General features: G+C 41.2%; 1 protein-coding gene across 1 annotated transcript; it reads left to right on the forward strand.

Annotated features, from left to right (window-relative positions):
* The first annotated feature begins 17394 nt into the window (after nucleotides 1-17394).
* Nucleotides 17395-48318, forward strand: LOC126199118 (endocuticle structural protein SgAbd-6-like). The gene is made up of 3 exons (XM_049935874.1): nucleotides 17395-17500; nucleotides 27525-27640; nucleotides 47863-48318. The coding sequence occupies exons 1-3, from the start codon at nucleotides 17492-17494 to the stop codon at nucleotides 48038-48040; spliced, it is 303 nt and encodes a 100-aa protein (XP_049791831.1). The 5' UTR covers nucleotides 17395-17491; the 3' UTR covers nucleotides 48041-48318.
* The last annotated feature ends 23771 nt before the right edge of the window (nucleotides 48319-72089 follow it).

The following is a 72089-nucleotide window of genomic DNA, read 5'->3' on the forward strand; positions in this document are numbered from 1 at the left end:
TTTGCCGTAGGTTCGTGAGTAGTGGATTGCGGTGTGACACTTGTTCGAAGTATTTTCACTGGGGGGAATGCAGTGGGGAAGCCAGTGGGCATTCTGGTGAGATCCTCTCCTGGAACTGCAGGTTATGTAGCAAGAGTAAACTGATAGAGGAGCAGGAGCGTAAGATCTGTGCCCTTCAGGTGCAGTTGAAAAACGCACAGGAGGAGCTAGATAGGATGAGGAGGGAGAAGGGGGTTGGGGAATGGGAGCTGGCTGTTGGCAAGAGATCTGCTAGGAGAAGAAGATTTTCAGATAGTTTTACTATTGGTGTTTACAATAGATATGACCAACTGTCGGAGTCTAGTGGAGAGGAATCTCTAGTAGCTGTAGATGTAGGAAGTATGCAGCAGACCTCAGTAGTTACTGTGCCTAGAACAGTTGCAAAGTCGAAGAGGAAGAAGAAGGTTCTGCTGTTAGGTAGTTCACATGGCAGAGGTGTAGGCCAGCAGTTGCAGGAAGTGCTGGGAAGTGAGTACCAGGTCACCAGCATTGTGAAGCCTAATGCAGGGTTGGCTCAGGTGACTGTTAACATAGGGGGGTTATGTAGGGATTTTACTAAAGAGGATCAGGTAGTGATTGTGGGTGGGGCTGGTAATAGTATTGGTAGGGATGGGGAGTATAACATAGATGGTGACCTGGAAAAGATAGCCACTCAGACTGGCAACACGAATGTGCATTTCGTGGAACTGTTTCAGCGTCACGATCGGCCTCATCTTAATACAGCCGTCAGGCGTAATAACATGAGACTTGGGGGTGCGCTGATGACAGAAAGCATGGGTCACATTTTAGTGGTGTCGGTGGAGTCTATCAGCAGGACGGGTTTCACTAGACACGGCCTGCACCTCAACAGGTATGGGAAGGGGAGGTTGGCAAAGCTTATAGGTGACAGCATAGGTGACAGCATAGGTGGGGTTGGTGGGATCACTCATGGGAAAATTCCTGCAGTAGTGTGTGTTAGAGCTGCACCTTTTTTAGATTGAAGTCAGCTGATAGGTGTTCCTGCTTAAGGGAAGTCTCTCTAACAAGGGAATCACTTTTGACAAAGCTTAGGTATCCGAGTAATGAGGGAATTAGTATATTTCATCAAAATATACAAGGTATTAGGGATAAAGTTAGTGAACTGCTTATAGATGTTGACTCTGAAATTATTGGTATATCTGAACACTTCTTAAATAAGGAGATAATTCAGAGGCTTCCTTTACCAGGATACAGGTTGGCTGGCTGCTTTTCGAGGAGCTCTTTGCGGTGTGGGGGAGTAGCCATGTATGTGAAAAACGGCATTGCATTTGAGTCAATTGATGTTTCAAAGTACTGCACTGAAAAGGTGTTTGAATGTTGTGCAGGTGTAGTTAAATTTAACGGAGTTAAACTTGTAACTGTTGTTATTTATAGATCCCCAGACTACGATTTCACAGCATTTTTGCTAAAGCTAGAGGAGGTTCTTGGTTCACTTTATAGGAAATACAAAAAGTTAGTTATATGTGGTGACTTCAATATTAATTGTATAAGTGATTGTGCAAGGAAGAGGATGCTGGTAGACCTCTTTAATTCATATAATCTTATGCAAACCGTATTCTTTCCAACGAGAGTGCAAGGGAACAGTAGAACAACCATAGACAACATTTTTGTTCATTCCTCATTACTAGAAGGGCATTCTGTTAGAAAAAAGGTGAATGGCCTTTCAGATCATGATGCGCAAATTTTAACTTTAAAAGATTTTTATGCTGCAACTCGTGTTAAATATAGTCATCAGCTGTTCAGGAAAGCTGATCCGGTTGCTGTAGAGACCTTTGTAAACCTTATAAAGGAACAAGGGTGGCAAGATGTTTATAGCGCTGAGACAGTAAACGATAAATATAATGCTTTTCTAAAGACCTTTCTCATGCTCTTTGAAAGTTGCTTTCCGTTACAACGTTTAAAACAGGGTACTAGCACAAACAGGCAGCCTGGGTGGCTGACTAGAGGGATAAGAATATCTTGTAGAACAAAGTGGCAATTATATCAAAACGTTAGAAACAGTCAAAATCTAAATGCAGCAGCCCATTACAAACAGTATTGTAAGGTGCTTAAAAATGTTATTAGGAAGGCAAAAAGTATGTGGTATGCAGATAGAATAGCTAAGTCTCAGGATAAAATTAAAACCATATGGTCAGTCGTAAAGGAAGTTGCTGGTCTGCAGAGACAGGTCGAGGATATAGAATCAGTGCGTAGTGGGAATGTCCGTGTTACTGATAAGTCGCATATATGTACAGTATTTAATAATCACTTTCTGAATATAGCAGGTGAACTAAATAGAAACCTAATTCCAACAGGGAATCATATAGTGCTCTTAGAAAAAAGTGTTCCGAGACTGTTACCTGAAATGCTCCTCCATGATACTGACAAGAGGGAGATTGAGTTAATAATTAAATCACTAAAGACCAAGAACTCTCATGGATATGACGGGGTATCTAGCAGAATACTGAAGTATTGTTCTATGTATGTTAGCCCAGTACTTAGCCATATCTGTAACTTTTCCTTTAGGAGTGGTCGGTTTCCTGATCGATTAAAATACTCGGTAGTGAAGCCACTTTATAAAAAGGGAGACATTGATAATGTTGACAATTTTAGACCTATTTCTATGCCATCGGTGTTTGCTAAAGTTATCGAGAAGGTTGTATATACAAGGTTACTGGAGCATTTAAATTCACATAATTTGCTGTCAAATGTTCAGTTTGGTTTTAGAAATGGTTTAACAACTGAAAATGCTATATTCTCTTTTCTCTGTGAGGTTTTCGACGGATTAAATAAAAGGTTGCGAACGCTAGGTGTTTTCTTTGATTTAACGAAGGCTTTTGACTGTGTTGACCACAAAATATTACTGCAGAAGTTGGACCATTATGGAGTAAGGGGAGTAGCTTACAATTGGTTCGCCTCTTACTTTAAGAACAGAAAGCAGAGGGTAATTCTCCGCAATATTGAGAGTGGTAATGACGTTCAGTCCCAATGGGGCACTGTTAAATGGGGCGCTCCGCAAGGGTCGGTGCTGGGGCCACTGCTGTTTCTTATTTATATAAATGATATGCCTTCTAGTATTACAGGTGATTCAAAAATATTTGTTTGCTGATGACACCACCTTGGTAGTGAAGGATCTTGTGTGTAATATTGAAACAGTAACAAATAATTTAGTTCATGAAATAAGTTTGTGGCTTGTGGAAAATAATTTGATGCTAAATCACAGTAAGACTCAGTTTTTACAGTTTCTAACTCACAATTCAACAAGAACTGACATTTTAATCAGACAGAATGGGCATGTTATAAGCGAGACGGAACAGTTCAAGTTCCTAGGCGTACGGATAGATAGTAAGCTGTTGTGGAAAGCCCATGTTCAGGATCTTGTTCAGAAACTAAATGCTGCTTTATTTACCATTAGAACAGTATCTGAAATAAGTGACACTTCAACACGAAAAGTAGTCTACTTCGCATATTTTCATACGCTTATGTCGTATGGTATTATTTTTTGGGGTAATTCTTCTGATTCAAAAAGGGTATTTTTGGCTCAAAAACGGGCTGTTCCAGCTATATGTGGTGTAAGTTCGAGAACCTCTTGTCGACCCCTATTCAAAAATCTGGGAATTCTGACATTGCCCTCACAGTATTTATTTTCTTTAATGTCGTTTGTTGTTAGCAATATTAGCCTATTCCCAAGAGTTAGCAGCTTTCACTCAGTTAATACTAGGCAGAAATCAAATCTGCGTGTAGAATGCAGTTCCTTGACTCCTGTGCAGAAAGGAGTGCAGTATTCTGCTGCATCCATTTTCAATAAGCTACCACAAGAACTCAAAAATCTTAGCAGTAGCCCAAACTCTTTTAAGTCCAAACTGAAGAGTTTCCTCATGGCTCACTCCTTCTATTCTGTCGAGGAGCTCCTGGAAGAGCTAAAAAATTAAGCAAATTCCAGTGTTACATTGTTGATTGTCTTCATTTAAACTTATGACTTGTCACCTAAATATGTTTTTTTTCTATATTTCATTTTATCTGTTTCTAATATCGTGTTATAATTTCATGTATTGACTCGTTCCATGACCATGGAGATTTCTCCTTAATTTGGTCCCACAGAACAATAAATAAATAAATAAATAAATAAATAAATAAATAAATAAATAAATATTTCTACGTCTCGTAAACATTTATGTGACACGTTTTCTAAAGAAAGTTTGATTTGTCCTTTGACACTTTCTTACACGGTGTGTCATTAAATATACTGCCTAGGTTTCAAGGATTGGTTTAATATCGATAAGTAATCAATAACACAATCTTAGGCTTAAATTTTCAGTGTTCCAATATTGGTAAGTTCTTCTAATGTGACATGTTGTTGTTTCTGTCATCTAATGTACATCTGTGTGTAATTTTCCTGCCGTGGGTGTAACCAGTTTCTTTACGAAGCTATACTATCATCGTGCAAGTGAGGGTGCAGTAGGATATTTCTACGTCTCGTAAACATTTATGTGACACGTTTTCTAAAGAATGTTTGATTTGTCCTTTGACACTGTCTAACACTGTGTGTCATTAAATATACTGCCTATGTTTCAAGGATTGGTTTAATGTCGATAAGTAATCAATAACACAATCTTAGGCCTAAGTTTTCAGTGTTCCAATGTTGGCAAGTTCTTCTAATATGACATGTAGATGTTTCTGACGTCTAATGTACATCAGTGTGTAATTTTTCTGCCGTGGGTGTAACCAGTTTCTTTACGAAGTTATACTAACAGACTATCATCGTGCAAGTGAGGGTGCAGTAGCATATTTCTACGTCTCGTAAACATTTATGTGACACGTTTTCTAAAGAAAGTTTGATTTGTCCTTTGACACTGTCTAACACGGTGTGTCATTAAATATACTGCCTAGGTTTCAAGGATTGGTTTAATATCGATAAGTAATCAATAACACAATCTTAGGCCTAAATTTTCAGTGTTCCAATGTTGGCAAGTTCTTCTAATGTGACATGTTGTTGTTTTGACGTCTAATGTACATCAGCGTGTAATTTTTCTGCCGTGGGTGTAACCAGTTTCTTTACGAAGCTATACTAGCAGACTACCATCGTGCAAGTGAGGGTGCAGTAGCATATTTCTACGTCTCGTAAACATTTATGTGACACGTTTTCTGAAGAAAGTTTGATTTGTCCTTTGACACTGTCTAACACGGTGTGTCATTAAATATACTGCCTATGTTTCAAGGATTGGTTTAATATGGATAAGTAATCAATAACACAATCTTAGGGTTAAATTTTCAGTGTTCCAATGTTGGCAAGTTCTTCTAATGTGACATGTTGTTGTTTCTGACGTCTAATGTACATCAGTGTGTAATTTTTCTGCCGTGGGTGTAACCAGTTTCTTTACGAAGCTATACTAGCAGACTATCATCGTGCAAGTGAGGGTGCAGTAGCATATTTCTACGTCTCGTAAGCATTTATGTGACACGTTTTCTGAAGAAAGTTTGATTTGTCCTTTGACACTTTCTAACACGGTGTGTCATTAAATATACTGCCTATGTTTCAAGGATTGGTTTAATATCGATAAGTAATCAATAACACAATCTTAGGCCTAAATTTTCAGTGTTCCAACAAATTCTTCTAATGTGACATGTTGCTGTTTCTGACGTCTAATGTACATCAGTGTGTAATTTTTCTGCCGTGGGTGTAACCATTTTGTTTACGAAGCTATACTAAGAGACTATCATCGTGCAAGTGAGGCTGCAGTAGCATATTTCTACGTCTCGTAAACATTTATGTGACACGTTTTCTAAAGAAAGTTTGATTTGTCCTTTGACACTGTCTAACACGGTGTGTCATTAAATATACTGCCTATGTTTCAAGGATTGGTTTAATATGGATAAGTAATCAATAACACAATCTTAGGGTTAAATTTTCAGTGTTCCAATGTTGGCAAGTTCTTCTAATGTGACATGTTGTTGTTTCTGACGTCTAATGTACATCAGTGTGTAATTTTTCTGCCGTGGGTGTAACCAGTTTCTTTACGAAGCTATACTAGCAGACTATCATCGTGCAAGTGAGGGTGCAGTAGCATATTTCTACGTCTCGTAAGCATTTATGTGACATGTTTTCTAAAGAAAGCTTGATTTGTCCTTTGACACTTTCTAACACGGTGTGTCATTAAATATACTGCTAAGTTTCAAGGATTGGTTTAATGTCGATATGTAATCAATAACACAATCTTAGGCCTAAATTTTCAGTGTTCCAATGTTGGCAAGTTCTTCTAATGTTACATGTTGTTGTTTTTGACGTCTAATGTACATCTCTGTGTAATTTTTCTGCCGTGAGTGGAACCAGCTTCTTTACGAGGCTACATTAACAAACCATCATGGTGCAAATGATGGTGCAGTAGCATAGTTCTACTTCTCGTAAATATTTATGTGACACGTTTTCTAAAGATGGATTGATGTGTGCTTTAGAAAGGAACTGTCCACTTATTTTATGTTGAATGTCTCCGCGGTCGTAAGGCGAATGGATCCACGCACTTCAGAAGGGTGTTCGATGCCTTAACCACTGGACCACGTCGCGCGATCTTTCTGCTACAACTCGTAAATGTGTTATAGAAGCATAATAAGGTGTCTATTTTCATTAAAATACCTCTAATAAATTTAATTTGCGTTGGACGTCCTTCAGCTCTTGTTGTGGTTAGCAGTCCGCATACAGAACGTGCGTAGCAAAATTTTGTTAGAAAGTAGCGTTTTGCTTGCAATTTCATTCAGGTATGGAAACGCCACATATATTTCACACACACACACACACACACACACACACACACACACACACACACACACACACACACACACACACACAAGTTATGATCAAAAAGTTACCGTAATTTTTGTTTCCTTAAGCAATATTTATTTTACAATCATCAGCTATGTCGCCTTCAAAGTTATCTCCCTCAGATATAGCAAACTTGTGCCAGTGTTTTTTCCGATCTTGGAAGCACTTCAGGAACTCACTTTCCGTTATGGTGTTCAGCCCCTTCTGCGATTCTGTTTTTATTTCACCAGTGATGGAAGAAAGATATCATTTCATATTTCCCTTCAGCCTTGGGAATAGGAAGAGGTCTAGGGGCATGTCAGGGGAATACGGTGGCGGAGGCAACATAACGGATATATTTTTTGCCGTTAAATGACGAACAAGCACTGAAGAATGAGCGAGAGCATTATAATGTTGCGAAATCCGCGAGTGGTTTTGCAAAAATTCTAGTAACTTTCTACGGTTAGCTTCACGCAAACAGCGCATTATTTCCAGGTAAGATTACTTGTTGACTGTATGACCATAATTCAGGAACTCATGACGCACTATTACATAGTAATCGAAATAAGCAGAAGAATCTCCACGTGTGATCGAACTCACCCAATTTTCCACGGTGTCGGCTCTTCAGGCGGATTCCTTTGGGACGATTGGGCCTTGGTTTCGTCGTTATTTACGTACACCCTCGTTCCGTCACCTGCTATAAATTACTTTCTAAGTTCTAGATCGGTGTTGACTTCAATGAGCAACTCATGAGCGACGCCTACACGACGTCGTTTCGAGTACGAATTCAACAATTTCGAAACAAACTTTGCATCGTACACATTTCATGTACAAACATCCAAAATAGTTACATGGCATGAGCCTCAGAACATGCCAACATCATCATCGGCCTGACAGTGATTAGGCGATTTCCAGAACCATTCTCTTCAGTTCTTCCAAATTGTCGTCAGTAATTGTGCTAGGGCGTCCAGGGCTGTCGCCGCCTTTAACGTCTCCTCGACCCTCTTTGAAACCTCTTTGAAAAGTTTAACCACTCGTAAACTCTTGCAATACTCATAGTAGATTCGCCGAGAGCCACAGTCTGGATCTCTAGGGAATTTTGACCAATGAATCAATTTGAATTGCAAGGAAACGATTAACTGCGACAGTAGTTAATTATCCTTTCGAGGAAAAGTACTGTCGCTGGCAACTGTCTGATTCTCGACTATTTGCACAGTGCTAGATGTAGAGCAACTTATGCTGTGGCATTCAGCTGTGTAGCACGACCAATAACTGCGAAATACGCTGTTAAAACTGCTGGATCACGGCAGTACTCATTCATCACGAAGTGGTTGGTTTATTGAACCATGGAAATGAGGCACATTACGCTATATTCTTTTAATGTACTGTAAGTCAACTACTTACAGGTGATTTTCAAACACTTCTACAAGACAACACTTTTCATCGTACACCCCCCTGCCTCCTATTACTATTGGTAGTAGTAGTAGTAGTAGTAGTAGTAATAGTAGTAGTAGTAGCTGTACCTGACTCCCACAGTATTCTTATACAATTTATGCATAATTTGAGCGAAACTGATTCAGGTTTTCCCGGTTTGTAATGTTATGTCAGGATTTTTCTCTTCAAACCCTCAGTTACAGTGGTGTTACAGTATCCATTTGTAACAGTATATTTTTTCAGATAGCGTGTGATACGTACACCAAGTTCTGTATAATTCCGTTGGGTGTTACAGACATATGCTAATAGGTCACTGTCCATGCACCAAACTCTCCCCTATCTGCAACACTAGGTGTCAAACGTTATCCTGACTGTCACCAGGAAGCCTAGTGACACCTCTGGTATCTCAGTCTGACAATTTTGACAGCCCCCCAGAAGGCATGGACGTAGACAGCAGCCGGTAGGTGGCGCCCCTGTAATATGCGAGCACCGCTGTCGCCGCAACTGTCGCCGCGCCGGCCTATCGGCTCTCACCGTGCTCCTATAAAGCCGGATAGCGCCTGGGATCAGACCGCAATCATTTTCCAACAGCGTTTCGTGATCGTTTATCTATTCATGGTCGCTCTAGCTACTGATAATTGGTTCTTCTTGGTATCCGATTTGGTCTTTCTCTGTGGTCTTAGTATTTCGCTGTGTAGTCGGTGTGGTCAATCGTCCCTATTGTGTGCGTCTGCGTTGTACTGGTGGTTCCCCGTCGACGCTGCCGGTCTGTCGGCCGAAGTGCTCCGTTTTAGCATTTGCGACGAGGTAAAAGGTTAACAGTGCATTGTTGACTTAAAATTGGTACAGCTCTTGGGACAGCAACAGCAACAACTGTTCCTGCGGGAGCAACTGCAACAGCGGTTCTAGCAGCAAACGGACCTTTTGCATCAGGAAATTCAGTTTGTGACAGAACGATTACAGGTACAAGGTTCACAACCTGTCCAGACAGTGGTCACCTTCCAGACGAAGTCCCGCCATCCACATTTCTGCTGTTTGACGATACCAAGGAGGACTGGGACACGTATTTGCAGCGCCTGAAATAGCGCTTCGTCGCTTTTCGGGTTTATGATGACACTCTCAAACGGTCGCTCTTCCTTTCTTGGGCGTCTTACTTAAGAAGTAGGCTCTCCTCTCCAACCGGGATGCACTCTCTCTCGAGGAAATATGTCCGTTGCTGTCGAACTGTCATTCACAACAGTTCCACATGGCCGCGTCGCACGTCGAGTTCCACGGTACCACAGGAGATAGAGCCAGTCATAACGCTCATGGGTGACGGATTTCCAAGGCCTGAGTCATTGTGATTTCACCTCTTGCAACCTGTCTTGTAAAACCTTGTAAACTGATTCCCTTGGCCTAACGGTTCTAGGCGCTTCAGTTTGGAACCACGCGACCGCTACGGTTTCAGGTTCGAATCCTGCCTCGGGCATAGATGTTCAAATGGTTCAAATGGGTCTGAGCAAGATGAGACAACATCTGAGGTCATCAGTACCCTAAAATTTACAACTACTTAAACCTAAGTAACCTAAGGACATCACACACATTCATGCCCGAGGCAGGATTGGAACGACAGTAGCGGTCGCGCTGTTCCTGACTGAAGCGCCTAGAACCGCTCGGCCACAACGCCCGGCTCGGGGATGGATGTGTGTGATGTCGTTAGGTTAGTTAGGTTTAAGTAGTTCTAAGTTCTAGGGGACTGATGACCTCAGATGTTAAGTCCGATAGTGCTCAGAGCCATCTGAACCGATTAACTTATTCGTGACGTGGTGCTCCAATTGGCTGCCAATCCAGAAGTTCCTACAACACCTCTCAAGCTACACAATCCTTCCTCGGACGACATACTGAAAATTGACCACTCTTCCGAGAACGCGTAGGCAAAAAATGAACGTCTTATGGGCCGCCCCCAGGTTGTAGCAATACGACCACCGCACGCGGATGGAATTCTGGCAAACCTTCTTTCCGACGGCGTCGTGATCCACCACTTTCGGACATGTCAGTGACCTCTGAGCAGCCAGTGCCACCGGGTCGGCGCCAGCAGAGGGGTCTGCGTTCTTGTCCTGACTGTTCTCTAAGACACCAACACTCAGACTGCCCTGATCGCTGGGCGCACTGCACCCGTTGTGGAAAGGATGGACACCTCCGAAAGGTCTGCCGCCAGGCATTACGTCAATCACACTTGCGTCATAGTATGGTGCATGAACTACAGGCCATTGTTACCCATGGCAATCTTTGCATCCCGAGGTTGTTTACTGATCTCACGATTGCTCGTCAGAACGTTCATTTCCAAATCGACATGGGAGCCACGGTTTCCCGACGTCAACTCGTCCGGGTTACCTGGCGTTGGCCCCATCCTCTCGCAAGCCGGTACCATATGATGAGAGCTCTATTCCACTCAGAGGTCAGTTCACCACTAAGGCAAAGTACAAGACAGTTATGAGACCACTAACGCTGTATGTTGTCAACAGTCATTCACCTGGCAACTTTTTGGCATGGATGCTTTCCTGCTGTTTGGTTTCTCCATCTCCGACAAAGATCAGGTCGTTTCTCACACATTCTCCTTCCAGGAACGTGATGGTCTTTGTGCGCCTTTTACGTCTCTGTTTCAGCCTCGCCTGGGGTGTGCCACAAATTTTGAGGCACATATTGGTCATCAATATGTTTTTTGGCTTAAATAAATACAAGCATTTTGGGATCTCTTTTGCTCATGTGATCTTTCAAAAATAACTGGAATTGAGACACCACCACAGCCTCTGTCTGCTCCGCAGTTAGCCCATACGCTGCAGTTCTCCAGCGCAGTGCTCGAAGTCCGGCGTTCCTCCTACCAGATGGTGGCCTCCACTGATGGGACACCATCTGTTCAGCTTCCAAAACATCGTCCAGGGCACTTCAGGCCTTTCTGGGGGGGGGGGGGGGGCGTGGGGAGGTGAATAGATGTGTTATCATGGTCTGACAGCTCTGAAAGCCCGCCAGAAGGCATGGACGTAAATGACATCCACTACGCAGCGCCCTACGACCTACGAGCCCTGCTGTCACCTCCGCAGCGCTGTGTGCTGGCCATCCGGTTGCGCCGGCCTATGGCGCTCACGTTGTCCTACAAAGCCGGCAGCGCTCGTGATCGTTTGTCTGTTCATTGTTGCTCTGGTCACTGATAGTTTTTCGTCTTGGTATCCGATTTGGTATTGGTGTGTGGTCTTGGTATTTCGCCGTGTAGTCTGTGTTGTCAACCGTCCTTGTTGTGTGTGTCTGCGTTGTACTGGCAGGTTCCCTGTTAGCGCCGTCGATCCGTCTGCCGGTGCGCTATGGTTTCGCTCGATTCCGGTTACTAAACACCGAAATCTCTGTATTTGATGCTAATATCAGACTTTACAGAATATTTTTGCATGTTACATCTTCTCGTCAATCTACCCACAGCACCTAGATGTGTCATGAGACAAGTATATTCAAAATTTGATTGAAATTGCTCCAGATGTTCCTGAATGAAGCTTCTAAGCCACCCCCTTTTCATCTTCACTCCTATAGGTGATAGATGGTTCCTAGATCGCCACAGCATACTGTTAGTATATTTTGTGTGCTATACACAACAACAGCAACATTTGAATTTGACTCTGTAATAAGATTACTGAATCTGAAACATGTCATGTTAAGAACTTTTAATTCAAGACTCTGACATTTAAACTGTCGCTCGTGTGTTCTCATCTACAATAGCCTACGGATATTAGCTAAGTAAATTAATTTCGATCTGTGTGGTACTCTAAACTAAATCTATCTGTAAATGGAATAGAATAGAAAGAATGGCCATCCACAGTACATAGAATGGCTTCTCATCAAATAATTACAGTCCCATAGCCACGTATTGAGACCATCGCCTGTTAGAAAACGCATCTACTGAACTATGTCAAACGTCGGCCGGTGGATACTGTTTCCATCTTATAAAGTTCGTTTATGCTGTATGATTGATTCCTTCCTGCAATGAATAACTCAGCTGTGGTCTGTCTTGTTTAGTTATAAAGGAGTCTTTCTTCTTCTTCTGCTTGAACCTTAGTTACGCAGTTCGCTCAGGGCCGGCACTGTTACAGACGGATTTGCCATGGTTAATTCGAAGGGATGGCCGGATGCCCTCCTGCCGGACGTAATCAGTGTACCCCAACTGTCTGAATCTAGTGTAAAGCATGAAACAGTGCGAACGTCCATCAAATGTCTGCGAGTCGTATAGCTGAGGTGGGACGTTCACCTAATGGGATTTGGAAAACCACATCCAGGCTGGCCGGCACACCGGCGCTCCTCGTTATCAGCCAGACGGATTCGATCCGGGGCCGGCGCGCCTACCCAAGTCCACGAAGCAGCGCGTTAGCGAACTCGGCTAACCTGGTGGTTGTTTAGTTGTATAGGAGTATGGAGTGTTTAACTATATATATCTGAAATAAGTCACTGCGCTGACAATGGAATTAGTATTTATACTAGGAGCTCTGCTTGCAACAGGTAACTCAGCTACACTCCGTCTTGTTCATTTATAGGAATATGAAACGCTGACCTGCAAATACCTGAAATAAATCACTGAGCGGATAACTCCTTTAGTCTTTATCTAGGTGCTCTACTAAATGAGAATTTTGTAGCCTTTCCAAAAATGAAGCACACTGTCCATGCAGTAGAGCAAGGCGTGACAATGCCGCAATGCTACGATTTGCATTCAGACTGTAGCGATAAACTCGGTCAAATATTTGTAAATAAATGAAAACGTTATTTTAAATTGAAGTGGTATTCGCTTCTCCGTGTTAATACAGATTTGTCACATTGCATAAACGTATGATCATGATTTTCATTATTATGAACAATGTTTCAGACAGTACTTAAGTTACAAAATTTACTCTTGGATTTTCCTACAAACTGCTTTTAACTAATAGTGGAAGGTGAAGAACAGTAATTTAGATTCTGAACACATGATCGGTTATTAACACTACGGGGTGTTACAAAAAGGTACGGCCAAACTTTCAGGAAACATTCCTCACACACAATGATAGAAAATACGTTATGTGGACATGTGTCCGGAAACGCTTACTTTCCATGTTAGAGCTCATTTTATTACTTCCCTTCAAATCACATTAATCATGGAATGGAAACACACAGCAACAGAACGTACCTGCGTGACTTCAAACACTTTGCTACAGTAAATGTTAAAAATGTCCTCCGTTAGCGAGGATACATGCATTCACCCTCAGTCGCATGGAATCCCTGATGCGCTGATGCAGCCCTGGAGAATGGCGTATTGCATCACAGCCGTGCACAATACGAGCACGAAGAGTCTCTAAATTTGGTACCGGGGTTGCGTAGACAAGAGCTTTCAAATGCCCCCATAAATGAAAGTCAAGAGGGTTGAGGTCAGGAGAGCGTGGAGGCCATGGAATTGGTCCGCCTCTACCAATCCATCGGTCACCGAATCTGTTGTTGAGAAGCGTACGAACACTTAGACTGAAATGTGCAGGATCTCCATCGTGCATGAACCACATGTTGTGTCGTACTTGCAAAGGCACATGTTGTAGCAGCACAGGTAGAGTATCCCGTATGAAATCATGATAACGTGCTCCACTGAGCGTAGGTGGAATAACATGGTGCCCAATCAAGACATCACCAACAATGCCTGCACAAACGTTCACAGAAAATCTGTGTTGATGACGTGATTGCACAATTTCGTGCGGATTCTCGTCAGCCCACACATGTTGATTGTGAAAATTAACAATTTAATCACGTTGGAATGAAGCCTCATCCGTAAAGAGCACATTTGCACTGAAATGAGGATTGACACGTTGTTGGGTGTACCATTCGCAGAAGTGTACCCCTGGAGGCCAATCAGCTGCTGATAGTGCCTGCACACGCTGAACATGGTACGGAAACAACTGAATCTCCCGTAGCACTCTCCATACAGTGACGTGGTCAACGTTACCTTGTACAGCAGCAACTTCTCTGACGCTGAGATTATGGTTATCGTCAATTGCACGAAGAATTCCCTCGTCTATTGCAGGTGTCCACGTCGTTCTAGGTCTTCGCCAGTCGCGAGTCATAGGCTGGAATGTTCCGTGCTCCCTAAGACGCCGATCAATTGCTTCGAACGTCTTCCTGTCGGGACACCTTTGTTCTGGAAATCTGTCTCGATACAAACGTACCGCGCCACGGCTATTGCCCCGTGCTAATCCATACATCAAATGTGCATCTGCCAACTCCGCATTTGTAAACATTGCACCGACTGCAAAACCACGTTCGTGATGAACACTAACCTGTTGATGCTACTTGCTGATGTGCTTGATGTTAGTACTGTAGAGCTATGAGTCACATGTCAACACAAGCACCGAAGTCAACATTACCTTCCTTCAATTGGGCCAACTGGCGGTGAATCGAGGAAGTACAGTACACACTGACGAAAGTAAAATGAGCTCTAACATGGAAATTAAGCGTTTCCGGACACATGTCCACATAAAATCTTTTCTTTACTTGTGTGTGAGGAATGTTTTCTGAAATTTTGGCAGTACCTTTTTGTAACACCCTGTATATGCCAAAAGTGCATATTGCTTGACAAACTGGAGACCTTACAACATAAAATAACGCGAATAGTGCTTGCATAATACATGTAAGAACAGCGCTTATGTTATCTTTTTCCAAATGTGCCGCATGTCTATAAAATCATCTTAACACCATCCTTTATTCTCAGTAACACCAGGGATCATCTGAAAAAAATTCTGTCAGTATTCAGTGCTTTTACCATCAAAGCTCCTCACTCCCTGCACACCCGACACTATGTGTCGTCTACTCCTGCAACAACATCTGGCAGCCTTGGAGTGACATATCACCCTTGTGCTCAGTCATCCAAAGACGTTCATAATGGCAAACGCCCCAGACAAAGCTGCCATCTCTCGTATTGTATAGCCCTTCCAAAATTTGTGTATGCGATTCACCCTTGACGACAATGACAAAGAATGAGTTTTCATAAATTCCTTTTGTTACTGCCATCATAGTAGGCAATCACGTGTGTAGGTCACTATAGCATTTTATGTTGTCAAATGGAAAGAGTTTGGTAGCCATAAAAAGCATTTTTTTCTATTTTTTGTATTTTTTTTACCAGCTCTTTTTGACACGTAAACATGAATAATCGAATGGGTGAAAAAAGTAATGAGACTTACAACACTGTGGACGACCAGACAACGCTGTATTGTACTGCTTGTGTAGACCCATGTTTTTGTTCCTTGCAATCCCTTCAAGAGCCTCAGTTCGACTTTCTGCTCTGTACAGCCATTACGTGATTTCTGAGAGCGCCAACAGTGAAGTCGTGCTTTTGTTGTGTGTTACGAAAATGAAAGAGTGGAATTTAGAGCAACGTTATGCAATGAACTTTTATGTTACATTTAAGGAATCCACTCGTGTGACTTTTGAAAAAGTTGAAACAAGCCTGTGGGGATCATTCCCTACACACAAGTTCTTCACTGGCACAAGTCATTTTTGAAAGACTAAGAAAAGTTGAAAATGAACCTCGCTCCGGGAGAACACCTTTTGTGATTAACGTCGAACGTGTGCATGCTCTTGTGAGATCAGACCGGCGTTTTACGATAAAGATGATGGGTGGCCTATTAAACACTTTCCCCGTACTTGAAACTTTGATCGAAGATTTGCACATACGGAAGTTTGGTGCGAAAAGGGCGTTGAAAAACTTTACAGGTGACCAGAAGTACAACCGAAATAAAGTGTACATTTATCTTCTTGAGAGTAGCGCCAATGATCATGAATTGTTCGATCGCGTAATCACAGGTGACGAACTGTGGTTTTATGAGTGCAATCGTGAGACGAAGCGATTAAGTGAGTAGTGGCACACAGAGAGGTGTCCTCGACTGAAAAAAGCTCTAACGAGGAAATCAAAGATGAAACCAATGCAGATTATCTTTTTTGACCGTAGGATTATCGTGCATAAGGAATTTATTCCTCCACCAAGTGTTTTACAAAGCTGTCCTTGAAAGTCTCAGGAAAAGGGCAATGGAGTAAGACCAGACATAGCAGATAAATGGATGCTGCAACATGACAACGTCCCATGTTACACAGCAACTTCTATCGTGGAATTTTTGACCTCGAAAGGCATTCATGTTGTTCCGCTGCACCCCCATTCACCTGATCTGTGTCCTTCGTTTTGCCTAAATTGAAAAAGTCTTAAAAAGGCGTCATTTTAGGACTGGAGAACATTCACAGGAATGTGACCTACATCACATAGGCCCTACCAGGAGAAGCCTTCAGCCGGCCGCTCTTGCCGAGGGATTCTAACCGCTTCAGTCCGGAAACGGGTTGCTGCTACGGTTGCCGGTTCGAATCCTACCTCGGGCATGGGTGCGTATGATGTCCTTAGGTCAGTTAGGTTTAAGTCTAGGAGACTGATGACCTCAGATGTTAAGTCCCATAGTGCTTAGAGCCACTGGAATCATTTGAAGCCTTTCAGTGATACTACAAAGACTGTATAACAGCCGAAGGGAACTACATTCAAGGTGACAGTACTGCTGTTTGAAAGGAGTAAAATACTTTGGTACATAAAAGATCAGTCTCAGCACTTTTCTCGCAAACCTATTACTTAAAACCTTTGAAGCGTCTCCTGCACAATATAAATGCATAATATTCTGTTGTGCAGACAAGATCGGAAACTTCCATGAAGAACGATCTGAATGCGTACCCAGACTTGTAGACAATCGTCCTTTCTGGTTTGTTAAGTTTACATGGGATTGTGCTTCATCATGACTTAAGAAATCCTCAAGAAGAGAGAGTCATCAAGAATTTCTGATTAAGTTAGTGAACGGGTTTACGATCGAGGCTGTCACAGACACCGAAGTATGTCTAAAACAGGATTTAACACGTGTCTGAACAGTGACAGTGCAGAGGTAAACATTTTAATAAGACATCCTAGATTACTGGTGACCCAGCTCACAGGAGCGTGTGAGGACGCTGCAAACGACGGCACGAGTGTTACGAAACTTGGAAGGACGGGACAACATTCGGCTGGTGGGGGAAGGTCGGCTGTGATATACGTCGCGTTCCATTCCAGGTCGTAGGAGCCGAACGGTTCGTATATAAAACAGCGCAAACGTAGCAGCAGCACACATCGGCCGCAGATTGCTGGGTTTCACGTCTCTCTCTTAGCGGCAGTGCAGGTCGTGGCTTACCGTTATGAAGCTGGTAAGTTTTGTCTCTTGTTACCTTGTCGTTAGTAGGGGAAGGTGTTGCACCTGGGATGGCCGTTGTGGACGAGCGGTTCTACGCGCTTCAGTCCGGAACCGCGCTGCTACTACGGTCGCAGGTTCGAATCCTGCCTCGGGCATCGATGTGTCTGATGTCTTTAGGTTAGTTAGGTTTAATTAGTTCTAATTCTAAGGGACTGATGACCTCAGATGTTAAATCCTGTACTGCTCAGAGCCATTTGAATTTGTTTTACCTGTATGATAGTGTACCTAGGAACGGCCGGTGTTTCCATCTGATATTAGAATCACACGAAGCATAGCGCGGGAGAGACCGCCACAAACAGCTAAGGACATTTTCTATTGTTTTATTTGTTATGAGACATGGAGTTGAGTTTTGTGCAGCGTTTGTATTACCAGTTCCACCTATCTAAATGCTGTATAATTATATTAAGGCTATTTGGTGGTTACTGTTAATTCTTCAATTACGTGGTCCTACGGCGACTGTGCATTTTGGAACCAGTTCCATTACGCATGGACGGTTACGCCATACTTCGTGAGTCGTGCACCATACTTTACAGAAAGTCTCTTTACCATGGAACACGTGATGTTTGCTAATGAACCGAGTTTCTTTGCGGTCGTAATAGTTCTTCCTGTCTCGAAACTAAAAATTCGTGTTAGCAGCCAACAGTCTCTATTTCAAAATATCGTCAACTTGTAACTGGTTTTTGATAATACACCTTAATGTGATTTCACTTACTGATGGCAGGTGTGACGTAAACAATGTAACACATACACTAGTAAATGCAACGTTGATTGTATTTTGTCGATTCCAGCACTTTTAAATATAAATTAGTTATCTGTTCCTAGGTAGATGACATTGTCGTACCGTGGAACGGTTTGTGACTTTTGGAAGGTTGTTACTTTTTTGGGGTGATTTTTGCAGTTTCAGGAAAAGACTGCTGCACTTTAAGTGAACGCTATCATTTAAAAAAGGGGTAAGACAATGCATTAAAATTCTATTACAGCGCTGGCTAGAAACGGAAGTCTGAAAAGTGTTCCGACGTACAACACTGTTTTCTAAATAATTATTTTTGATACTCTCTAGGACATTCAGCAAAGTTTCTTAAATCTGTATTTGGCCGAATGCCGTTTACTACATGCCGGAGCAAAGGCAATTAACTACTCAGAATAGACAAATTCTATTTTCCTTTGCACATACATATCTTTTACATTTACGTTTGTTAAGAAACTTTTCTGATCTTCCTGATAGTAAACAAAACATAAAAGTAGCTTTACTATTTTTAGATTTGCAGTTGAACATCTGCACTCAAGTAACTTATGAATGATGCATACTCTTCGTTCAGAAAAAGCTAACGTTCAAAACAAACTGGTTACAGCATAATGCATAAAAATCAAAACTACTGTAGTTGTCACCTTTTGCTTCCTTGGAATATTGTGAAAAGTAAATAAAACCAAGGAGCAGCCTAGACTGCAAGACTCATAATTTTTCATAAACCTGAAAAAACTTGTTGAGTGAATATTTTTATTATGATGCAATTTTCAATCGGACAGAATATTTTCAGGCTACGAAACATCATCTTGGCATTTGTATGAATAATTAATTATGATATCGATAATGAGTATATTGTTTCAACTTTAAACGAGCAACATCAAGTGATATTAACTATATGTTCTCACTTCAAGTGATGGCTGCTGTGACACTGACTATTAGTCTGGAAAGTCACAGATACGAAACGACACGAACGAGATGTACACCTTTGTCCTTTTACATAAAAATGCCAGTTTTGCAGGAAAACTTCTGTCTAGTTTGTAATGTGAGAGATGAGGTATTGGCGAGAGGAACGGTGTGATGATGGGTCATAGGTTGTACTCGGGTAGCTCAATTTGTTGAGCACTTGTCCGCAAAAGACAATGGTCCTGATTTCGAGTTCACGTTCGGTACACAGTTTTAATCTGCCAGGAAATTTCGTGTCAGCGCACACTCCGCTGCATAGTGAAAACTATTTCTGGGAGAAGCTGACTGCATACGGTTTCGTATTCTGCTATCAGTGCTGGAAGCGCTAGTGGAATCAATCAACTGTTGTACTTGCTGTGGCATGTTTTCCTCACATTTTGGTACATAGAGATGAAAGTCCGTCTTTTCAGAATATCTAGGGATGTGGACGTACTTCTTTTGGAGAGGTTCTTGGCACTTGTCGGTAGGGGAATTCCCAGTTTGGCACTTACCATGCAGAGCTTATCTGTTGACTTGCTGGGAACAGGTGAGCAGAATGCGAATTGGAAGTTATAGTTCTGTGGGGTAATCTTCGTAGTACGCAGAGGTTAAAGCTTCGATTCTGCAGAGATATGCAGGATAATACCCGCGTTCGTTTCACATTCTTATGATTGATCTTGTATGTCGTCCATAAAATTCTACCTTTAAATATGATGTACGTTTAGGAGTGTACTATTCTTCGTCTGGGAGGCTTCCCAGAATCAGCACCATTCATGAAAGTCCCCTTTTAGCAATGGTTATGAAGCCTGTATAAGGTATAAGCACAAAGAAAGGTAATTCTTCCGTGATGCCAGTGTTTGCTAATTGGTCTGTTACTTCATTGTCTCCGTTAGCGGGCTTCTCTTTGACCTAAGGGGGCTGCACTCTTTTCTACTCTTTGTATAAGCTGATTAGTTCCTATGTATCGAAGACTTACTAGTTCGTTTTCGAGTTCCGAAATTAACGTTCTGTATTTTCGGGGGCGCACCGCGAAGTTTTTAGTATCAGAGCAAACATTGATATTATGGAGTGCATGTCTGAGTGCCTTTCTCATTGCTACAAACGAGGCGTAAGCCTGCTCGTTTCAGGCGGAAGCTTCACCATGGCCCTGGTTCTTAGAGCAAGGTCTAAATTTAACGATAGCATAAGAGCAAGGCATAACCATTTCCGACATACAAACACTGAACAGTACATTAATATTACGAGAGTAGCCCAGAAAGTAATGCACAGCATTTACTTTTCTTCAGCCGTTATTTATTGAATATAATGAAAATTACACACACGAAAGAATGGTGTCTTATCCACACACCCTATTTTTCCACGTAATCTCCAACCCGTTTTATAGCCTTTCTCCAGCGTGAAACAAGTGCTGTATGCCCTGTCGCTACCAATCTTTGTCCTGTGGTGGACGCAATGCTTCACTGTACGAATCACCTCCTCATCGTCCTCTAAATGTCGTTCACAAATGGCATCCTTTAATGGCGCAAACATGTGGAAGTCCGAGGGACCTAGGTCAGGGCTGCCGGTGTGATAGCCGTGGACAGTCTCCCCGACAGCAGCAAATGGTAGAGCTCCGCCGAACTGTCTTCTGATGACCTCACCTTCGTGCCCAGCTGCTAACTGTACTTCTGTCGACAGCAGATGCTATATAGGCTATCCACAAGCGTTTGTAAATATTCCCCATAGTTCTTTCTCTGCAGTGAGAAATTCAATGACGGCACGTTGCTTGTAACGTACGTCACCAACAGAAACTGTCCTGCAGCTACACTGTTTTTTGCAAATGACGGAAACTGGGCGCCTGCGCTCAGGAGACTTCAGATACTAAATATTTAATTTCTAAGTCCGAATCAAGGTCACCCGCAGTGACAACTCACAGCGCCGCGCACGGAGACACGCACAGCACAGCACAGCGTGGGCGCCTGCGCTCAGGAGACTTCAAATACTACATATTTAACGTTTCGCATTCGTAGCATTGTTTCAGGCTGAGAAAAAAGAAATACGATACATTACAACACTTGTACACTACCATCAATGAACAGGACAGTCAGACTACCAATTCAGCTCCCATAAAGGGAATAACGTACAGAAAGAATAAGGCAAATATTGGTCCCAATGAAAGTGTACAAACTAATGGCCAAGTTATTAAATATCCTCTTGATCCGTTAGGACTACGGGAATCATGAGGCCGATGCTAAAATATTTGAAAAAGTTTCGGTAAGAAACTTAACGTCTATTCCGGAAGTGCCGGACATATGCTGTGGCTTAGTCCCAAGTTGTGTGACCAAACAGACGACGATGGAACCTCTATCACGGGAACAGTTCGTCCGTGTCGTAGTCAAATTCCGTTCGGCTGGCCATGAAAGATAAAACAGAAAATAAAATGCCTAAAGAAATGTGGTCACGCCATGCGCAACAACCAGTCCAGACTAGACCTAATGTAATCGTGAGGCGGGTACCTGACATAGAAGCCACAGATCAGTACATTGAAATACCAAAGTTACAGGTAGTATACAAAGATCAGCTGCAACAAATAAGACTTTCTCTTAGGATTCAGCGCTTTGGGCCACTCTGATCGAAACAAATTCTGAACGAAACGTAAGAAGCAATATGTGCTTATAGATGACCACAGAAGAACCATATTATTATTAATAACAAGGCTTTCACGCTAAGGTGAAAGGAATAAAACATTAAATATAGCCCCAGATGAGATTACTTGACGTTGTACAGAACAGTCATTTAAAAATACAAATATAAATTCACAACAAAACTTTAAAACCACTTAAGTGACAAGATTTCATTCCTAATGCAGAGCCACACAAATAAAAAGATTTATATACTTGTGGTAACTGAGTCATAACGCGCTTAATTTGTTGTATTGAATGTTACATACGATAATTGACCCCCCCCCCCCCCCCACCCTGGAGGCTAGCGTGCCTCAGCGATACAGATATCCGTACTGTAGGTGCAACCAAAACGGAGGGATATCTGTTGAGAGGCCAGACAAACTTGTGGTTCCTGAAAAGGGGCAGCAGCTTTTCAGTAGTTACAGTGGCCACAGTCTGGATGATTGACTTATTTGGCCTTATAACACTAACAAAAGCGGCCTTGCTGTGCTGGTACTGCCAACGGCTGAACGCAAGGGGAAACTACAGCCGTAATTTTTCCCGAGGGCATGCAGCTTTACTGTATTGTTAAATGATGATGGCGTCCTCTTGGGTAAAATATTTTGGAGGTAAAATAGTACACCATTCGGATCTCCGGGCGGAGACTACTCAGGAAGACGTCGTTATCAGGAGAAATAAAACTGGCGTTTATACGTATCGGAGCGCTGAATGTCAGATCCCGTAATCGGGCAGTTAGGTTGGAAAATTTAAAACGGGAAATAGATAGGTTAAAGTTAGATATAGTAGGAATTAGTGTAGTTCGGTGGCAGGAGGAAAAAGACTTCTGGTCAGGTGAAAACATGGCTATAAATACAAAATCAAATAGGTATAATGCAGGAGTAGGTTTAATAATGAATAAAAATATAGGAATACGGTTAAGATACTACGAACAGCATATTGAACGCATTATTGTAGCCAAGACAGAAACGAAACCCACGCCTACCACAGTAGTACAAGTTTATATGCCAAATAGCTCCGCAGATGAAGAGATTGATGAAATGTATGATGGGATAAAAGAAATAATACAGACAGTGAAAGGAGACTAAAATTTAATAGTCATGGATGACTAGAATTCGAAAGTAGGAAAACGAAAAGAATTAAAAGTAGTTGTTGAACATGGAATGGGGGTAAGGAATGAAAGACGAAGCCTCCTCGCACAATTTTGCACAGAGCATAACTTAATCATAGCTAACACTTGGTTCATGAATCATTAAAGAAGGTTGTCTACATGGAAGAGGCCTGGAGATAATGGAAGGTTTCAGATAGATTATACAATAGTAAGACAGAGATTTAGCCAACGGCATTTCCACAGTTGTAACACCGGTTCGCGTCAGATCACGGAAGTTAAGCGCCGTCGGGTTGGGCTAGCACTTAGATGTATGAATACCCGGTCTGCCGAGCGCTATTGGCAATCTGGGTGCACACAGCCATTCTGAGGCAAACTGAGAAGCTACTTGACTGAGAATTGCGGCTGCGGTCTCGGAAACTGACATACGGCCGGGAGAGCAGTGTACTGACCACATATCCCTCCATATCCTCATCCAGTGACGCCTATGAGTTGAGGATAACACGGCGGCCGGTCAGCACCGTTGGGCTTTCATGGCCGGTTCGGGAGGAGTTGAGTTAAGACAGAGATTTAGGAACCAGGTTTTAAATTTTAAGACATTTCCAGTGGCAGACGTGGACTCTGACCACAATCTATTGGCTATGAGCTGTAGATTAAAACTGGAGAAACTGCAAAAAGGTGGGAATTTAAGGAGATGGGACCTGGATAAACTGAAAGAACCAGAGGTTGTTGAGAGTTACAGGGACAGCATTAGAGAACGATAGAGCAGAACGGTGGACAGAAATGCAGTAGAAGAAGAACGGGTAGCTTTGAGGGATGAAGTAGTGAAGGCAGCAGAGGATCAAGTAGGTAAAAAGACGAGGGCTAGTAGAAATCCTTGAGAAACAGAAGAAAGGAGAAAATATAAAAATGCATTAAGTGAAGCAGACAAAAAGGAATACAAAAGTCTCGAAAATGAGATCGACACGAAGTGCAAAATGGTTAAGCAGGGATGGCTAGACGACAAATGTAAGGATGTAGAGGCATATATCAGTAGGGGTAAGACAGGTACTTCCTAGAGGAAAATAAAAGTGACCTTTGGAGAAAAGAGAACCACTTGTACGATCATCAAAATGCCAGATGGAAACCCAGTTCTATGCAAGGAAGGAAAAGCAGAAAGGTGGAAGGAGTATATAGAGGGTCTGTACAAGGGCGATGTACTTGAGAACAATATTATGGAAATGGAAGAGGATGTAGATGAAGATAAATGGGAGATACGATATTGCGTGAAGAGTCTGACATATTACTGAAAGGCCTAAGTCGAAACAAGACCCCGGGAGTAGACAACATTCCAGTAGATCTACCGATACCCTTGGGAGAGCCAGACCTGACATACTTCTACCAGCTGGTGAGCAAGATGTATGAAGCTGGATAAATAAACTCAGACTTGTAGCAGATTATAACAATTCTAATCCGAAAGTAAGCAGGTGTTGACAGATGTGAAAATATAATAAGTCACGGCTGCAAAATATTAACACGAACTCTTTTCATACGAATGGAAAAACTGGTAGAAGCCGACCTCGGGGAAAATCAGTTTAGATTCCGTGGAAATGATGGAACTCGTGAGACCATGCTGACCTACGACGTATTTTGGAAGATAGATTAAGGAAAGGCAAACCTACGCTTATAGCGTTTATAGACTTAGAGAAAACTTTTGACAGTGTTGCCTGGAATACTCTCAAATTCAGAAGCTGGCAGGGGTGAAATACATGGAGCGAAAGGCTTTTGACAATTTTTACAGAAACCAGATGGAAGTTACAGGAGTCGAAGGACATGAAAGTGAAGCAGTGGCTGGGAAGGGAGTTAGAAGGTTTGTAGCCTATCCGATGTTATTCTGTCTGTATACTGATTATGCATAAAAGGAAACAAAAGGAAAATTCAGTGTAGGAATGAAAATCCACGGAGAAGAAATAAAAACTTTGAAGTTTTTTGATGACATTGTAATTCTGTATGAGACAGCAACCAAGGACCTGGAAGAGCAATTGAACGGAATGGACAGTGTCTTCAAAGGAGGATATACTATGAACATCAACAAAAGCAGAACAAAGATAATGGAATGTAGTCGAATTAAATCAAGTACTGCTGAGGGAATTAGATTAGGAAATGAGACACTTAAAGTAGTAGATGTGTTTTGCTATTTAGGGAGAAAAACTACTGATGATAGTCGAAGTAGAGAGGATATAAAATGTAAACTGGCAATTGCAAGGAAATCGTTTCTGAAGAAGAGAAATTTGTTAACATCGAGTATAGATTTCAGTGTCAGGAAATCGTTTCTGAAAGTATTTGTATGGAGTGTAGCTATGGATGGAAGTGAAACATGGACGATAAATAGTTTAGACAAGAAGAGAATAGAAGCTTTTGAAATGTGGTGCTACAGGTAAATGCTGAAGATTAGATGGGTAGATCACATACCTAATGAGGAGGTACTGAATAGAATTGGGGAGAAGAGAAATTTGTGGTATAAGTTGACTAGATGAAGGGATCTATTGGTAGGACATGTTCTGAGGTATCAAGGGATCACCAATGTAGTATTGGAGGGCAGCGTGGAGGGTAAAAATCGTAGAGTGATACCAAGAGATGAATACACTAAGCATATTCAGAAGGATGTAGGTTGCAGTAGGTACTGGGAGGTGATGAAGTTTGCACTGGATAGAGTAGCATGGAGAGCTGCGTCATGCCAGTCTCTTGACTGAAGACCACGACAACAACAACGATAATTGTCCACAAGGGAGAGACCATAGCCAAATCTTTTAAGCTTCAACACATATACCACCTGCTTCCCTGTTTAAAAAATTGCTTGTAACAGACTATGCCAAGACTTCAGAAAACAAACAGTTTGACAAACAAATTAGTAAAATACAACTTATAAGTGGATGCATATTACAAGCGGAAATTTATTGGCGTGACAAATCACTTGACGTCTTTAATCGACTAACTGGCCAGTCGCCGAAAGGTTGTGCACCAAGAACATCAAAATCGCTTCATATCTGCGCCTGCTATCAGAGAACAAGTGGTGGAACATTTTGTTTTATCCCGCATCACTGGGCAAAGAACAGCAGCGTTCGGACTGGGCAATTACGGCCTCGGACTTTGGCTACTGTTAACATGAAAACACAAACAGCTGTGTTTGGAGTGGTGCCGTGACATGGAAGCATAGACTGCTGCTGTTTAATGACATCGCATTATGTTCTGCGATGAATCTCGGTTCTAAACTAACTTTGATGACCATCATCTGCGAGTATGTGGTCGATCTGGTGATATATCCTAATCTTCCAAAGTTCTGAAGAGGGACAGCGTGTTACCCCTGGTGACATGATAGTGATTGACTGATCTTTGATGGACCATTGGTACGTCACGGAAATCTCACGTCCTCACTTGTTATCTCACATCCGACGGAATCATAGTATCATTTTTAACACGACAGCGCTTGTCCACACGTGCACGTGTATCTATAAACTGCGTATGTTATGTTGAGTTAATCCCATGGCCAGCAAGTTCCCTTGATTTGTATAGAACAGAACAGGTCTGGAACCAGCTCGGATATCAACCCTGTCTCGTTGCCAGCATCCAGGATATCAAGAACCAGTCACAAATGCTGTTGGTCAGCACATTTCGAAGAGGAGGTAACGGATTTGTGATAGAATTCCCAACCGAACGAGTGCATGTATCCACTTCAGATTAGGTTGAGCGTCATACTGAAAAGTGGCCTGTGAAGTTTCACTTCGCCCCCTCTACTTTTGAGTGTTTCATTTTCCTAGTAAGGCAGTCACCTGGGAGGTCAATCTCTCCCATAGCTGGTAGAAGATGTCTGTCAATACGTGTTTCGCTTTTGTGGGTAAATTAATTAGCATGTGGTAATGAATCTCGTCGTATCCTGGGCCAGAGTCAGTATACTACCTTAAATCCGATTGTAGGTAATTGACAGTGAGTAGCTACGACAACACATTCTTCTGTGGAGAATCATCCGGTACCCATTGTGGAAGGAGTTCCGGAATTGCTGAGGGTTTGGCGTCGATTTGAGGAAATGATTTGTGGGCTGCAGTTCCGTGAAGTCATCTTTTTAAATTTGAAAATTGTAGGCCATACAGATGATAGAGGCATGCTCCTCTTGCAAAACTGTTTCCTGCGTTCTTCTTATGGTCTATTAGAGACTGTGGTGGCTGTAGCGATCATTTTGCAGTTTATATAGACCTCCCACTTTGAGATGAAGTTAGTGACTCGCTAAACGAAGTTCGTGTGGGCAGCACTGAACCAGTCACAACACTGTAGAATACCCCACATAAGAGAAATTTAACTGTTTGATTACGTCTGCTTCGAATGGAAAACCATTGCCTCAGTTTACCAACTGGCAGTTCTTCTCCGAGGTAACATGCTATGTGGAAAATGAATGCGTATTCCATTGATCATGTGCCTCTTTAACTACTGACGGAAAACGTCATATGAAGTCAGACAACCTCAGTAAAAGTTATACTTGTTGTAGGTTTTGGTGCTGTGTGCCCTCGTGTGTGTTGCTGCTGCCCAAGGTCGAAAACCGTCGGAAGCGGTTATCCTGGAGATGAGCCACGAGAACGACGGAATGGGTCAATACAGCTACGGGTAAGTTACCAGCTGGCATTGGTAGAGGTGCCACCATCTGTAGAAACACTAATGCTATTTTTAGCTGTCACAGAAAACCTTCGCCTGGTTTAACATACTCATTAATGCTGATAAACCTTTCGGGATGTGAGGTCGTATTCCAAGAAACTCTTCTGTTCCTGACGTTTCGTCCAGGACTGTGCTGGACATCCTCAGAAGTGCTCCTCCACTGAGTGCTGCCGATAGCGCAGCAACAGAGAAGTTACAGATTTTGTGACATTTTACTAGTTCCTAACAAGGCGCGCATTACATAGTTTCATCTGTGTGCTTTAGTAGTTCAGTTTTAGAATTTCTATGTGTCATTGTAATATTTTAGTAGATGCAGTCTCGCGCTTTCTTTTGCGCCGGAAAGTAACCGATTCTGTGACATTTTACAAGTTCCTAACAAGGAGCGAATTAGGTAGTCTCACCTGTGAGCTCTGATAGTTTAGTTTCCCAATTTCTGCGCTTTAATATAAATTCCTAGACACAGTTCTTGCGTTTCCGTCAGTATCTATAGTAGAGATTCGTAGCTTGTGTCGCTCGTCATTTGTTTCTCTGTGTAGTGCAGTTTTCCATCGTCTTCAGTCAGGTTAGGAACTGTGAATGTTGTGTGCGGATACGAGCTGAGTTGGTGATACTTTGTTCTTAGCTCTGGGCTGCGTTGGCTTTGATTACACAACTTGAGGCGACAGTGTTTGGACATCATTGTTGTGGTCCGGCCGTGGAAATCCGGCGGACGTCCAGCACGACACACGAGTCCACCGATCGGTCCGTACCGGTGTCGAGCCCTGTTACTGCTCACGTTGAGTTTGACCCCTCACCTTTGGGAGGTCGCTTTAGGACGTGGCAGGCTGCGAAAACTTGGTGGGGTGGGGGATAAACATAAGGCATCCCCGGTTAGTCTGACAAACAAGTTCCCATGCTCTCCACGGCTGACGATCTCTGTCAGCCAGATGCAGTCGCTTCTCTCTCAGCCTGCAGTATCCGAGCAGTCACAGAGGGTGGCTGGAAGTTCCAATATTAGGTGGGTTAGGGGGCCCCTAAGGGCTGAACTAAATCAGTTGCTGCCGAGAGTATTACATTAGGCAATGAGGCACCAGAAGTAGTGAAACAGATTTTCTTCCTTGGGCTGGAAAATAAGTGACGATGGACAAAGTAGGGTGGATGTAATATGCAAAGAGGCAATAGCGAGAAATTCATTTGTGAGAAAGAGAATCATTTTAACATCTAAAATAAATTTAAAGCTTATTTTCCTGGAGGCATTGACGTGGAGTAAAGCGAAACAGGGGTAATAAACAGCTCAGCATACTATCAGTACGATTCGAGAAAAACTGCATGGTGCTGAAGGTGCATCTGTAGCTTCTTCTCAAGGGGGATATCATAAAATTGTGGCCAGAAATTCTCTTTTTGCACTTTTGTCTTTTCTCTCTTAGAGCACAAAAGCCGTATGTCATCGAAATGTGAGAGCAACAACACTTTTTTTTTCAAAGTACAATACATTCTTGTTCTTAGTTACCAGTTCCACAGGTCAAATTTACAACAAACGTTATGATGTGGAATGTCTCAACAGAACACAGAACTCTTAATCAAAACTAAGTAAACAGATAAAGATTGACAAATTATCTCCAGTCAAGAATTCCGGTACGGCACAGAGAGAGTTCTTACTGAGAAAACACTTTAATATAGTCTTCAAAAAATTTCCGCTGTCTGTCAGACAATTTATTTCTATGGTTAGATTGTCAAAGAACATTATAGCCCCATATTTCACCACTTTCTGTGCCAAAGCTAGATTCATTAAATAGCAATACTGATTGTTTTATTCTAATATTGTACTTGTGAATATCTGTGTTACTCTCAAACCCATACGAAATGTTGATAAGAAATGTCACAAGCAAATAAATATGCTGTGGCACTGTCGGTAATATTCCCAGCCACTTAAACAGATATTGTGTGATTATACTTCTTGCCTAAGGTAGTAGTTACCATAGAATACTAGTCCATAAGACAACAATGAATGAGAGTACGTTAAATTAGAGATTTCTATATCCCCAAAGTTGGCAGTTCGTCTTATGTCAAAAGTAGCCGAACCTAAACGCTGTAGCAGGTGTGCTACATAGTTTTCCCAGTTCAAGATTTCATCAGTACCCTCACCTAACGACTTAACAACTTTGCACCTTGTTTATTATTTGTTGTTTGTTTCGTGTTTAAGGATAATACGAAGTGAGATTTTGCTGACAGTATAAAACTGGTTGAACAGGGTTTTATCAAGATATAACTCCAGCCCATTTGTGCAGACCCATTCAGTAACTTCAACAAAAGCATCACTTATTATACTCTCTGTTGCTACTTGTTTCTTCGGCTTCGTAACTATGCTTGTATCATCTGCACAAGGACTAATTCTGCACCCTGATTCAAATGAAAGGCATATAATTTACATTAACTAGTGATATTTTATTATTTAGAGATTATATTGTGTGCTGAGTAAATGTATAAATAGCTGACTTAGTAGAATGGCTCTTTTGGAATCCAAACTCTGAGTGACTATGGGTCCCATTACTACGCAGGTGGGTGACAATCCTGGAGTACATAACCCTCTAAAAATATTAGAAAATGATGTAAGAAGAGACAGTCGGCGGCTATTATTGATAAGTGTTGACTCATCCTCTTTATAGAGACACATAACAATGGCAAATATTTCTGGAAAAATTCTCAGACTTAATGATACATTACATAGGTGGCCAAGAACATGTAGTCACATCTTTTTAGATATTATTCCCACCATAGGAGCCTATGTTTCAGATAAAATGACAAAGTTTTGATTCACCAATTGCCTTCTTCGCCGTAGTGTTTTTCTTTCTTTGGTGAACAACTTGCGTTGCGCCAATTTTCTCTCCTATTTGTAAAAAGAGATTGTTAAAAGTATGTTACCCACGGGCCTTCCTTTACCATGTTTCCATTCGCGTTGGCAAAAATGCTGCTTCCTAACTAACGCTGCTGATTCTTGAGGTACTTTTCTACCACCGATTATCTACACTCTTTATTATTGGGCTCTTAAAATTTTATTTTAACTTTATTCCCGTTTGTCCCACATACTTTTGCTCATAATCCTAAAACATTGTTTCATAAACTTCTCTTTCCCAATCCGGTTCTCACCTTGCCAGTCTTACGTGTCATACTCGGTTCGAACTTGTTGTCCGTTTTCAATGGAATTTTCACCCCTATGCCGTTGAATACCCTCGCCAGTTTATTTGATGTAATTCTCTAGTATGACAAAACACTTTATTTTTGCGGATTTCTCTCTTTTAGTTGCTTTCTGTGACCAGCCATTGCATCTATCGTATCTATTGAATACACCTCAAAGCAATTTTCTAACCCTATTTATAAAGTGTTTTCACTCCTTTGTTCTCATGTGAAGGGTAGCAGTATGGTATTAGCCTTACACACTGCACTTTTTAAGAATACAATTTTGTATTTATTGGGTCGGCATAAAGTCTTACATGGTTTTCCTATATCATCCTATCTCAAGCTTGTTAATTTTGTCCTCTGTCCTCAAATCCAGATAATTTTCGTGTATTTCACTTCGAAGAAAAAGGGTGGTTGCAGTTACATTTAGTGGAAATAGCGTCAGCGTGTTATGCGAAAAGTCAGAAGTATCCAAAGTGAATTTTTATATCCACCTTAGCTATGTTCTCCTCGAGTGTACTTAGTGGTTTTAATATTTCCTTTTGTTCATTCTATACGGATGACAACAATTCAAAGCAAGTGCAATACTAATTATTCGATTTTCTTAGGACCTGACACACAGATTATAATCAAATGGCTCTCAGCACTATGGGACTTAACTTCTGAGGTCATCAGTCCCCTAGAACTTTGAACTACTTAAACCTAACTAACTTAAGGAAATAAAACGCATCCATGCCCGAGGCAGGATTCGAACCTGCGACCGTAGCGGTCGCGTGGTTCCAGACTAAGGCGCCTAGAACCTCTTGGCCACACCGTGACAATTAGTGTTCAATGTTTTACTGTTCACGGTAGCACAGTTGCGGGCTGAGATATGTACGTTACAGGATCCTACGGTCTTTGGAAGGTAAGCGGCTTCATTTCATAACTGAGTTGTGTGGGAGTGTTATGCGTCAGCATGATGATATGTCCAAGGAATAGTTTCATATATTTGAAAATAAATGTTTTCTGCTGAATTTTTACTTTTGACAGTGACTAGTAGTAAAGTGATATTAAGATATATAGTACTACAGGGCAATACAGACATATTTACATGGGTGTCATTATGTGTAGTACTGTGACGTAATGATTTGTCTTTTCTTGTTTTAAAGCACTTCACAATTGGATAACGCAGTCCAGAAACATTTTGTGGTATCTATATATCACATATTTCCAACAACTCTAGCACAACATAACCAGCAACGACATACAGACTGTCATATCTTTCTCGTTCCATTTTGGAATGATGTAAGATATTGATTGCCAAGTACGAGTTCAACCCATTGTACTATGCACAGTCGCTTCCAAAGATGTTATGAAGATGCACAATGGCTTCCCAAGATTTTATGAAGAAGCACAGTCCGAAAAATTAATAAATGGATGGTCGAAAATATCGGAACTGTAATAAAAGAGAAGTTGACGAAGATAATATTACAAGATTTTAACAAATTTCTGCGAACGAATGCTGTACATAGCTGTCAGTAGCGTTTATTTTCTAGGTACATCTGAACTGGAGTTGCTGCTGGCTTCATATCAAATGCTTTCTGTAACGTGCCTAAATAATGTCCAGCCCATCTCAGATCTACTGATAACGTTAGGTGCTAATTTTTTTTTTTTTTGGTCATCAATCTACTGACTGGTTTGATGCGGCCCGCCACGAATTCCTTTCCTGTGCTAACCTCTTCATCTCAGAGTAGCACTTGCAAACTACGTCCTCAATTATTTGCTTGACGTATTCCAATCTCTGTCTTCCTCTACAGTCTTTGCCCTCTACAGCTCCCTCTAGTACCATGGAAGTCATTCCCTCATGTCTTAGCAGATGTCCTATCATCCTGTCCCTTCTCCTTATCAGTGTTTTCCACATATTCCTTTCCTCTCCGATTCTGTATAGAACCTCCTCATTCCTTACCTTATCAGTCCACCTAATTTTCAACATTTGTCTATAGCACCGCATCTCAAATGCTTCGATTCTCTTCTGTTGCGGTTATCCCACAGTCCATGTTTCACCACCATACAATGCTGTACTCCAGACGTACATCCTCAGAAATTTCTTCCTCAAATTAAGGCCGGTATTTGATATTAGTAGACTTCTCTTGGCCAGAAATGCCTTTTCTGCCATAGCGAGTCTGCTTTTGATGTCCTCCTTGCTCCGTCCGTCATTGGTTATTTTACTGCCTAGGTAGCAAAATTCCTTAACTTCATTGACTTCGTGACCATCAATCCTGATGTTAAGTTTCTCGCTGTTCTCATTTCTACTACTTCTCATTACATTCGTCTCTCTCCGATTTACTCTCAAACCATACTGTGTACTCATTAGACTGTTCATTCCGTTCAGCAGATCATTTAATTCTTCTTCACTTTCACTCAGGATAGCAATGTCATCAGCGAATCGTATCATTGATATCCTTTCACCTTGTATTTTAATTCCACTCCTGAACCTTTCTTTTATTTCCATCATTGCTTCCTCGATATACAGATTGAAGAGTAGGGACGAAAGGCTACATCCTTGTCTTACACCCTTCTTAATACGAGCACTTCGTTCTTGATCGTCCACTCTTATTATTCCCTCTTGGTTGTTGTACATATTGTATATGCCCCGTCTCTCCCTATAGCTTACCCTACTTTTTCCAGAATCCCGAACAGCTTGCACCATTTTATATTGCCGAACGCTTTTTCCAGGTCGACAAATCCTATGAAAGTGTCTTGATTTTTCTTTAGCCTTGCTTCCTTTATTAGCCGTAACGTCAGAATTGCCTCTCTCGTCCCTTTACTTTTCCTAAAGCCAAACTGATCGTCACCTAGCGCATTCTCAATTTTCTTTTCCATTTTTCTGTGCATTATTCTTGTAAGCAGCTTCGATGCATGAGCTGTTAAGCTGATTGTGCAATAATTCTCGCACTTGTCAGCTCTTGCCGTCTTCGGAATTGTGTGGATGATGCTTTTCCGAAAGTCAGATGGTATGTCGCCAGACTCATATATTCTAAACACCAACGTGAATAGTCGTTTTGTTGCTACTTTCCCCAATGATTTTAGAAATTCTGATGGAATGTTATCTATCCCTTCTGCCTTATTTGACCGTAAGTCCTCCAAAGCTCTTTTAAATTCCGATTCTAATACTGGATCCCCTATCTCTTCTAAATCGACTCCTGTTTCTTCTTCTATCACATCAGACAAACCTTCACCCTCATAGAGGCTTTCAATGTATTCTTTCCACCTATGTGTTCTCTCCTCTGCATTTAACAGGGGAATTCCCGTTGCACTCTTAATGTTACCACCGTTGCTTTTAATGTCACCAAAGGTTGTTATGACTTTCCTGTATGCTGAGTCTGTCCTTCCGACAATCGTATCTTTTTCGATGTCTTCACATTCTTCCTGCAGCCATTTCGTCTTAGCTTCCCTGCACTACCTATTTATTTCATTCCTCAGCGACTTGTATTTCTGTATTCCTGATTTTCCCGGAACATGTTTGTACTTCCTCCTTTCATCAATCAACGGAAGTATTTCTTCTGTTACCCATGGTTTCTTCACAGCTACCTTCTTTGTACCTATGTTTTCCTTACCAACTTCTGTGATGGCCCTTTTAAGAGATACCTAGTGCGCTATTCCTTATTGCTGTATCTATAGCGTTAGAGAACTTCAAACGTATCTCGTCATTCCTTAGTACTTCCGTATCCCACTTCCTTGCGTATTGATTCTTCCTGACTAATGTCTTGAACTTCAGCCTACTCTTCATCACTACTACACTCCTGGAAATGGAAAAAAGAACACATTGACACCGGTGTGTCAGACCCACCATACTTGCTCCGGACACTGCGAGAGGGCTGTACAAGCAATGATCACACGCACGGCACAGCGGACACACCAGGAACCGCGGTGTTGGCCGTCGAATGGCGCTAGCTGCGCAGCATTTGTGCACCGCCGCCGTCAGTGTCAGCCAGTTTGCCGTGGCATACGGAGCTCCATCGCAGTCTTTAACACTGGTAGCATGCCGCGACAGCGTGGACGTGAACCGTATGTGCAGTTGACGGACTTTGAGCGAGGGCGTATAGTGGGCATGCGGGAGGCCGGGTGGACGTACCGCCGAATTGCTCAACACGTGGGGCGTGAGGTCTCCACAGTACATCGATGTTGTCGCCAGTGGTCGGCGGAAGGTGCACGTGCCCGTCGACCTGGGACCGGACCGCAGCGACGCACGGATGCACGCCAAGACCGTAGGATCCTACGCAGTGCCGTAGGGGACCGCACCACCACTTCCCAGCAAATTAGGGACACTGTTGCTCCTAGGGGTATCGGCGAGAACCATTCGCAACCGTCTCCATGAAGCTGGGCTACGGTCCGGCACACCGTTAGGCCGTCTTCCGCTCACGCCCCAACATCGTGCAGCCCGCCTCCAGTGGTGTCGCGACAGGCGTGAATGGAGGGACGAATGGAGACGTGTCGTCTTCAGCGATGAGAGTCGCTTCTGCCTTGGTGCCAATGATGGTCGTATGCGTGTTTGGCGCCGTGCAGGTGAGCGCCACAATCAGGACTGCATACGACCGAGGCACACAGGGCCAACACCCGGCATCATGGTGTGGGGAGCGATCTCCTACACTGGCCGTACACCACTGGTGATCGTCGAGGGGACACTGAATAGTGCACGGTACATCCAAACCGTCATCGAACCCATCGTTCTACCATTCCTAGACCGGCAAGGGAACTTGCTGTTCCAACAGGACAATGCACGTCCGCATGTATCCCGTGCCACCCAACGTGCTCTAGAAGGTGTAAGTCAACTACCCTGGCCAGCAAGATCTCCGGATCTGTCCCCCATTGAGCATGTTTGGGACTGGATGAAGCGTCGTCTCACGCGGTCTGCACGTCCAGCACGAACGCTGGTCCAAGTGAGGCGCCAGGTGGAAATGGCATGGCAAGCCGTTCCACAGGACTACATCCAGCATCTCTACGATCGTCTCCATGGGAGAATAGCAGCCTGCATTGCTGCGAAAGGTGGATATACACTGTACTAGTGCCGACATTGTGCATGCTCTGTTGCCTGTGTCTATGTGCCTGTGGTTCTGTCAGTGTGATCATGTGATGTATCTGACCCCAGGAATGTGTCAATAAAGTTTCCCCTTCCTGGGACAATGAATTCACGGTGTTCTTATTTCAATTTGCAGGAGTGTATATTATGATCTGAGTCTATATCTGCTCCTGGGTACGCCTTACAATCCAGTATCTGATTTCGGAATCTCTTTCTGACCATGATGTAATCTAATAGAAATGTTCCCGTATCTCCCGGCCTTTTCCATGTATACCTCCTCCTCTTGTGATTCTTGAACAGGGTATTCGCTATTACTAGCTGAAACTTATTACAGAACTCAATTAGTCTTTCTCCTCTTTCATTCCTTGTCCCAAGCCCATATTCTCCTGTAATCTTTTCTTCTACTCCTTCCCCTACAACTGCATTCCAGTCGCCCATGACTATTAGATTTTCGTCCCCCTTTACATACTGTATTACCCTTTCAATATCCTCATACACTTTCTCTATCTGTTCATCTTCAGCTTGCGACGTCGGCATGTATACTTGAACTATCGTTGTCGGTGTTGGTCTGCTGTCGATTCTGATTAGAACAACCCGGTCACTGAACTATTCACAGTAACACACCCTCTGCCCTACCTTCCTATTCATAACGAATCCTACACCTGTTATACCATTTTCTGCTGCTGTTGATATTACGCGATACTCATCTGACCAGAAATCCTTGCGTTCCTTCCACTTCACTTCACTGACCCCTACTATATCTAGATTGAGCCTTTGCGTTTCCGTTTTCAGATTTTCTAGTTTCCCTACCACGTTCAAGCATCTGACATTCCACGCCCCGACTCGTAGAACGTTATCCTTTCGTTGATATCAATCTTTTTCTCATGGTAACCTCCCCCTTGGCAGTCCCCTCCCGGAGATCCGAATGGGGGACTATTCCGGATTCTTTTGCCAATGGAGAGATCATCATGACACTTCTTCAATTACAGGCCACATGTCCTGTGGATACACGTTACGTGACTTTAATGCAGTGGTTTCCATTGCCTTCTGCATCCTCATGTCGTTGATCATTGCTGATTCTTCCGCCTTTAGGGGCAATTTCCCACCCCTAGGACAAGAGAGTGCCCTGAACCTCTATCCGTTCCTCCGCCGTCTTTGACAAGGCCGTTGGCAGAATGAGGCTGACTTCTTATTCCGGAAGTCTTCGGCCACCAATGCTGATTATTTATCAAAATTTAGGCACTGGCGGGGATCGAATCCGGGACCAAAAACATTTTGATTATGAATCAAAGACGCTACCCCTAGACCACGCGTTTAGTTATGTTCAGATATATCGTGATCGAAAACTGCTTTAGCAATTACGATACCCTGTTAACCGTTGCACTGTATCACAATTCCTACCTTCCGGCCAAATTTCGTTCAATTTTTTCATTTCTTTGTAAGAACCTTCGACACCTCTCGGAAAGGATACATCGTTTTATTATAATTTTCCGAATACTGTCAATGCTTTCTAGGTAGAAGTACCTCTTCGTAATCAAATAAAATTGTACTTGGAGACAGTGTTTTGTTAAGTAATCGACTCTATTGGCACTTCTCCGTCAATGACCTTTATTAAATATTTTATTGGTTTGTTTAATTTTATTTAAACGCATCTCTATTACTACTAGATGTTTAACTCCGACTTTCATCTTCTCTGTGTTCTCCGTACCGAAAACATAACAACATAGCTCACTCTTTACAATCTGATACAATTTTCTCCCATTTTCTTAGTCATCTCTGGTTAGGTTTGTTAACAAGGTCGTGATACTTGAATTTCCATTTTTCTGATTTTCTTTAAATGTTTGCAAAAATAATTTCTGTTATGACGACATATGAAATGTTTCCGCGTGGTATGATGCCATTGACACTGATGTCCAAGATCACTAAACGTACTTCTGACATCTCATCGTGACTGTTTTTGAAACACAGTGTCCTGGTATTACATTATCTTTCAAATTTATTGTTACTTGCAGCTTTTGCGGAACAGACGTCGATTAGTTGCAAGTTTTAGCCCCTTCTGAATTTTTCATTTCTCTGGTAGCATCCGCCGTCGCCTACATGAAAGCATAAAGATGCACAGTAGCCTTACACGGGAATGAGAGTACTTAATACTGACATAAAATTGAGAAAGGTGTTCTTCCACGTGAAATTTACAATGAGAAAGCTAAAAGTGTTAAATGGAGAAATTTACAAGATGTGGAGTTCAAGCAAGCCGTTAATAATGAGAGTAAATGAAGTATTGAACTGTTTAGGTGCTAGGTGTCGTAGGCGATGTACGAAGTCCCTGAGAATCGTTACGAAAAACAGGATGAGTTACCGAAATACGGACTTACAGTAAAAGTAAACAAAAAAGGTGAAGCTAGAAAGAGCAACAGAGGGGAAAATTAAAGATACTCAACTGTAGACGAATACTGGGCCTCGAGAAAGAGATTGTGAAAGTCTTTTGGTGCAGTAGAATGAACAAATTCACATAAATTGATAAGTTCAAAGTGTGTGAAGTGTACGTCAAACTAGCTGAAAGAATGATAACGTGAATGTAAACGTTACATTCTCCACCGTTTACCACTGAAAGGTAATTTACTGTTCAGTATCCTGCCGAGACAAAGTACTTTGGAGAGAGAAGTTTGTAAGTAATTGGCAGTGGCCCACTTCAGAGATTCATTGCCCTGGTCAGCTAAAGTGATTTAGGGGTTCCATCGAAAACGTAAATGAGGATGGTCAAGTGGAGATTTGTGTCCTGCGTCCTCAGTCTGCGGAAAGCTAGGCAGTCAATGCGTCACTGACACAGCACTCCGTCCCACAGCGACGAAAGTTAAGAGAAAGGGTAACTTATCCGCGAACGTGAGATTTAAATGTTCCGGCATAAGAGTGTCGACAGCAGTGCTAAGGAACAATAATTGCGTTCTTATAACATGTTTTTTTATATAGAAATTAGCCAGTACACTGCCTCTAAGAACTTGAACACGAGAGATCTGCGGATAACGAGGTATATATCTTTCATGCACTGGGAAGAAGTACATGTAAAGTAAGTGCGCTGTTTTTAGGTGATTAGAGGACTATGGGTAATTTATGAGTGACTGTTTGCTGTGAGTTATTTTCATGCACACAAATATCGTAATATGACGGACACTGCAGATGATTCACTCTACCGGTCAAAAGCCTTTGATCATCCGCGATAAATATTATATACTTTATATCATTATACACACATATACGAAATAAATAGACCATTAAATATTTTTCTCTCTATATCATTTAGTACAACAGAATATGGTTTGGAGTCTAGCCTTGTCAGGGTCTCCACCCATTACCTTGAGAACTGCTGCACGAAGCATCAGTCCAACACGTCTATAAACTATTACACTTATCTTCAACATTAGATGACCTCAGTGTTCTGGACTCCTCACAAATTCCCTCTGTAATAGTTCAAGGGGATTTATGTCAGCTGACTGACTTCACCTAATCACGTTCTTCAGCTCCCCACATTTGTATTGCCATACGCTCTGTACGATTCAGAAGCGTATTGGGATCACTGTCCTGCTATAGAACAAACCCACGACCAATTAATTCCCCTTCCTGGTGGAGATGCATTGTTGAGCAGCTTCCTGTAAAGTATTCCTTCTTTAATATTCCACTAATTCACACTAGATTACTGGCCTTATCACCCGCAAAACACCACCAAACTACGATCGACCTTCCACCATGCTTCACCGTTGGTGTCACCCACTGACTCTTCTTACGTTCTCCACGAAATCAGCGAACAAACATTCGACGATGGCTTCCAAATACTTTTCAAAGGTAAGTTCGTCCTTTCTTGTTGTTGTGGCCACAGCTATCTTTTCACCTTATTTTAATTGTGTAATAAAGGTTTTTCGACCGCTATTCGTCCTTTTAAACCCTGTTTACGAAGGCGGCAATACTGTTGAGACAGAGATTGGAGCTGATCGCATACTATTCACTTCCTTGCGAATTTCAGTTATAGTGGTAGTTCTCTGACGTTTAATCTCTACACATATGAACGGGTCATTCCTGTACATGCTACTCGGTGTCTTACATGTCGCGAAATATTTGCATTGGCAGTAACTTGCTTGAAGTACTGCAATTTATACACCACTCTACGCCAACTTTTGTTGCTACTCTCCTAGTAGAACAGCTGTGAAGATGCGGAGCTGTGATTACAGCACCTTTCCATTCCAGTCTCCTTCCATCCACGTGTGAGGTAATACGGTACGAACCAGATCAGTTACATCAACACCCTGCTAGAGACACACAATGCACTGTAAACTAATGCGAATTGGTTGGTACAAAGAAAGCTGAACGAATGAGATCTATAAGAATAGAGTTGTCTTAGGTAAGGGTACGCCAGATTTGTTGCGGATACTCATGTAAATGCCACTCTATATGAACAACCACTCAAATACATAATAGAGGCGCTTGGCCTTTACATGATTATACTTGTGTCATCTTAAAGGGGGACACGATAAAATATTCAAAAAGAAACCCCTGTTTCAACTACAAATCCATACTTATGGTAGGTGATCGAAAACATTTGCTTGTTGTGCATGTTTCGATATTGTTTCGAGATATGAGAGCATCGTTGTAGGGACCTAAAAGTACGTGAAGCGATCGATGCGGTAACGGGGTAAGATATGGCGAATTCTGGAAGATGACGGTCCAAGTACCAGTCCAATCATCCGCATTTAAATTTTTCGTGATTTCCCTAAATCACTTAAAGACATTTTGCGACATGGGTCCTTTTGAAATTCGTATATCCTTCACCATCGTTCCGCACTTCGAATTTGTGCACAGTTCTTAATGACCTAGAGATAAACCCTTGTCGTACTTCCTATTTTTGTCGAGCACATAGAACAGTACAGCTTCGCAGCAACACTGGAATGATTTAACGTTGGTGACGTAATATAAAAACTAGTGACATACAAGGCACATCATCAGGCAGTCTTTTACTTTGCTCGGGAGATGGCTCTTGGGCCGAGAACCTTGGTGTAGTGGTTTTGATTGCATGTGCTGTGCCAAACTCATAGCGTCCTCCAATCTTAATACAGAAGGGTGGCATAGAGATGACATATTGATGATATTACGCATGGATTCCGTCAGATTAGGTATCAGTCCATGTCAACGAGACGTGGATGGAAGTTGTATGTCGTACGTTGCATCATCTAGAGGACAGAGGGAGTTTTCCAGGAAGATGGATGGATTCACTAACAGCGCAGGCTAGGAAGCGCAGCACGAGGATTCCAGGATTATGATATTGCCTGGAAAGGCTGACGACTTGAAAAGGACAGCACTAGTCCCGGCTGCCTCTGGGGGCACATCAGCCGTCAGATTGTGCCCTAGCGTCGTCGAGAGAGCTCAGGTTGCAGTACCCTGCAACCATAGTGGTACCAACATAAGGGCCGGCCGCTGGTGGCCGAGCGGTTCTGGCGCTACAGTCTGGAACCGCGCGACCGCTACGGTCGCAGGTTCGAATCCTGCCTCGGGCATGGATGTGTGTGATGTCCTTAGGTTAGTTAGGTTTAAGTAGTTCTAAGTTCTAGGGGACTTATGACCTCAGCAGTTGAGTCCCATAGTGCTCAGAGCCATTTGAACCATTTGAACCAACATAAGGAAGCATGTGATGGAGTGCTATGCTGTTGCAATGACCGGTGTACCAAGTGATCCACTAGCCAGTAACAACATTATGCCGCAGCTGTCCGTAGTGTGCGCGTCGGGAAGCGTGTAGAATATTTAGCATCGATTTTAATGCTAGTGTAGTATGGTCAAGATACGCAGCCAATGTATGTGTGACACAAAGCAAAAAAGAAATGTATCACGTTAAGTAACTGTAGCCATAGTTTTCCGAATATATAAATTTATCTAAGGAGAGTCGGCAGCAAAAATAACGCCTCAATGTGACGTATTCCCCAGCGTTGGCAGTTACTGGTGTAGGCAATGTCTGGAGGGTGTGTTGTGGTACAGAGACAGAGCACACGGACAATCGGACAATTGTGGAAACAATGCTTTGTTCCTCTGCACCGAATGCTGCCTTTTGCTGGCACGCAGCTACAAGCAACCACATGATTCAGTGAATTAGCCGTCTGGCTTCACATCAGGGCACTCAGTCAAGTGGAACAGAGTTGTATCCACCAGTGAGTATCTATTTAGCATGGGGGCGTAAGGTTCAACGTCTGCCTACTTGAAACGCTTCTGCAACACATTCTAAATCTAGTTCATATTTTATAAAGGGTGCAAGTTTAGTTGCCTATTGTGGGTCGTATTGGCAACTCTCTCACTGCACGTTTTGCTTAGGTTCTTACAAGAAGGAAAGAAACACCGGCCTGGCTGTAGAAAGATTGTTATTAAAACCACGACCGATTTCAGGCCAATTTCGGTGCGTGCTCACGACTAAATTGGTGTGAATTCCATCGTAGTTTTAATAAAAAATATGTTTAGGCCAGATTGATGTTCTTTCCTTCTTATTAAAATGTGGACATATGGTTGCGGATGCACGCAACTGAAAACAAATTTCCTTAGGTACTTATTGAACTGCGATTGTGGCATCTCTGTTATAAGAGTAACACATTTTCTTCACTTTATTGCATTCGTTAAAAGCGTTTATAGCTTCGAAGGAGACAGATTAACAGCAGTGAACATATCATTCTAAAACGCGAATAGCTCGGCTATTTAACATTACTTCCCCATTTCACTTTCTCATTTCTCGTTCGTATGTTAAACCACAACAGATAATTTAGTGGTTACTCTGTAGCCTTAGGTGAGTGGTGGGTGGAATTGGAGAGGGGGGTATGGAGGAGCGAAGTTGAAGGAGTGAGAACGATTATTGACCATAGTGCTGAAGGAATGGGCTGAATAAATAGGCGAAATGATGACAGTGCGTATTAATTATTAAGAAAAGGCAGTAACTGTCAAAAGTAAAAATCTCTGTCAGTAAGTTTTTCACGACACAGTAATACCTCACTTTAATGTAGCTAATGTCTAATAAAAGCGATTTTAACAAGGAGAACAACCATCTCCTAGGTCCTAAGAAGCTGGATTACATTTCAGAGTGTGACATGACTACTGGAGTTGGACAGTCGTTGCTCAGACTTGGTCCTAACAATTTTTCCATCCCATGTCAGGTCTAGTATTATAATTCATTGTGGAGCTAAAGATAACTGATCTAACACTAACGAATCAAATATCGTTGTCACGTCTCTTTATGCAATTTACTAACGATTATTTTTCAAGAATACGAGGTTCCGCCAGAGAACTTCACGGACGTCTGCACCAGTAACAGTGCAGAATAAATACAGTCTTCGTTAATCTTCGTACGTCATTCCTATGGTAGTTTCTCTCTCACGTAACCAAACTCACCGTTGCTTTATATTTCATGAATAACCAAGCCGCCTAGCGCTGTGATATGGTACGGACACGTAACTGTTTATGCAACGACTTAATGAGGAAGATCCAGAATCGTAACGTGCACTGGGCACATTTTCGCTAGGAAATGGTCGCTATGATGTCTGAAATTTACAGGGCTTCCTCACCGCGATGGTACGCGTTAGCCGTGGGTTTCGCTGGATGGCTAATACTGCAAGGGCACAACGGAATAGCGTCATATAAGAACACGTACGACGAGTACACATACCACGTGAAGGATATGGCCATCTCGCTCCCTTGTCTTAAAACAATAGAACACAAGAGACTACCACACACAACATGCGCCATAACAACCTCATGGCCGTTTGTGAGGTGTGACTTCTATTAGCACCCTTCGTCAAGTGTAAAAGTGTTGTCAGAGTGCCCTGTAGTGCACGACTTATCGCCGTGATTCATGCGCTTAACGATGTCGTACGTTGCGAACGTCAGTGTGCGTTCCACGTTCAGGGCGCTAGTCGTAGAAGAAATATCACGTTGTCATGAAATATTACTGTGATATAACATTAGGTGTTGTGTTTAAAATGGTAGCATGCTATAAAATAAACTTCACCGTCGCTTCAGTTATTGTTTGCCCAAATACTTCCAAATCTGTAACCGTATCTCTTTTGTCCGACGAAGTAACAACAGGAACTAATTGTGAACGGTTTTCAGCTACAGCAGTGACTGGTTGGCTCTTTAACTGAAGGTCTGACTCATCCATGATAAATATACTTCCCAGTTTATTGAGCAAACGATTTTCAGCTGTTAGGGTTGCAATTAAATTTAAATAATCCTTGACTTCTGCACGATTCATTCTTGACTCTGGCGAACGATAGGCCTTCAGATTTTCGCCCACTTAGATCTGAATGTCGAAATAAGAACAATAGTGACCAATAGTCACATGTTTTTGTCTTGTCGTTAGTAAATTTATGTTTTAGGCGAAGCTGCACAGCAAAATCATAATCTACACTTCGTACACAGTCCCTCGCTAAGGGAAACCCATGGGCTTGTAGTGTTTTTTACGTGGTGGACAAGTCGTAAACCATTAACTGAACCCAAACAAGAAATAAGACAAATGGGAATTTTGGAATCACAGCTGGTCCTTAATTTTCTCTCAACAGTTTTTTGAAAATATTTAACCACTTGGAAGCTTTTCTATCAGAATAACCGTCGTTGTTTACTTTATTAATACCATTTTAAGGTCTTCGTTTTTCCATGATCTCCTAAAAGAATGTACTTACTTGGCATCTGTACAAAAAATAACGATTACATAAAAATTAATTATATAACACCTTTATGGGAAGCCATCTGTCCCGATGATGGTATGGACGTCTCTCTCGATCGTCCAGGAGCGATGGCCATAGCGTGATATCAAACATAGTGGGCACAAACTCAAACAAAGCCTACGAACTGGTATGCAGTTAGACCATAACAACTCTAAAATTAAAGTTTGTGTTGCTTCTCACAGTCTATGTTATGATTAAACCAAAGATTATGACTACACCGGAGATCGCTTGCTTGTAAACTGCACGTTTAGGCGCCTAAAATATGCTCTTTCAGCATGTCATTTAGGTTATATAAAACACAGAATAGGCCCTAAAAAGATATTGTACAGAAAAACCAAACAAAATGTAAAATACAATGTTGATATATTAGTGTATTAATATTCATTAAAAATAAGGAGAATGAAAGTATGCACAGTTGCGCAACATAGAAAACATTACACTGCTTCAGTGTTCAAACTAATCCCAGACCTTTTTATTTCTTCCGAGACAAATATCCAGTATAAAACACATACCCATATGCTGAAATAAGTTATTATGTAATTTAATCAATATGGATGAAGCAATAGTTTCGAACATTCGGGCCATAGTTGGCTTCACAGTAAGTAACTGAAACATTTTCTCGTTTTTCCGGAGAAAACCTATGGCACTTGTCACTCAGTATTAATTTGTATGCCGAAAAGTAACGATGTACGTGGACGGATGTGACAGAAACGCACCGGTACTTCACTTTCGTCACATGTTATATGGGAATTCTTCATTACTTTTCTTTTAAACTTTCTCCAGTGACAATAAATGTTGTCGTATGTAGGTATCTCTGGCCATTCTAATTCGAGATGATTCTTGCCATTGATGTGTAGTTGGCTCACCGTAAGTCAAGTACCGCAGGACTGATTGCTGCTTGCTGAAGTTGCAGAGGTGGCATCCCACTTAAGATATTCAGTTACCTTCTTGACTGTTGGGAGATGCTTACTGTAGAATTCCACTGCTGCTAACCAAGTGCCCCAGTCGGTAGCAACAGGTTCAGGTGGCAAGGGGACATACGAAAGTTGTTCTTTGAATACCTGATCCTTTGTGGTGACGTAACAAAAATTTTCATTCCTAGGAGATTAATTTTTTTTACCTTAGTGAATTCTAGCCTTACTTACTCTAACACACAGTTGATACCATGTGCTACACAAGTTAAATGTAGCGTCAAAAGGTACAGAACACTTGAAACAATTGAAGAGCTGCAACCGTACGCACCGCGACGTCAGTGAAGGACAGTCGCACGTGATTTTCATCGAAGCCATTTGGATACAGCACCTTGAGTCCATTGTTGACTAAGTGGGCTGTTTTTTGTTGATCAGCCTTCAGAAGATGTCCTGAACAAATCAAATAAACCCTGGATAGCGCATCTGTGTCCAAATTGCCAAAGATCAGATTTGCAATGTACTTGCCCAGATTTTCAATAGTTTCGTCAACAGCGATCCGTAAGTAAGACTCCCCGCATCATCTCGGCTTCTGTGCAGTTCAAGTCGAGTTCGCATAATTTTTACGCAATATTGACTCTGCAGAAACAGACTGATGGCAGCACTTCTCAAGAAAGTATTCGAAAAGTGAAATTAGCTGCTACAACAGCAAGACACAGGTCACTGCAGAACTGGTTCTTTTTTGTTGATTCATCAGATGTCTTTATTAGAAGCATTTGCTTCAGTTTTGATTTTCGTACAACATTTGCCTTTTGCAAGGATCCATCTGCGTAGATATGTAAGTGGGACTTTTAATCACTCGAAAATTAATTTTAAAAAAATACAAGCTGCTGTGCAGAAGTGTGTATAAAAAGTATTTGGTGTTCTTAGGGACACCGATACTCAATTTTAGCAAAACAAAAAATTTGAAGAAACATACAATATACTTCATTAATTTTAGTTTTCCCACTGTCATGTCGTTGAATAGGTTTTTGTTACAGCTCAAAACTTAAAAAAAATTAAAACTTGGTATGATATTTTCACATTGATTACTTTCCCTTCCTATCAAACTGAATTGAGCAACTTAAAAATTACGATAAAAATGAACAACTGAGTCCTGGTGTCTCTCAGTACAATATAAAACAATATTTACAAAATAATCCTCTCCAGAAATGCTCTCGTGTCAACAGATGTAAGAAGAAATCCGCAATTCCGAAATGACAAGAAAAACAAGGAAACATATAGAATAACAGCAAATCTCTTTGTTCCGTGCTTGGCAGAAGAAAATTTTTCCATCATATAATGCGGAAACTCTGGCACTCACACTCGTGTACGATTACAGTTTGAAGTAGCTGTTGTAGGCATTTTCTTCTGTTGAACTATTCTTGTACTGAAACTAGAATCGATTTTGCACCATGAAACTGTTACACTTCATATATCCATCGGTACTCCTAAGTACAAGTTTAGATTAGCGACTGGCTAAAAAAATTATACAGTGTCCTCGCTTTCCTGCAACGAGAGTCCGTATACAACCAACGACAGAGGTGAGGTCCTTTACAACAATGGCTAGGCAGCTGTAACTCTGCTCTTGAGCCTGCGTTTTCATCATCTGTGGTCAGTTGTAGCTACGAATATCTCTCTTAGAAAGTTGGCCATGATTCTGTAAGCTACAGACTTTTTTGATTAAAATATTGCACTCAGACCTCCTACCTTCGATTTTTGTGAGGAATTCTAGTCCTTTGAAAATAAAATAATTTAATGTTACCTTAAAGAAATAGGTACCTTTTAAGATTTTAAAGCTAAAATGGGCAAAAGGACGTGTTAACGTCGAAATACGCTACGACCATGTTTTTCTCACCATCACGTGTGTTAACATACAGAATTAATTACTCAATTTAAAAAAATGAAAATTTGGAGTGACGAGAAAGTAAAGTCAAATTATTGTAGCCGCTGTTGTGCTATATAGCCCAGAACACTTCATCTCGTTTTTTGTGGAACTGCGTAACACAACGACAAACAACGAAATTCAGCTTTGAATATAAGTTAGCGTCTCACTATATTTTTATAAACCAAGCATATTTTAACTGAATGTACTAGAGATTGGTCTGTCTCCGAAAGTATGACGGAACTATTGATAGCGGAAAAATCCTAGAAAAGTTATAACACGGCAGCGTCACTAACGATCAAATTTTTTTTGTTGGAGTAGTATGTACATTTGAAATGTCGGTGATCACATGTGACATTTCAACTATGAACCGTCTGTTCTTTCCGCAGGTTTAAGACTAGCGACGGGTTGGTGCGCCAAGAGGAGTCAGTCCTGAAAAACCCAGGTACCAAAGACGAGGCGATCCAGATGCGCGGAATCATCACGTGGAAGGACGAAAACGGCAGAGAGTACAAAATCTCCTACGTAGCGGACGAGAACGGCTTCCATCCAGAGTATAACCTATGATTTACCGTGGACCTCAGGAGGAGTGACAAAACAAACAGAGGCGGTGCCCTCAGTTCTCTTTCTGTATACTGTAATGCAGTCAGTTCCTTTTTTCTTGTGACGAGTTACCTTATAGTAACCATATTACTTTATGTACTTAAAGATACATGGATACTGCCAAATTTGTAGCTATTTACTACTCATCGTATTTGTTAGAGCGTAGTAAAATTGACGTGATGAGACCGCCGGTGTGTGAAAATACACGTTAATGGATACATTAAAGTTGAACAGCAACCAGACACTGCCAATAACGTTATTTATTTACGTGAGTACGTAGCTGAGTGAAAATACAAGTTAATTGGTAAAATAAACTAAAACCAGCTCTCCGGCACTGTTAATAAATTATTTATTAATAATATTACTTATTAATAATATTATTTATTTACAACAAATAGCGCCGTTACCGATTTCGTACCAACAAGTTTATCATCAGTTAGCTGTTCACAGTGTAAGTCGTAATACTTCGATGTAAGCATCCGTGTGGGCAAAATGAATAGGTGCGTGTGCTTGAGTGTGATGCCCTACACTATCTGTGCTTTCAAAGTCAGGAAACTCTTAAATCTTGCTTACCTTTCAGCGAAATAAGCACTTCCGAAAAAGCAATCAACAATGCAATAAAAACGACAAATTTTTCTATGTAATTAACACAAAACGGATTAACTTCCTATCACAGGAAGATGTTTTAAATCATTGTTACTGTGAATTAGAGTAAAATAGTTCTTTATTGTAAATCCATTTTTTTTCTGTGGAGGACCACCGTCCTAAGGGACTTTCATAACAGCAAAAATCAGCGAATATCAAATTTACAGTTTAAGGTACATGGAACTTTAAATGTGAACAGCCGTCTAACCATTAAAATGTCAATTCGAAACCATCACCTGAATTATTTAATAACAGGAGTGCATTCATAAGAAGAAATTATTCCAATTAAACTTCCTCATAGTTTCTATGTGGCTCAGCAACCTGGTGTAACAATTTATGTTGCTTAATACAGGGCAGCATTTAACACTGTTGGTGGAGATAGAGGACACCTGAAATAATGAACATGAAGGAGGTATATTTCGTGAACTGTCTCTAAAATACGCCAAAATTAGTGCATTTCACTTGATGTAAATTGGAAACTGATAGAAAGGCGTGAATATTTCGCACAGTGTGTGAATGAAGTGAATGGATTAAATGAAATACATTTGTGGAAGAGGAAATTACTATGGTGCACCTCTCTTGATACGATAGTTTTTGTACAACGCCTAGATTTTTAAAGGTTGTAGTGCCTCATGGTAATTAGCCTTCATGTATGGCATCTTCTCTGTATGAGGCTATGATACAGTATTTGCATCTGTAAATCATGCGAATTTCTTCCAATTTTAGCGTTCTTCACCCTGGCGGACCATTCGAAGCCGGAGCGTTGTTTGGTTTCAGTGACATTTTGCACGTAGAAGTATGATCTCATAGCCCAAGAAGCGAAGGTCTCGCTGGCTATTAATTTCTTGCTACTCACGTAGCCTTGCATGTATCATTACCACACAAAAAAATCATCGATAAGAGGGCAGACGAGTCAGTAGAACTGGGAATCGACTGTTGCAAGGATCCACAATTCTGACGTATTTTATTTACAATTCAAAACTGTCATATACAGAGATTCTGAATATTAATGATGGACCAGTTTTTGAGGTTGACGGCTGCCATGACATATAAGCAAATGCTTTTTGAGAATCTAATAATGTATCCGGTATAAGAATTTTTGGGAAGATAAATGTAATCCGGTAAATCGTGACACTTTTATTGAGAAGTACCGTTTACACTTCAGTTATGATTTAACGCACATCGCTAAATGCATTAAATAGCAGGGAAAGTTGAAAGAGTGCTTCAAAAGTAGCAAGGCAGAGGAAAGGATTATTCTCAAGAAGTCACAAATTTAAAACAGAATTGTGGGAACAACATGATTAAATTATAGGTGCGCAGCTTCACTATTTATTTCCGTGAATGGCCTTTCTCAAGTGGTGCCTAGGATACACAAAAATAGATAGGTATAATTAAAGTTCTTACGCTTTAAAACAGCACCAAAATTCAGTTTCAGTAGTAGGACAATTAAAGAAAATAATAAAATCACGAACTCTGTCGTATGTACAAATCTTACTTTCTGACCTACCCCTTAATACAAATTAATCCAAAAAAAAGAGGGCTCTTTGAATCGGCTAAAAGAAATTCTTGAAAACACGATTATTATTTATCGATAACAAAGCTGTGAATTATCTGCATATGTGATATTAAACGATTTCAAGTGGAACGGTCATCTAAACCCAGCTATGGGAAGTGCAGATGCCTGATTAAGATTCATTAGAGCATTGCTGAGGAAATTCACACATCATAGCAATAGAAGACTACATGCTTATTTAATCGATATTTGATTTTTACGCCTGTCCCCTTCCCCCAACCCATCCCACACACACACACACACACACACACACACACACACACACACACACACACACACACACACACACACACACACACACACACACACACACCACCTACCCTGGAATAAGAAGGTCTGATAGAGGATATAGAAATAATTCAAAAGGGAGCAGCATTTTATGTAAATGGTTGATTTAATAGCAGCGAGAACGCCACTAAAGTAATCATCCATGAAAGGTGTGCAACGCTGGGACAGTGACTGTTTGAATTGCAGAAGATAAGGTTCAAAGATGACTGAAGCAGTAAATTACTGGCTTCAAATTATGACTCAGGAAATGACAATGACGGTAAATCAGAGAATCTCGGTCTCTTATTGGCGATTACAGACCAGTAACTTTCCTTCGCTTAATATTCCAGCGGAACTGATTAAAGTTTAATGTCGACGATGGTGGTACACGAACTACTGCCTACAAAGTGAGGTGACTTGCGAAGTATAGATACGTTATATGATATAATTTCGCATTTACTCATGATCAACAATATAATAACGCCTATGAAGTGTGAAGTGGGTGTAATCTGTATTTTAGTAAAATAATAATATAACTAAAAGTCTTACTTTGGTAATAACATGATGATGTATTGGTAATAACATGAAAATAAGTAAGGTTTAGTACCTGATCGAAAACTGGTCGCATGGCACCCTTTCCGCGCTGTAACAAGTGAGCCCAAGGTTTGACCGTCATACATGGAATCTGGGCCATCTCAAAGAGAAGTGTAAGATAACCAATAAAGTTGTTACTGATCATCACTTAGAATTCCACATGAGATTTATACGGACAGCAATAATGACAGTCTTACTACAGTTTATTTTAAAGTATGGTTCTGATATGAGCATGTGGAGTAACATACAGAAGGCAATGTTTAAGAACATTAATAATTTTAACACTATAATGTAATCAATATGTTATGACAGACTTAATAGTATTGTTTAGCTAAGGAATAAACTCACTTCGGAAGAGTGTAACACATAAAAACAGAGCTCAGAGGGTACAAAATTTAATTTTACTAACGGGCCTTGAGACAAAAGAAAGGGCAAAGCCTCATAAATAATTAATTGACTGCAAATTATATTTGATATCTGCATAAAGAGGAGTATCACGATATCGATGCTTGTTGCAACTGTTACCATGTTGTTGTTGTTGTGGTCTTCAGTCCTGAGACTGGTTTGATGCAGCTCTCCATGCTACTCTATCCTGTGCAAGCTTCTTCATCTCCCAGTACCTACTGCAACCTACATCCTTCTGAATCTGCTTAGTGTATTGATCTCTTGGTCTCCCTCTACGATTTTTACCCTCCACGCTGCCCTCCAATGCTAAATTTGTGATCCCTTGATGCCTCAAAACATGTCCTACCAACCGATCCCTTCTTCTAGTCAAGTTGTGCCACAAACTTCTCTTCTCTCCAATCCTATTCAATACCTCCTCATTAGTTACGTGATCTACCCACCTTATCTTCAGCATTCTTCTGTAGCACCACATTTCGAAAGCTTCTATTCTCTTCTTGTCCAAACTAGTTATCGTCCATGTCTCACTTCCATACATGGCTACACTCCATACAAATACTTTCAGAAACGACTTCCTGACATCTAAATCTATACTCGATGTTAACAAATTTCTCTTCTTCAGAAACGCTTTCCTTGCCATTGCCAGTCTACATTTTATATCCTCTCTACTTCGACCATCATCGGTTATTTTACTCCCTAAATAGCAAAACTCTTTTACTACTTTAAGTGTCTCATTTCCTAGTCTAATTCCCTCAGCATCACCCGACTTAATTTGACTACATTCCATTATCCTCGTTTTGCTTTTGTTGATGTTCATCTTATATCCTCCTTTCAAGACACTGTCCATTCCGTTCAACTGCTCTTCCAAGTCCTTTGCTGTCTCTGACAGAATTACAATGTCATCGGCGAACCTCAAAGTTTTTACTTCTTCTCCATGAATTTTAATACCTACTCCGAATTTTTCTTTTGTTTCCTTTACTGCTTGCTCAATATACAGATTGAATAACATCGGGGAGAGGCTACAACCCTGTCTCACTCCTTTCCCAACCACTGCTTCCCTTTCATGCCCCTCCACTCTTATAACTGCCATCTGGTTTCTGTACAAATTGTAAATAGCCTTTCGCTCCCTGTATTTTACCCCTGCCACCTTCAGAATTTGAAAGGGAGTATTCCAGTCAACATTGTCGAAAGCTTTCTCTAAGTCTACAAATGCTAGAAATGTAGGTTTGCCTTTTCTTAATCTTTCTTCCAAGATAAGTCGTAAGGTCAGTATTGCCTCACGTGTTCCAACATTCCTACGGAATCCAAACTGATCTTCCCCGAGGTCAGCTTCTACCAGTTTTTCCATTCGTCTGTAAAGAATTCGCGTTAGTATTTTGCAGCTGTGACTTATTAAACTGATAGTTCGGTAATTTTCACATCTGTCAACACCTGCTTTCTTTGGGATTGGAATTATTATATTCTTCTTGAAGTCTGAGGGTATTTCGCCTGTCTCATACGTCGTGCTCACCAGATGGTAGAGTTTCGTCATGACTGGTTCTCCCGAAGCCATCAGTAGTTTTAGTGGAATGTTGTCTACTCCCGGGGCCTTGTTTCGACTCAGGTCTTTCAGTGCTCTGTCAAACTCTTCACGCAGTATCTTATCTCCCATTTCGTCTTCATCTACATCCTCTTCCATTTCCATAATATTGTCCTCAAGTACATCACCCTTGTATAAACCCTCTATATACTCCTTCCACCTTTCTACCTTCCCTTCTTTGCTTAGAACTGGGTTTCCATCTGAGCTCTTGATATACATACAAGTGGTTCTCTTCTCTCCAAAGGTCTCTTTAATTTTCCTGTAGGCAGTATCTATCTTACCCCTAGTGAGACAAGCCTCTACATCCTTACATTTGTCCTCTAGCCATCCCTGCTTAGCCATTTTGCACTTCCTGTCGATCTCATTTTTGAGACGTTTGTATTCCTTTTTGCCTGCTTCATTTACTGCATGTTTATATTTTCTCCTTTCATCAATTAAATTCAATATTTCTTCTGTTACCCAAGGATTTCTATTAGCCCTCGTCTTTTTACCTACTTGATCGTCTGCTGCCTTCACCACTTCATCCCTCAGAGCTACCCGTTCTTCTTCTACTGTATTTCTTTCCCCCATTCCTGTCAATTGTTCCCTTATGCTCTCCCTGAAACTCTCTACAACCTCTGGTTCTTTCAGTTTATCCAGGTCCCATCTCCTTAAATTCCCACCTTTTTGCAGTTTCTTCAGTTTCAATCTGCAGTTCATAACCAATAGATTGTGGTCAGAATCCACATCTGCCCCAGGAAATGTCTTACAATTTAAAACCTGGTTCCTAAATCTCTGTCTTACCATTATATAATCTATCTGAAACCTGTCAGCATCTCCTGGCTTCTTCCATGTATACAGCCTCCTTTCATGATTCTTGAACCAAGTGTTAGCTATGATTAAGTTATGCTCTGTGCAAAATTCTAAAGGCGGCTTCCTCTTTCATTCCTTCCCCCCAATCCATATTCACCTACTATGTTTCCTTCTCTCCCTTTTCCTACTGACGAATTCCAGTCACCCATGACTATTAAATTTTCGTCTCCCTTCACTACCTGAATAATTTCTTTTATCTCGTCATACATTTCATCAATTTCTTCATCATCTGCAGAGCTAGTTGGCATATAAACTTGTACTACTGTAGTAGGCATGGGCTTTGTGTCTATCTTGGCCACAATAATGCGTTCACTATGCTGTTTGTAGTAGCTAACCCGCACTCCTATTTTTTTATTCATTATTAAACCTACTCCTGCATTACCCCTATTTGATTTTGTATTTATAACCCTGTAATCACCTGACCAAAAGTCTTGTTCCTCCTGCCACCGAACTTCACTAATTCCCACTATATCTAACTTTAACCTATCCATTTCCCTTTTTAAATTTTCTAACCTACCTGCCCGATTAAGTGATCTGACATTCCACGCTCCGATCCGTAGAACGCCAGTTTTCTTTCTCCTGATAACGACGTCCTCTTGAGTAGTCCCCGCCCGGAGATCCGAATGGGGGACTATTTTACCTCCGGAATATTTTACCCAAGAGGACGCCATCATCATTTAATCACACAGTAAAGCAGCATGTCCTCGGGAAAAATTACGGCTGTAGTTTCCCCTTGCTTTCAGCCGTTCGCAGTACCAGCACAGCAAGGCCGTTTTGGTTAATGTTACAAGGCCAGATCAGTCAATCATCCAGACTGTTGCCCCTGCAACTACTGAAAAGGCTGCTGCCCCACTTCAGGAACCACATGTTTGTCTGGCCTCTCAACAGATACCCCTCCGTTGTGGTTGCACCTACGGTACGGCCATCTGTATCGCTGAGGCACGCAAGCCTCCCCACCAACGGCAAGGTCCATGGTTCATGGGGGGAGGACTGTTACCATAATTACAACATAAGGGAATTGTAGGTACGCTCCATACCACCATGTAACTATAATTCGTTAATGTAATTTGGAAACATTATGAGGTAAGACATGTATTTAAAGCTTGTGCGATGATCGTCTCGTAATGCAGTGTAAGAATATATATATATATATATATAATATGTGTGTGTGTGTGTGTGTGTGTATCACGAACGTATCTTATGCTGTCTGCCTTTTTTTTCATCTATTTCTCTCCTATTTCAATGTCATCATCTCAGAGATGCACCTATTCACAACGCACTCAATTATTTATTCTGCACATTCTAATATCTGCCTTCCTCTACTATGTCGGCCATTTTGCCCCACTCTGTAGTGCTACGGACATTATCTCCTGTTGTCTTAACGCATATCCTATCATTCTGTCACTTCCCTGTGGTAGTGTTTTCCATGTTTTCATTTCCTTATCAATTCGGTAATAATTGCACCTTTTTTAGTCTCCATATAATTTTCAGAATCCTATAACACCACACTAAAAACTTCGATAAAAATGGTGTGCCTTAAATTCTCAGAAATTTCTTTACGAAATTCAGGTGTACGTTTGGTCTACTGTACAACAGAAACTACGTTAACACCAAAAACATATCTCATTACTCTCATAGTTGTAGTATGCTCTTGCATTATCCTTCATGAAATAATCGTCCATTTTTCCATCACATTTCAAATGATGAAAACAGCCACAGCAATGTGCAACATGTAGCCGGATGAACATAGAGTAGATGCACAAACGAGTTTCTTTGTTGAATTACAACAGATAAGTAAAGATAAAGGTAACATCCAAATGGAAGTTGGGCAAATCACATTAGAAAATACGCGGAAGTAGTAATGATGGGCGTCGCCGGCGAGTGTGAAACGTTCCTGTCGATTCGACATTTAAACCCCAATAGACCTATTTTATTTTTAGAATATGACGATTGCTATCCTTTCAGTACTTTACGTAACTCTACTGTACTTAGCTTCCACTGTTAAAAATAAGTGGTTTGAGCAACATCTTTCAGTGAGCACTGAGACACTTTCGCATTTACGGAATCCAGGTTTGTCTATTAGAGAGTAGGAAGCTTTCGTGGTTTGGGAGCCGCTATGTGTACCTTATCTGAACAGGCTTCCGCCATTCTGGTTCTGTTTTTCATGCTGTTTGTGAATGCTGGAGAGAATTCTGGTGTGGAGGGAAGACAAGCTTGGTCTATAGTCGATCTGGGCCTGTTAGAACATGCTACCATAACGCAGATACAGGATGACATAGTTTCAGTTACTTCCCGTAGTTATGCTTAGGTGAACTGGTAGCATTATTTCGGAACTGCCTGCTACACTGTATACAGGTTTGCGGTCTTCCACGCGGCGAAATGCACCCTCATAAGTTAACAATGATTTTATCTTGGAACTCTTCCATTTGGTCCGTGTTTGCATTGATAAAAAGTAATATCGGAAATTGAGTCCGCCTTGCTGCAAAACACCGTGTTATTCGTTTATTTTTTATTTTCCCAAACTGGTTTCGATGACAAATATCACCATCATCAGTGGGTTTTTTAAAATCTAAAACAAGCAGGAAATAGCTAACTATTTGTAGTATCGTTCCCAGAACCGATCGCGATCCTCTGGTTTGAAACCGAGTGGAAGGCTTAAACCAGAGGCTCAGACGATTCTGCGGAGATCTGGGGTGTAAATTTCTCGACCTCCGCTATCGGGTGGAGAAATGTAGGGTCCCCCTGAATAGGTCAGGCGTGCACTACACGCCTGAAGCGGCTACAAGGGTAGCGGAGTACGCGTGGAGTGCACATCGGGGTTTCTTAGGTTAGAGAATTCCCTCCCTAGGCCCGAAAAGACGCCTCCTGGGACGCGGCAAGGTAGGAGTAGGCAAAATGCAACAGGGAAAAACAATATTAATGTGCTAATAGTAAACTGCAGGAGCGTCTATAGAAAGGTCCCAGAACTGCTCTCATTAATAAACGGTCACAACGCCCATATAGTACTAGGGACAGAAAGTTGGGTGAAACCAGATGTAAACAGTAATGAAATCCTAAACTCAAATTGGAATGTATACTGGAGAGACAGGCTGGACAGTGAAGGGGGAGGCGTGTTTATAGCGATAAGAAGTGCAATAGTATCGAAGGAAATTGACGGAGATCCGAAATGTGAAATAATTTGGGTGAAGATCACGGTTAAAGCAGGCCCAGACATGGTAATTGGATGTCTCTATAGGCCCCCTGGCTCAGCAGCTGTTGTGGCTGAGCATCCGTACCAGGTAGGGTTGATAGAAGAGATAGAGAAGATACAACGGAGAGCAGCGCGCTTCGTTACAGGATCATTTAGTAATCGCGAAAGCGTTACAGAGATGATAGATAAACTCCAGTGGAAGACTGCAGGAGAGACGCTCAGTAGCTCGGTACGGGCTTTTGTTGAAGTTTCGAGAACCTACCTTCACCGAGGAGTCAAGCAGTATATTGCTCCCTCCTACGTATATCTCGCGAAGAGACCATGAGGATAAAATCAGAGAGATTAGAGCCCACACAGAAGCATACCGACAATCCTTCTTTCCACGAACAATACGAGACTGGAACAGAAGGGAGAACCGATAGATGTACTCAGGGTACCCTCCGCCACACACCGTCAGGTGGCTTGCGAATTATGGATGTAGATGGTATACATACACAGTACCACATTATTACATTTTTTAGTAATCGTTTTTTTAAAATATAGTTTACTATGGATACTTTCATACTACGTTATTTATTGTATCTTACAGCATGTTTTAAGCAATATTGTCGCTGTTTGCGACATATTTTCTGTGCGATTTTTTTCTGTTGCAATTTTTTACTTTGCGAACATCATGTCATCTGCAACCATGTGTAGCGGTATTTAGTAAAATAAATACTAAAAGGTGAACTTCGTATGTCAGCAATATATTCTTGGGGTTGTGGTAGTGTTGTGGAAACTAGTTATTTGGTGTGTACTGATCTGTTACCAAGTTGTTCAGTTTTCATCAAATGGAAGCCGCTTATAGAGGCGAATACTGTCTTTTCAGTTCGTCGTGCTGCAGATTAAAAGTTATAACACTCTCCACAGTTGGAAAAGAGTTAATATTCTGCTGAATGTAACGCAGCATGTGAAGATTGCTGAGTGTGGACGGTTTACTCCTGTAACCAAAAATAAGGATCTGAAGATGGTTCTAGAGGAACCGAAACCGGGCACGTGAATAGATATTTTTCAATCAAGACGGATTATAAGTAACACTGCTGAATGCTGTGTACTGAGAGTTTAGTAATCATATTGCTAATTTCGAAATTTACCCATGTACTTCTTACTTCAGGACCAATGTGGGTTTGTGAATGAATTCCATCGTTTCAGTAACAATATATCTATACATTAACTAACTGCTATCTCAATTATTTCTGTCTTAACCCAGCCGTTTCTTTCTCGCTTATTTGTAATACCGTTCCATGCAAATATCCCTCCACGTTGCTTTTACTTTCCTGAAGTTCCATCTTGTCTAACTGGAATGGAATTGCGCCTGGTCAAAGACTTGAAGAAAGTAAATACAGACTGCCGTTATTTTATGAATTATTTATTTGTCTACCAGTTTCGGTGCCCCTTTGGCACCATCTTCAGGAATCGGTATAAATCGACAAAATCAAGCTTAATATTGAGAGCAAATCTATTATTTTGTTCAGGATCTGTTCTGATTATTTTAACATATCAGTTTGCTTCTTAATCTATTTTATTCTGTTCTATTACAATTTATTACGAGTGATAAGCTTTTTTACAACAGGAATTCGCACATTATATAGTGATGGCTACTGTAAGGGTTAACTTCACTCGATTTAACTTCCTGTACGCTTCTACCCCAACATATACAACTTGAAAATTTATTTTATTGATCGCTTCTGGTTTTATATTTTCTTACCTTGTATACTTTTTTCTTTTTTTCGATATGACTCAGTGTAATGAGAGATGTGGATCACAGTTAGATACTACAAGAAAAATAAAAATTACTCTTCCGGTCTTAGGTCCTTACTTTGAACTAAATGCAGGGTATATTTATGGTTCTCCAGTCTTTTTAACAATTATTGCATTGCATCACAGTTCCGCTACTATGCTGCGGTTAGGATTGTCATGATTATGCATTCACTACTTCGTTCCTTATTGTTCAGTATTTATGTATTCACTCAAGTTCTCAGCCTTCGGAAGGTTTAGTTACAGTACGACCACATTATGTAATACTATTGTTTGTAAGACATGGTTATTGTGTTATTTCAGTAAAGGCTTTTCTAATTCCTACAGTATAAGAACATTTACTTTATTTCGTAATATTATTTTAATATAATCGTAAGAGTTTACATCAATACAGGTAACTGATACATGACACTTCTGTGGGCAATGTTTGTGCGTCACGGATTTTAGTTTACCATCTTCATATCTTTCATCTCTCTTCTTATGTTTTTTACTAATGTATATGTGTGGTCAATTCATTTCACACAATGGCAAATGTAGTCCGTGTCAAATTTGTTGTCGATTGTAAGCTTGATTTTGTCGATTTATTCAGGGCCAGAAAACAGTGCACCCAAATGGCAGTCAAATACAATAATTCGTAAAATTAGAGCCATCGGTATTTACTACCAATAAGTTATTGCACCTAATTAATTGATTCTGATCATTCCTCGTCATGAATATTCTGATATATCAGAAGGCACTCACTGAATTTCATAGTTGCACAATACTGGAAATAATTATTTTCTGTTAGTACGAAATCATTTTCAGATACTAGAATGTAGGTGGGCGACTGCAGTTGCTGCGGTCGGTTGTTACTAAGTGTGCTACGAAATAATCAGGCACCCTTCTCGGATTATTAGATGGAAATTATTTATTTTATATTTTGACTTTGGTAGATTAGTTAGACTTTCATGGTTACAATCAATGATTAGATATTTGAGGTGATTACCTCATTGCACTGCTGGGCCTACAAGCTGAAGGCAAACCATTACCAAATTCTCGGTCAGTTTCTTGATTAATAATTTCCTCTGTCAATTTCTTGATTAATAATTTACTTACTAATCAACATTTAAATGATAAGATTGCAAAAAACAGTCAGTGTACGTACCTCTTACATTGTATAGGACTGTGTGTGTGTGTGTGTGTGTGTGTGTGTGTGTGTGTGTGTGTGTGTGTGTGTGTGTGTGTGTGTGGGTGGGTGGGTGGGTGGGTGGGTGAGAAAGTGAGAGACAGAGACAGGGAGAGAGCGACAGAGAGAAGGTGTAATGAATCTTTTCCAAAAAAATTGTTTTATGGGAAACATTTATATAAGGACTGCGGCCACAGAGTCGATGTTCATATTTCTATCATCTGAGTAATAAAAGAAGGCGCAGCCTTCAGATTTTTGTGATCAGCTACAAGAATACCTGCTGTTGGCATTTGCCTTTGTGCTGTCTAGCCTCATAATACAAGCATCGTCGGCTGTAGTTAAAGTGATTTCACAATATAAAAATTAAATATGTACTGTTTTATTATCAGTGCATCATTTGTCTTGTTTTATTTCATTATTCGTTGTGTCATGCGTTTCAGTTCTCAGTAGTCTAACAGAGAAGACGCAACACTTCGATGTGACACCGATTCGCAATTGTCGTGATTTTATTACTAATTTACAATCTCCATTGTTATTCATTGCGTCTGCTGAAGTCTTTTGAAATCAATCATACAGCACACAGCGACTACCAAAGTATGATTCTCGAATCAGATCTAATCAGTCAGTAATTAACAGTCTTCTGTCCTGAGCTTACTGCAAGTGAATAACAGAGAACTGCAGCAAAGAAGTTTCGCTTTATTTATAAAGCATCTTTCGTTGCTGTTTTGCAAACTGGATACATATGTTTGTACATTACGGTTCTTTTAGATTAAAAACAACGTTTTGTTTACAAAGTTGGAGTGCATGTTATATAAGATGTTTCTTTATATATTCTCCAAAGCACTGCTTTTTCCCTCCTTGTTACCAGCGGCTGACGTCGAAATACTTCGTGACATATACGCACTTGGCAGTTTTTTTCCATTCTGCAGTATTTCTTGCCCTGCATTTGGGTTATTTACACTTCACTTCTGTAAACTGAACTGATGTCATATGTGTTTCTCACTCCGCGCAGTGTTACTGCGTTTATGTCTGTTCGTTTGGTTTAGTGCCGTTTGTGAACGTTGCTAACCTGTAAAACTACTTTTTTTAAAAAATTCATGACTGTGTGTGTGTGTGTGTGTGTGTGAGAGAGAGAGAGAGAGAGAGAGAGAGAGAGAGAGAGAGAGAGAAAGAGAGGGAGGGAGGGAGGGAGGGAGGGAGAGAGAGAGGGAGGGAGAGAGAGAGAGAGAGAGAGAGAGAGAGAGACAGACAGACAGACAGACGGAGAGGGAGACAGAGAGGGAGACAGAGAGAGGGGGAGTGATAGAGAGGGAGGGGAGAGATAGAGAGAGAGATAGAAAGAGAGAGAGAGAGAAAGAGAGAGGACGAGATGGGAAGGGAGAGGAGAGAGAGAGAATGAATGTGTGTGATGTGTGTGCGAGATATTGTAAATTAGAGAATATGTTTGGTAGAGATGAGAGAGAAGATTGGGTAGGGAGGGGGGGGAGGTGATTGCTTGGAATTTTTTTGGGGGGGAGATGAGAGAGAAGATTGGGAAGGGAGGGGGGGGGAGGTGATTGCTTGGAATTTTTTTGGGGGTGGGGTGGGGTGGCTGGATTGTGATTATAGGACAGAACCTAGGAGGAGACAGTGGTGGTAAATGGAGTCTGCGGTTGTATGTATATATTTAATGTTATATTAAGTAGTAAACCAGTTTAAAGAGTGTGTGTTTTACCAGGTTAGTCTGGTCATTTATAAGTTGTTTCATTTCTGTTATGGTTTTCTGAATGTGGTTGTTTTCTTGTAAGGCGTGGAATGTATTTTTGTTGTTGTTTATCCTTATATCGGATATTCTGTGTGTATTTTTGGTTGTATGTCATTGTGTACCGTCTTCTGTTTTCTGTGTCTTTCTCACTTTGTGCTGTTCCTGATATAGTATTGCCTGTGTTTGATTATGTGAGGCTCTGCCCTTGTGTTGGTGACAGTTGGGTGTTTGTTCTTTCATATTTCTTGACTTTATTGCTCTGCTCTGTTCCTAAGTTTTCTTGGTATCCACTGTTTGAGGCTATTTGTGTTACGGTATTAATTTGTTTTTGGTAATTGTCTGTATGTAGTGGTACTGTGTTTTAGAACTGTCGTGTTGTGATTTCTCATATATAATTGTGTTTGTTGTTGTCTGGTTTCGGGAAACTGTAATGATTCCGGAGAAATGTTACTATATATCATACTCTTTCTCTATTGTGAAATGTATCATGCTTGAACATAATTTATGTCTCTGTTTAACTTGTCAGTTTTATTGCTTGGTTCATCAGGCACAAGACGTGATCCAAATATCTAATGTGGTGTAGGATTTTGTACCTATTAGGTACTATTTTGTTAAATATAATCTGTTTTACATGGTTCATAAATATGCTTGCTATGGTTCCAGACACTGGGGATCCCGTTGGTAATCCGTCACCTTGCAAAAGAACTCATTATTGAACTGGAAATTTTTCGGTTCTACTGTCTGCTCTAGCAGCATGACCGTTTATCTTGTCTGAAGATTTTGTTCTATAGTGTTCATTGCTTCAGTTACCTGTTTACTGGGATTCATGATATCTACATCAAATGACAGGAGGGTGGCTGTGTCCGGAACCTGTATCTCTTTTCTATAATATATCAATTGTATATTGTTTCTTATAGTTCTACACCCTTATAATTTGTAGGTTTCTGATAAGATTTTTGATATGTATCTTGCAAGTGGGTATGTGGGAGCCTTTCTACAATTCGCAGTATCACTGACGGGGAGGTCTTTCTTGCGTAGCTTTGGTTGGCATTGGAGGGAAGGTGCACACGGATTTGTTTGTAGCAGTTTTCTTTTTGGATTGTTTTCTATAGTATGTTCAACTTTTTTTTTTTAGAGTGTTTCTCAACTTCGCTCGGAATCTTTTGTTGGATCTGGGTTTTAGTTTTGTAATTTTATTTCTTGTGATGGGCTCTTGTCTTATAGATAAATTGCTCTTTATCCACGTTTTGTTTCTGTTTTCCTGTGTGATTTAGTTTACGAAAGTTAAGTGTGAGTAAACCAAATGCAGCACAACAAATACTACAGAACGGCAAAAGCTGCCAAGTGCAAATGTGAAACGAGGTCTTTCGACGTCAACCGCTAATAAAGAAGCAGAGCTTTGGATAATATGTAAAGAAGTACAGCAATTAGCTTGCACTCCAACTTAATAAACAATACTCTATTTTCAATCTAAAAGAAGCAAAATGTACAAACATCTGTAACCAGTTTGCAGAATAACCACGAAAGATGCTTTATAATTAAAAGCGAAACATGTCTGGTATAATTATCTTTTATTAAATTGCAGTAAGCTTAATACAGAAAACCATTAATATCTTATTTTGACAGCTGCTACCGAAGATGATCATGCAAACGAACGTATGACATCTATTGAAATTCTATATGTCCACAACCTCTTTTGCGACGCTCCCAACATTAATCTCGGACCACAATCTTCGTTCTGGCAGTGAAATTTTAAAATATTAGTGTTGGCAGAATTGGAAGCCCAATTTATGCTGGCGACCGCGCCCCCACAGTTATTAAATAACGCAATTTGTATGTAATTGTCGTTATTTTCGTTCTACTAATTGTTGGTCTTTTTAATAGCCAAGTGATCGCTGAAAGTAGTACTCCTTCAATATAAATTAAACAAAATCCTGAATTTGAAACATCTAGAAGAGGAAATATATGGAAAGAGATACCCACAGTCAATACGGAACCAGAATGAAGGCCTACAAGGTAAGAGCGTAGACGTTAAAGCGCTTTGCTATAGACTACTGACTGCTAGGCTGAAATCTATTCTTCTTCATTTCAAAACGTCAGCGGCACATTACTTTAGTAGCTTAGTTAGTAACATATTTTCATACAAAATAATACAGTGCAGTAACAGTGATAAACTTAACAGGATGCAATTTAGCTGGTACAAGATGGACGCTCTTGCTGTACCTCGCACGTTGTGGCGTATCCTGTTATTGACATAAATGAGTCAGTTCTGTCGTTATTCAGCAGCGTGTTAATATTTTCGCCGTCAGGTAATGTTACTTATTCAAAAGCTGCTTTACTGCGATTTATCATTCTTTTATTATTGTGGTCAAACTTGGAAAAGAAACGGAAAGTATCAGCAAACAATTTTAGAGAACTCAACTTCAGACGAAGTAAGTAACTAAGTCGAAATGGTCGTAAATAAATGAGATATTAATGTTTCTGTGAGTGAAAGCAGTACGCATTCTGAAAATGCCACAGTACACCAGTATGAGCGACCATCCATTAGTAGCGAACAGATTGCGAACGCAGTGGTTCGAATTTGACCCGTCCTCGCAATCCCGCCAGCACAAACTTTTAGCGGTCTAAATATGGATAAAAAATCGCAAAAAATTATTAATGAATATGACCACTGGGGACAATAAGCCGACATTAAAAATGAAATAAAAATTGTCACTTTTAACGATCAAATCAAAAGTGAAACTGCTGTGATGGTGTTCTGCTTAAATGACCACAAAGTTCGATGAGGTAACGCTAAGTATCACCACCTAAATTTCAGGACTTTCATCGGGTGTAGCTAATCTGCAGACACAGGTTTCAAACGTTTGCAAACAGACAGAAACTACAGAACACGATTTCTCTTTATTACCATTTACAAATGTTGAACAATCAGATGAACCTAGCGTACAAGAATATTGTAGAAATGACTTTTCTGCCCTACCTTCTACCACTGCAGATTTAACAGACTTACGTAATAATTAAAATTTGTTTTTCCGCCATGCCATTTGCAGACAATCATTTGCTCAGTGAAAGTGAAAATGTTGACTCAGTAGCCATAGTGAAACGGAATGCAAGTGATGGGCTATTGCAAGATACATTTGCCACGCATGTGAACTGTGTCAGTCTTGTGAAGAAATTTAAAAGAGTTTATTTAAGAAAGGAACTGATATGGCCTTATAAACTCATATCACTCCTCAACATAATTCTACGTGAACTGAATTTTAGCGCATTTAGTACAAGTCCTGATATACGTCCGGTCGACGACGTGCATACAAATTTCAGCGATGTTTCAGTAAACATGAAAGACTATTTGGCAACCAAGCTCTAAGGCTGAAAGCTGTACAGAAAGTTGTCCTGTCACAACCAGCCATACGATCTGGGGGCACTGCTTGTTTTCTTAATAATTTCATGCTCTGACAGCGTTATTAATACATCAACCAGCGTAGGAACATGCATGACAAAGCATAGCAAAACACTGCCCTACCACCTATTGCATAATCTGGAGGCAGTGATGAGATTTTTAGGCTCTTATCATGTTACACGAGGTTTTTTAAAAACATTATTCAGGTCTATTGGAGCCACAGATTCAGTTTTAATGCCGATACTACGCTAAACTGGTCAGGAATGCTGAGGCATCAGTGCTGTTAGTTTCTAGTCGCCCAACGTTAGGGTGCAGTTTTAGCGTAAGGTAACCGGGAAAATAGAGTAGAAGAAAATGCCCATCCCTAGGACCTGAATATTAATTGATGTATAAATAGAGGGTTGGAAGCAACAGACGATTTCGCCTCTGAACAGTGCTACTCAACTACAGATTGTGAGGAAATTGTAATGAATCTGACCAGGGCAGCAAACCAGTACGATAATAACTGACACAAAATGTAACCACATAATTAATACCTATAAGTGAAGCACTTAAAGTCATTGCTCAACCGTGTGTAACACTGAAACTTGGCCTGAGGAATCTGAATTTAAATTTTTACACTGCTATCAGTGAAAAGATCTCTTAGTAAGTACTAACGACAGCTACTACTAACGACAGCTACTACTAACTCATGTCTTCTCAACAAGTAAAAAGAAGTTTCTTCTCAGTGTACACTTTACATGAGGGTTAGTTCATCCAACAGTTTATTATATGAAGAAGAAAGCACCATCTCATTGTTTATACAATGAAATAAAAGAATGCTTAACTGAAGTGCCGTCATAATCGAGGTGGTAAAACTATAGCCGTGAATACACAGACCAATCCACGCTAACAGTAATACTAACTAAGAAGGCATACAACGGCTATCACATAGTACAAACGTTTGCGGAAACTTGCCTCAAGGAATGGACACGAAAAGTGGACAGTACTTGTCCCTAGTGTACAAGGTAAGTGAAAATTAAATAATAATTAAAAGAAATTCTCGCACATATTGAATTTACAGTGATATCTTAACACATGCAGCTTGAATAGAGATACCAAAATCGCCATTCTTTTTCCAAGAAACTGGAAATTTATCCGCTGTGTGTAAAGAATATTCAAACGTAAAAACGTCAAGTTAACTCTACTTTATGAGGGAAAATATGTCATGACACGCATCCCATATTCAGGTTGTTACTTGCTCACAAATTATAGAACCTGTAAGACTCAAGGTTTGTATCTACACAAAGAACTGAAGAAGTTTCAACTTACCCAGAACTATTAAACAAACAAAACAAATGTTAGGTAATACTAGCTGCGAGAATATTCTTCGTACTGAACCTCGAATAACCTAAAAAGCGTGAAACGTCACGAATCCTGACTTCGTTTTAGAATAAACAGTAAATATGCAGCATCGTTTATATATTCGTGATACAAGCTCTGGTGTACGTAGGGAGAAATGATCATCGTAATAAAATAAAAGATATCAGAGCTCGAACGGAATGATTTAGGTGTTCCTTTTTCCCACTCGCCATTCGAGAGTGCAATGGTAGGGAAGTAGTATGAAAATGGTACGATGAACCCTCTGCCAGGCACTAAAGTGTGAATTGCTGAGTAACCATGTAGATGTAGATGTAAAAACTGTCTCTCTTACTAACAGACCAGTGAACAGACTGATATGGAAATTACAATAATTTTTATTGGAAAGCGTGATTTGTAAGCTGCTCCAGGAATATTCATCTGTCAGTGGTAATATCTAGCTGAAAAGTATTGCATGGCAGCTTCCATTTGTCGTTAGGGCTAAACAAGTTATAATTTTACTAAGTACAGAAGTTTTGAATGTCGTACTGTAAAGAGACCCATGGGGAAACTCTTGAAACAATTTTGTGAGCAAATCTAAGCTCATTACATGCTTCGCAGACATCTGCATAAAAGAGACGAGACGTACATCCTCAAGAAACTACATTTTCTATAACTGAGGACTGTCAGACTTGGAAACTAGATGGCTGAATGAGGTGAGAGCCGGGATTAATGTCGCGACATGATGTCATGCGTTAAGACAGTCATGTAAATGGGCACAATCGAAAATCCAGACAATAGCTGCTATTCCGTGGAGCTGGAGAAATCGTAGGTGGTAAATGTATTTCAGGGAACAAATACCGCTGCGCCATGGTGCGCATGCCGGAGCACGATGCAAATTGGCTTGCTCGATGAATGTTAAATGCTTGCCGCTACTGAATAGTTAACGTCCGTTCTGAGTTGCGTTTACTCTTCGTCATGCCGTGCTGACGTCTGCGCTCGAGGTAGTGTACGAGGGCGCAAATTCAGAGCTGATGCTGGGAAGTTCGCCAGCAGTGCACAAGTACCTCCCGTTTTCAGACTTATGCACCGCGTGTAGAGGTGAACGGCTAAGGTATGAGAAAACGTGGGAAAGTTGCCTTAAATGATATAAGAAAATGCACACGGGTTTATTCTTCTCTGTTCTTCAATCAAACTAAGTAGTGAGTATTCTCAATATTTCAGCAGCAGGACTTAATACCTAATTCATAAGACTCCTGGTAGAAACAGCTGATGTTCCCCTCCCACATACATTCATATTACAAAAATGGATTTTCATGTATACACAGATCAGCCAGAGAATTGCGACCACATACCTAATAGCCGGTGTATCCACTCTTAGCAGGGGTAACAGCAGCAACGCGTCACAGCATAAAGGCGATGAGGCCTTGGTAGGTCGCAGGAGAGAGATCTGCATACACAAGTCACCGAATTCCCGTAAATTCCAGGGAGGGCGGCGACGAGCTCTGACTCCACTTTTTTAAGTTTCATTCCACATGTGATCGACCGGTTTCAGATCTGGTGACATGGGGGACTAGCACATCAATAGGAGCTCGTCACTATGTTCCTAGAACCACTCCATCACACTCATGGCCTTGTGACATGGGCTATGGGATATCTTGTTATAAAATGCTACTGTCGTTGGGAAACATGATACTTATGAAAGAGTGAATGTGGTCTGCAATCGGTGTACGATACCCTTTGGCCGTCATGGTGAGCCACTCGATCCATGGCTGCGTAAGTAAATGTTCCGCAGTGCTTCTTGGAGCCGCCACCAGGTTGTCTCCGTCCTGCAGTGCAGGTGCTAAAAAGCTGTTCAACTGGCATACGACGGATTCGCCCCACCCCCCCTCCCCTTCGGCATTATGAAGAGGGTATCGGGATTCATCAGACCATGCAACGCTCTTCCACTGCGCCAACATCTAGTGCCGATGGTTAAGTGCCCATTTCAGTCGCAGCTGCCGATGTCGTGGTGTCAACATTGGTTAGTGCATGGGTCGTTGGCTGCGGAGGCCCATCGCTAGGAGAGTTCTGGGCACTGTGTGTTCAGACACACTTGTACTCTGCCCAGCATTAAAGTCTGAGGTTAGTTCCGTCACAGTTCGACGCCTGCCCTGTTTTACCAGTCCTCCCAGTCTACGCTCTACAACAACTGGAATGAAGGATGGGTGCCCAATCCCACGACGTCTGGACGTGATTGCACCTTGGCTTCACTACGCGTTGAAGATACTCAAAGCAGAACTCCTCGAGCACCCGACAAGTCATGCAGTTTCCTAAATGCTCGTGCCGAGCCTCCGGGCCATCACAATCTGCCCTCGGTCAAACTCATCTAGCTTGCGCACCTTGCCCTTTCTACACACTGATAGCACACTCACTGATACCACAGGCACCATGTGTGTAGGTGACTAGCAGTCATTCCTCGCCAGGTGACTCTGCTATCGCCTGTACGAGTTTACATCGATAGTAGGTCGTTGGACATAATGTTTTGGGTGATCTGTGTATGTACGTATTTCCACATCCCTTCCAAAACCACTGGACCGATCTCAACCAAAATTGATTCACACAGCACATACAGTCTGGAGACAATCACTTTGGATGTAAGAACCGCTTACCTATCAAATGTGTAGGGCTGAGAGTGAAGGGAGAGCGTAGTGTAGACTACGACGCGCAAATTCCAATACTTTAGTTAACCAGTATTCGAGAATGAGAGGACTTAGTGAACTTACAACCAATTGTACACACGATTTCAAACCTTTACGTAATTATTTCTCGCTGACAACCCAAATAAAAGATGAAACTAAAATAGTTTCTCCCATAATATGTTTCCGCTTTCCATGTAGTAAAATTCCTTCATGAAGCATGACATTTTACTTTATTTCTTCTTTCCTATTAACGGCGTTCGTGACACATTTTGGAAACAGTACTGACATATACTGCTGAATATACCAGGAAAATTATATCACTGAACGAAGCATAGTTCAGCAGGTATGACATCAGATACTGAGCTTCGTGGAAATCTGCCGCATCACGCATGACGTTTTAATTTATTGCTTCTTTACTTCTCACTATATTTGCAATAAATTTCGCAGGCAGTAGCCTCGTATACCACGGGATAAACCTACAAAACGATATCACTGTACAACGAATAGTTCAGGAGACGCCATAAGCATTGAGCTGCGTGAAAATGTAATTGCTGGGCGAAATTCGCTAGAGATGCATGTGAAATATGTGTACATATACAAGGGAAATGTGTTAAATATAAGAGAGATACATTTAACATGTGCGGACATCGCAAATACACGCGTACAAAGCTCATCCTAAGCTGGTGGAACGATTTCAACGACATTTGGTACACATCTTAGGTATGATCTGGATAGAAATACTCTAGAGGTGGGACCAGCAGCCAGCTATTGGGATGAGCGTCATAACGCGAAGGGAAAAGGGGAAAGCGGAGATGTACAAATATCGACGGGACTGTAAATGATGGACCACAGAATACACTGAAAACTTGTCAAAATTACGAGTAAAATTAGTAATCGCTTTTTACAGCTGATAGCGATTTTATCAAGATTAATTCACTAAAGAATTTCGAAGATAACTAGATGTAGTAAAAAACGTAAAAAACTGCCTACTGCTCTATACTGGTTAACTGCACATACTACAAATCGTACAGTAGAAACAAAAGGAGACAAGAATAGAAGATAGATGATACCGAAGGTGGTTTTCTTATTAGCCAATTCTTGAAGTGCCTTATCAGTAGCAGCACAACGGGGCTCCTGGCTGTCTTGGTGTTCCACTCACTGACTGTGTCGTCGAGTTTGCTTCCAAAACACTTTCTTTTTTTCCCAATAGCATGCGAGTCCGTTTTTATATTACTACAACAAACGATCACTCGTGCATTTAAGATCATTTAAATGCCCCGTTGAGGGTGGTTCCCCAATCTGAATCTTGTTAATACATGTTGTGGCTCCATTTCGAGAAACGGTCCCGTAACGACATACCATATAAGGAAAATAGGGCATGATACCTGATGGTGCGTTATTTTGAGACTAGGTATTGTATTGAGATATCTGATACACAACTAAAGTTTTTCTAGGTTCCACATACTTGCTGTTGTTGTTGTGGTCGTCAGCCCAGAGATCGGTTTGATGTAGCTCTCCATGCTACTCTATTCTGTGCAAAGCTTCTTCATCTCCCAGTACCTAATGCAACCCACATCCTTCTTAATCTGTTTAGTGTATTCATCTCTTGGACCCCCTCTCCGATTTTTACCCTCCACAGTGCGCACCAATACTAAACTGGTGATGCCTTGATGCCTCAGAATAAGCCCTACCAACCAATTCCTACATCTAGTCAAGTTGTGCCACAAATTTCTATTCTCTCCAATTCCATTCAGTACCTCCTCATTAGTTATGTGATCTAGCCATCTAACCTTCAGCATTCTTCTGTAGCACCACATTTGGAAAGCGTCTATTCTCTTCTTGTCTAAACTATAAATCGTCCTCGTTTGACATCCATACATGGCAACACTCCATACAAATACTTTCAGAAACGACTTCCTGACACTTCAATGTATACTCGATGTTAACAAATTTCTCTTCTTCAGAAACGCTTTCCTTGCCATTTCCAGCCTACATTTTACATCCACTATACTTCGATCATCATCAGTTATTTTGCTCACCAAATAGCAAAACTCATTTACTACTTCAAGCGTCTCATTTCATAATCTAATTCCCACAGCATCACCCGATTTAATTCGACTACCTTCCATAACCCTCGTTTTGCTTTTGTTGATGTTCATCTTATATCCTCCTTTCAAGACACTGTCCATTCCGTTCAGCTGCTCTTCCAGGCCCTTTGGTGTCTTTGACAGAATTACAATATCATCGGCGAACGTGGAAGTTTTTATTTCTTCTAGACAGATTTGAATTCCTACTCCGAGATTTTCTTTTTTTTCCTTTACTGCTTGCTCAGTATACAGATTGAAAAACATCGGGGAGAGGCTACAACCCTGTCTCACTCCCTTCCCAACCACTGCTTCCCTTTCATGCCTCTCGACTCTTATAAATGCCGTCTAGTTTCTGTACAAATTGTAAATAGCCTTTCGCTCCTGTATTTTACACCTGCCACCTTCAGAATTTGAAAGAGGTTATTCCAGTCAACATTGTCAAAAGCTTTCTCTAAATCTACAAATGCTAGTAACGTAGGTTTGCCTTTCCTTAATCTATTTTCTAAGACAAGTCGTTGGGTCAGTATTGCCTCACGTGTTCCAACATTTCTACGGAATCCAAACTGATCTTCCCGGAGATCGGCTTCTATAAGTTTTTCCATTCGTGTGTACGGAAATCGTGTTAGTAATAGGCAGCCGTGTCTTATTAAACTGATAGTTCGGTAATTTTCAGATCTGTCAACACCTGCTTTCTTTGGC

Source organism: Schistocerca nitens, chromosome 8 (assembly GCF_023898315.1).
Source record: "Schistocerca nitens isolate TAMUIC-IGC-003100 chromosome 8, iqSchNite1.1, whole genome shotgun sequence".
Taxonomy (NCBI): Eukaryota; Metazoa; Arthropoda; class Insecta; order Orthoptera; family Acrididae; genus Schistocerca; species Schistocerca nitens.

Bases quoted from the DNA above. Each gene is read 5' to 3' on its own strand.
- LOC126199118 (XM_049935874.1), top strand. The intron at 27,641-47,862 runs GTAAGTTACCAG...TTCTTTCCGCAG, and splicing joins ATGGGTCAATACAGCTACGG to GTTTAAGACTAGCGACGGGT.